This window comes from Ammodytes marinus (assembly GCF_949987685.1).
Source record: "Ammodytes marinus genome assembly, chromosome: 5".
NCBI classification, from domain to species: Eukaryota; Metazoa; Chordata; class Actinopteri; order Uranoscopiformes; family Ammodytidae; genus Ammodytes; species Ammodytes marinus.
In genome coordinates, this window is record NC_137234.1 from 29,586,494 (window position 1) to 29,658,582 (window position 72,089).

A 72,089-nucleotide genomic window follows, 5' to 3' on the forward strand; every position below is an offset into this window, starting at 1 on the left:
CCTCCCAATGATAACAGTATTTTTTTCAAAAATAAAAAACTCAAAATGCACTGTTCCAAAGTATTATGCACAACAGAGTTTCAAAACATTTTATAGGTTGTGAAGAAATAAAAATGGCCATTTGTTGAATTTGCAGCATTAGGAGGTTATATTTATTGAAATCAAAAGCTATTTCAATCAAAAACATCTTAACAGGCCAAGTTACATGTTAACATAGGACCCCTTCTTTGATATCACCTTCACAATTCTTTCATCCATTGAACTTGTGAGTTTTTGGAGAATTTCTGCTTGAATATCTTTGCAGGATGCCAGAATAGCCTCCAATAGCTGCTGTTTTGATGTGAACTGCCTCCCAACCTCATAGATGTTTTGCTTGAGGATGCTCCAAAGGTTCTCAATAGGGTTAAGGTCAGGTGAAGATGGGGGCCACACCATGAGGTTCTCTCCTTTTATGCCCAAAGCAGCCAATGACACAGAGGTATTCTTTACTGCATGAGATGGTGCATTGTCGTGCATGAAGATGATTTTACTACGGAAGGCACTGTCCTTCTTTTTGTACCACAGAAGAAAGTGGTCAGTCAGAAACTAAACATACTTTGCAGAGGTCATTTTCACACCGTCAAGGACCCTAAAGGGGCCTACCAGCTCTCTCACCCATGATTCCGGCTCAAAACATTACTCCACCACCTCCTTGCTGACGTCGCAGCCTTGTTGGGACATGGTGGTGGCCATTCACGAACCATCCACCACTCCATCCATCTGGACCATCCAGGGTTGTACGGCACTCATCAGTAAAGACTGTTTGAAGATGAGTCTTCATGTATTTCTGAGCCCAGTGCAACCGTTTCTGCTTGTGAGCATTGTTTAGGGGTGGCCGAAAAATAGGTTTATGCACAGCTGCAAACCTCTGGAGGATCCTACACCTTGAGATTCGCTGGACTCCAGAGGCACCAGCGGCTTCAAATACCTGTCTGCTGCTCTGTAACGGCATTTTAGCAGCTGCTCTCCTTATCCGATGAATTTGTCTGGCAGAAATCTTCCTCATTATGCCTTTATCTGCACGAACCCGTCTGTGCTCTGAATCAGCCACACATCTCTTCACAGTACGATGATCACGTTTCAGTACGCTTCAGTTTCTTTGAAATATCTTTTCGGCAGCAGAGATAATTTTTCTTTCCCATAGTGCTTGAAACCTGTGGCCTGCTTAATCATGTGGAACGTCCTTGTTAAGTAGATTTCCTTTGATTGGGATCACCTGGCAAACTAATTATCAAAGGTGTATGAGATTCATATGCCACGTTGGAGCAGTGCAAGCCAAATGTTTGTCAGTGTTAATGTGCCCACCTGTCCTGCTGTGCTCAGGAATCTTATGTACAGATGTATGTGTAGACTATCGGAGTCATGTAACAGCATAATCACAACTCTAGTGAACCCTACAATGAGTGCGGTTAGGTTCACTTCCACATTATGGAACCATTGGCGCTTTAGCCTATATGCTAATATCTGAACACTCTTTGTGTAGTGTGGAACTGACAGCTGGAGTCTTTTTTAGTCTTTTTTATTGTTGTTTGTCTTTTTACTGTTTCTGTATTATGGACCGTTTTCTCTCTGTGTCTGGAATAAAATTAAATCAATCAATCAGATTAATTTCAATGATCCAAGGTGCCCTGAGACACTATATCATACATACGTTTTATTGAAAAACAAAAAATGTAGTTTATGACACTTCAATCCAATTTGCATAATAATTTGGAACACGGTGTAGTGAATGAATTTAAATGCAGTGAGAGGAACGAAGCAGAAGAACTCTTGTCCAGCTATCTTTATTTCCACAGACAAGGCTAAAACAGGCAATAAGATCTGATTCAATCATTAGGCTATTAACTATCTAGACCAAAACATGATATAACTTTTTGTGTATGATAACTAACATTTGCTTAATATGATGTTAATATCAAAAACACAAACTAAACTAAAAAAAAAAAATTCCACATATTCATCCGAGCCCCCCCTGCCACAGTCAGTGTATCCTCTTGTATTGTAGAAATGAACTGAATACTACTAAGCTTTTTCAGATGGTTCAACCACTCACAAGTTCACACACAGATATAATGAATTCAGTTATATTTTCTGTCAGGCATATGATGTTTCAGAGCATTCTAGGATAATTCAATGTATTTACATATTTATTAAAAGGAGAGATGTTTGGTGCACTGCATTATGGTCAACTGAGGCTAAAGCTGGTCAAGAGACTGGCTCCTTCTCTGATTTTCCTACGAATATTTCTCAAATCTTCATTGAATAAAGCGCTCTTCTATCGAAAGGTCCACGTAGCTTGGTGAATATATAGTGTGAACACACCCATGACACAATGGAACCCTTTCACACTTTTCACACTCAAGACGAAGGCTGGCTTTGCAGACTGCACACTGGTGCTTTTCATCTGTGTGTGAAAGGGTCAGATCACACTGTACACACCCACGTATAATCTGCTGCCTTAAGACCTAGTTAAGCTTTGTTTAGCCTGGCTCATGTTGTGATGATGTGTTCCATAGCCCAACAAAAAGATTGTGTTAATACACGGCCTCTGTAAACTGGTTTGTAAACAAAGTGGGCCCACTTTGTTAGTTTACAGAGCCTAGGATGTAGTGTATTAACACAAGATTCTGTTTTCAGAGCACACACAGCACGGACAGGTAGTGGATTGTAAGGAGATATTCACGGATTTTGACAAATTGATTTGTCAACAAACAATCTCCAGAATGGCTGACTCCACCTTTAATGGTGTAAACATGAGGAGGACTTTAGTGTCACGTGTGTCAGTCGTTTGTGGGCTAAAGGGTCCAATCAGAAAGAAAGGCAAGGGGGGAGAGATTTCTTTATGAGGTTGATCTGGTTTAGGTCTTATATCCCTCACTAGTCCTCCTCTGGCTCCCGGAGGCCCTGACTGTGCATAGTCTTCCCTGTCATCTCCATCATGGCCTGGGTCTCCGGATCAGCGTCCAGGATGCTCTTCTTACCAGTCTCCTCCTCATCCTGAAACACACACAACACATATATAATAGTAATAGAATGGGGCTTTGATTCATCATATTTGAAAGGAAACATTTGGGTAATGTACGAGAAGCCCCAATGCCTGGTACGGTTTTACGACTTTGATGGCCATGTTGTCATCCGTTTGAAGAAAAGAAAATGGGTGGAGATTTTGTTTTCCGATTAATCTGACGGCCCATTAAATCTGTAGATTCTAGACGATCTGTGAAAAACCCTCATTGGGCAAAAGTTTGCAGATAGACGCCAATGGCAACACTTTTATTTTTTGATAATAAAGAGCAGGGAACTTCATAGTTTTATTTAGAAAAAATGTCCATACATTATTTGTATATACTATAAGCTATATTCGTGTATAAGCTATATTGCAGTAAGAAAAATTTGTTTCAAAACGTTTCAAAATGCTTGTGTCATTTTACTCCCTAATATCGGAATCAGAGTCGGGCCCCATACTATTTCAGTGTGTGAAGTTGTTTTGGGAGATTTCAAGGAGCACTTGAATGCAGCATTGTTCCGATTGTTCACTACAAAAAAAGGCATGAAAATTGTACGCCTGTATATCCTGTCAGTCTCACTCTTTCAATCCCAAATCTATCCTTAGGCTCCTGTAAATTCCTCAGCATCCAGCAGATGGCTCTGCTGTTTGCTCCATGTGCCTCCCGAACACTGCGTCAGCATCAGCCTCTATTTTACCTCTAGTATTGTTTGTACCCATGAGAGGCTGCAGTGTAGGAGAGTTGAAGACTCTGCTTACAACCCGTTTCTCACAATATTCAATAGTTTCAAGCAAGATCTTGGAGAATGGATTGTTGGATCTTTTTTACCATTTGCATGATGAATGCTATAAATAATTGGTAAGAGCATTGCACAATGGTTAGAAAAGCACATAAACGCAACGTCTCCATTTCTACTGCAACCTTAGTACTGTTTGTTGCATCTCACACACACACACACACACACACACACACACACACACACACACACACACACACCCCCCGATCTTCTTTCCTGTCTGCATCTGCTGTGTCTGTAGGCACGACATTCCAAAAGAAAAGAAGAAAGTAAAAATAAAAATAAAAAATAAATGAAAAAGCAACTATTGACCTCCTCTGGTTCTGGGAGTTTTCCGACCGCCCAGACTTCCACAGAGTCCAGGGTGAAGTCCTGCTCCCCGGAGAGCTGGGGGCTGCCGTAGGTGGTGCACGTGGGCTTGGCGCGGCTATGACCCCGGCCAAATTCACTGTCCAGCCACAGGCCAAAGTAGCCGTGTTGACCGCCCATGCCCTGAGGAAGACAGGGGGAAACATAAGCAAAGAGAGACACACACACACAGAATGAAGACAACCACTGCAATAAGAACTTGATTTTTTTGCATTCTATTCTAAAGTTGGGACAATATTTCTGTTAAATGACTTTGTTGAATCAAACTTTGAAACGGGACCATTGTGATGGCAAAAAAAACTCAAGCTCAAGATGATTAAAATAATACCAATGATCATATCAAATTAGAAGAGATTAACAGTTTCTTAACATTACTCATTCTAATTCCTACCTGTGTTTAGTTTGTGTCAGTAATCGGACGAAGGGGGTTGTGAGTACAATGTCAGGGTACGTATACACAGAGCTAAAGCTAAAGTGCTTGGCTGTGGTGCTCGGCAGCTATATGGAAGTCTTCTACACAGACAATTTGAGCTGAGGCCAAAAATGCACAAAAGAGAGAGAGGGTGCTTCTCTGATACTGTCTGGTCAGTGGTGTCTGGCTGCTGTATAGGAGTCCAACATCAAAACCAAAGACCTGGAAATTAATAGAATAAGTCTTTTTGCAAGATATACAGGTACACTCTCCTTTCATGTTTGTTTTGGCCTCCACAAACTGAGCGTCTGCAGTTTGGGGCAGGGCAGGTTAAGTACAGTTGCCTTGCCTTGTTATCTAAAATGTTTTATTAATGCTCCTTTAAGTGTTTAAGCTGATTATTGAAACACCACACACACACACGCGTGTGTGAATGTCGATAGTTAGCCTGCTATCGGTGTATGAATGTGTGTGTGAATGGTAACGTGGGAAAGGAAAACAGGTCTCCCTTGTAAAAGAGTCTTCGGTCTCAATGGGATTTACCTGTATAAATAAAGGTTAAAACATAAAAATAAAACACACACACACACACACACACACACACACACACACACACACACACACACACACACACACACACACACACACACACACACACACACACACACACACACACACACACACACACACACACACACACACACACACACACACACACACACACACACACACACACACAACCCTGCTAGTTCACTGGCTGCTATGCACACACTGTGACAGAGACCGTTGTGATTTATCTAATAAATAACACTGTATCATTGGAGACACTGGCTGACTGTTTTAATAAAGGCCCCTAAATGTCACCTAAACCAGAATATGAATGCAACCCATTTAAAAGCATTGTCTGAAATCTGTGCTGGCCAATTTTTTTGTGTTCACTTCAAGAAGCCACACAGGAACAGCAACAGAAGCGAATGTGTTAATGTGTCTAGTTTGACTAAAGTGTGGCAGCCTCACCAGTCCGTTGGGCATGGTCTGTTGATGCTGGTTGAGGTATGTGTAGTGTTCGTTGTATCCTGTCGCTGTATACACTCTCAATCTGGGGAACACACTGAACAGGAAGCATCTGGAGTCACCTGTACGCACACACACACACACACACACACACACACACACACACACACACACACACACACACACACACACACACACACACACACACACACACACACACACACACACACACACACACACACACACACACACACACACACACACACACACACACACACACACACACACACACACACACACACACACACACACACACACACACACACACACACACACACTAGTTATCAAGTTACAAAGTATAAAAAAAAAACAGTATGACTTCCTCAATATGTCTTTCATCAGTCTTTTCATATTATTCTACCTGATCCGTGGCCGATATAAGACACAACACATTTCAACTCCTGTGTGTGTGGCTCACTTCTATTAACATCATACCGAAATATGAAGGCTAGATATGCAGCTAATGACATGACAATAACACACTTTCTGATGCGGCATGGTTTGCCTCGGAACAACTGAACTAAGGTACAATTTGGATCTACTCTATTCTATAAAGATCACTTTTGTGTCAATAAGAACACTTGAGCTGGAGTTAAATCTTTCGCTTTATAAGTACATTCAATTCCTCAAAATACTGACATATAATGAGTTAAATGCATTCGTTCAAAGTATGAATGTTCACTTTGAGTTGCTAATATAATGTGCTCACCACAAGCTCAAATCTGATTCTAGGCAAGCTCAAGCTATCATCCCAGTGTTTGTTAACAGTCATAACAATAATCAGCAGCTTCACAAATACTGCCTCTAAATCACTGATCCCCTCTTCAATCCACAGAGTGTTGTCCCTTCTCTTACAGTAGCCCTGAACACACTGCCTCGCTGTGAGCTGGGATGAATGAATGTAGACATGGAGATTTTCTATTTTATATATATATCTGTGTGTTATATCAATATAAAGTCTTCCTCTGGGGTAATATTATATCCATCTAAACTTAGCATTTCATTTCTTGTCTCCCCCCCAAATACTAAGAAAAGATCAATCTGTCCCCCCCCCAATCGTTTGCCTTTTATAACCATTGAATGTATCTGCTGTTATTTTCAATTGGATATGTCAAATCTATCCTGTCTCAGAATTGTGAGAAAGTCTTGGGGAAGGCTCTTATTTTGGACCCACTTCACTTGCTAACACGAGGGGAGCAGGTCATGACAAAGAAAATGTAAATGTTAAAGGCTTGCTGAGAGACTGGAGATTCAGCATTCATCAAATGGACATCAGAGATCTTCCAGTTGGACCATGAAAGCGAGTTCCCTTCTCTCACCCTGGAACTGTGGTTTGAGCTCCCAGGAGTGTGAGGCGAAGCCCCCAAAGACGTGTCCCTTTGTGTCCTTGATAAGCAGCACAGTGGGCCCATGATGGGTCAGGCCAGACAGCATCCTGGTGAAGCTCTCCCCGTGCAGCTGAGTGGAAAACACAAGCCTCCAGGGGGCGCTGCATCCATCTGGCAACTAGACAGATCAACACAGAGTGGGGCAAAGCATGAGGATGAGCAGTGGTAGAATAATATGTTGGAAGCTTAAGATTTAACCACGGGTTTTCAGTCATTCTGGCTTATGTTCTGTACACATTCCATTTTAGCTGAGGCTTTTATCCAAAGCGACTTCCATTAATTGCATTCAACCATGAAAGGTACAAACTCAGAACAACAAGAATCACGTAAGTACTATAGCCTCACATAAACCAAACTACAAAGAGCCACACGTAAATGCTACATGGAGAGAAGTGCATTTTTATTTTTTTTGTCAAAGTGCAGTCTGAAGAGATGTGTTCTAAGGCTGCGGCAGAAGATGTGTAAACAGTTGATCTGATGTTAATGGGGAGCTCATTCCACCACACACATACTCACACACGCATACAGGTCCTTCTCATATAATTAGCATATTGTGATAAAGTTCAATATTTTCTGTAATGTACTGATAAACATTAGACTTTCATATATTTTAGATTCATTACACACAACTGAAGTAGTTCAAGCCTTTTATTGTTTTAATATTGATGATTTGGGCAAAAAAAGTAAAGAAAAACCAAAAATCCCTATCTCAAAATTAGCATATTTCATCCGACCAATAAAAGAAAAGTGTTTTTAATACAAAAAAGTCAACCTTCAAATAATTATGTTCAGTTATGCACTCAATACTTGGTCGGGAATCCTTTCGCAGAAATGACTGCTTCAATGCGGCGTGGCATGGAGGCAATCAGCCTGTGGCACTGCTGAGGTGTTATGGAGGCCCAGGATGCTTCGATAGCGGCCTTAAGCTCATCCACAGTGTTGGGTCTGGTGTCTCTCAACTTCCTCTTCACAATATCCCACAGATTCTCTATGGGGTTCAGGTCAGGAGAGTTGGCAGGCCAATTGAGCACAGTAATACCATGGTCAGTAAACCATTTACCAGTGGTTTTGGCACTGTGAGCAGGTGCCAGGTCTTGTTGAAAAATGAAATCTTCATCTCCATAAAGCTTTTCAGCAGATGGAAGCATGAAGTGCTCCAAAATCTCCTGATAGCTAGCTGCATTGACCCTGCCTTTGATAAAACACAGTGGACCAACACCAGCAGCTGACATGGCACCCCAGACCATCACTGACTGTGGGTACTTGACACTGGACTTCAGGCATTTTGGCATTTCCTTCTCCCCAGTCTTCCTCCAGACTCTGGCACCTTGATTTCTGAATGACATGCAAAATTTGCTTTCATCCGAAAAAAGTACTTTGGACCACTGAGCAACAGTCCAGTGCTGCTTCTCTGTAGCCCAGGTCAGGCGCTTCTGCCGCTGTTTCTGGTTCAAAAGTGGCTTGACCTGGGGAATGCGGCACCTGTAGCCCATTTCCTGCACACGCCTGTGCACGGTGGCTCTGGATGTTTCTACTCCAGACTCAGTCCACTGCTTCCGCAGGTCCCCCAAGGTCTGGAATCGGCCCTTCTCCACAATCCTCCTCAGGGTCCGGTCACCTCTTCTGGTTGTGCAGCGTTTTCTGCCACACTTTTTCCTTCCCACAGACTTCCCACTGAGGTGCCTTGATACAGCACTCTGGGAACAGCCTATTCGCTCAGAAATGTATTTCTGTGTCTTACCCTCTTGCTTGAGGGTGTCAATGATGGCCTTCTGGACAGCAGTCAGGTCGGCAGTCTTATCCATGATTGCGGTTTTGAGTAATGAACCAGGCTGGGAGTTTTTAAAAGCCTCAGGAATCTTTTGCAGGTGTTTAGAGTTAATTAGTTGATTCAGATGATTAGGTTAAGAGATTGTTTAGAGTACCTTTTCATGATATGCTAATTTTTTGAGATAGGAATTTGGGGTTTTCATGAGCTGTATGCCAAAATCATCAGTATTAAAACAACAAAAGACCTGAAATATTTCAGTTGGTGTGCAATGAATCTAAAATATATGAAAGTTCAATTATTATCATTACATTATGGAAAATAATCAACTTTATCACAATATGCTAATTATATGAGAAGGACCTGTATATACACACACACAACGTTCAAGGAAGGAGGAACTTTCAGTTTGTGTTTATTCTAGTGGCCCCTTTGGACAAAAGCGGTAATGTTTTTACCACGCCAGCTGTTGTTCCTGAGTGATCGTTCCCCCGGGCAAAGGCATTAAGAAAAATTATGTTAAAACAGTGTTCTTTCACTGATGGTTTTTTCTGTTGTTAAATTAAATTTATGATCATCAGCGGAAAAATTTGGCAGTTTCAGAAATATTTTAAAGTTCCTCTGAGCTACTTAAAAAACAGTGGATTACACAGTAGGCTGGCCTAGTGGTTCATTTTACAAATGTAAAACAAATGCTAGAAACGTTAAGGAATTGATCTCTGTGTGACTGTAGAAGATGTACCAATGCTAGATTTACCTATAAGGAAATGGGGGATGGGGGGGGGACCACAATGGCTGATTTGTATACAGGAAGTCGCTAAGGAATAGTTATATTGACTTTTGCAAAGCGGTTAAAACAATACAACTCATTGACCATCTGATAATAAAGGTGTGAGTTGCAAAGTAACTTCAGAAACATAATATTATGACTTGATTGATTGTGTGTAAAGGGAAAAGATTGACGTCAGCGAGGGCACGATTATCGAGTGACGTCTGATGATTTGTCTATTAAAACTAGATGACAATAAGGTGAGGTGGAAGTGATCAGGTTACTTTCTGTACACATCAAGCACCATGGAAAAGAGCCCTTCCTGGATCATGCCATTCTGCCTGCCTGCCTCCATGATCTCAGAAGCTGTTACTTCCTGTTAATAAAACAGCTCAAATACAGAGTAGGGTGGAGCTTATTTGATGAACTTTTGAAATATGATCCTCTTACCTTCTCATTTTGTTCCTATGTATAAGAAAATATATATGGCAAAATATGAGCACAATTGAACAATTTTTAGGGGTAGCTCAATGACTGTGAAGTTTCTGATACCCAAAGCTGTAGCCGCCTTTTGATTTTTTTACTTCATTTACTCCACCACAGAGTTGTTTGTCCAATCCTAGGAGTAGATATATTTGTGGCAACAACCCCACCAAATAATTCACTAACTAACATATGTGAGGCTTCACAATGTGCTAACTTAGCCTATACACCTAAAGCTAAACAGTTAGCTTCCCCATTAGCATCCAGCCCCTTTTTCCCTACCGATCATAAATGCTTTTAACCCTATTTAATGCACAAAAGGTTATAAACCACTTAGAACAAGTTAGTAACAACCATATTCACTGATATATACTCCTATTGGACAAACAACGCTGTGGTGGAGTAAATAAAGTAAATGAAAAAAATAAAAAGGCGGCTGCAGCTTTGGGGTATCAGAAACTTCACAGTCATTGAGCTACCCCTAAAAATTGTTCAATTGTGCTCCTATTTTGCCATATATATATTTTTATATATAGGAACAAAATGAGAAGGTAAGAGGATCATATTTCAAAAGTTCCTTAAATTAAGCACCACCCTAATACAGAGTGGTGGTAACTAAATGATATGACTACTGCCCTGTTTGTTTCTGTTTAAAGGTGTTTGAGACAATTCTGATAGACAACGTTCACAAATGGTATTAAACTTCCTATCCATGAGTTAGAGAAGACAATAGTGATTGAGCCTATGCGCTGGGGGGGAGAGAGAATATAGAGTATATTACGGTTTTTGGAAATGGTTTTTCAGGTTGTGCAATTATTAGAAAACATAAAGAAAGCACTGTTGGTCGCTTGCCTTTTTGTTATTGCTGGTATTTTATGTGTTCCTTCTCCTTCTCTCTCTTTCTGACAGTCTTTCTTTCATTTTTTTTTTACTAAATATGATGTGGTGAACACACTAGTCTGACCTGTGGAGCCAGGAACATGAGTGTGGGCAGGTCCAGCAGACTCTTCAGGTCTTTCCAGGGCGTGTCGGTGCAGGGGGGCAGCAGGGTGGGGGCCGGCTGCCCGCTCAGAGACACCTTCAGGCCTTCATCTACCAGCATCTCCAGGTACAACGAGACCTGGGACACCCTGAAGAGCCAGTCCTCTAGGCAGGCCACATCACAATCACCCTCGTCTGAGGAGAGCAGAGCAGGGCCTCACATTTACTCACTACTCATATGTTAGGAAATCATTTATATCAGAGTACCTTTCATTTTATTTTTATTTTTTTTTATCATTTTTTGGCTTTTTTGTTGTTGCTTCTATTGGAAAATGTTGCAGAGACGGAGATGAAATTAGGTAGAGAGGGGAATGACATGCAAAGAACGACCCGAGCCATATTTGATGGGAAGTAGACTATTAAGTTACTTTGTATCCTAAATGTATGATGGTGCAAGTGTCTGTTTGTGTATATAGTTGGATAAAACAAAAAGAAGACAATAAATATATTTTTATATTTGTAAAAATATGTTCAAAAACCTTAATAATCAGCTGTTTACCTGTGGGTTTGAGTTGTGAACACATGTGCTCTGCCAGGAGTTTGACACCCAGAGAGCCATCGCCCATTCTCTCTGGCTTCCAGCCCTGCAGGCGTCCTCTGTGGGTCACAATCTGAACTACAGCAGAGATCAGGTCCTGGAGGAACTATACAGACAAAGGGCAAAGGGCCAGAGTAAGGCATGAATAGAGAAGGAATGGAGAAAGGCCCAATCCCAATGTCACCCTTAAAGCCTAGAGGCCTGAACCTTAACAGATTGAAGCTGCCTGACGTCATCTATATACAGTGGCTTGAAAAAGTATTCATACCCCTTGAACTTTTCCACATTTTTTCACGTCACAACCACACACATACATTTATTTTATTGGGATTTCATGTGATAGAACAACACAAAGTGGCGCATAATTGTGAAGTGGAATGAAAATGAAATATGATTTACAATTTTTTTAATAAATTAAAAAAACCTGAAAAGTGTGGCGTGCAAAAGTATTCAGCCCCCCTGACGTTGTGTTAGGAAAAATAACTCTAATTTGTATGATATTATGCCCCCCCCCCCATTAATATGCATTTACTCTTGTATAATCAATTTAAACAAGTTGTTTATTCTTCACATTTGACTTTAGTAAATGTTCTCACTCAACATTTCTTGGTGCTTTGGAGACAGGAGGTAGAACAGCAATACATCTTGTTGTAAAACTTTACGATGTTTCCCCATAAGATAAGCCTAGAGGGCAAGGCGATGTATCTGTTTAATAACAAAGGCCTTCAAGGCTGGGAAGCTTGACTCTACCCCACATAGGTTCATTAAGAGACGGCCAGGATGGGGGATGATCCCTGAAACCAGATGACAGCAATAAAAACCAATCATTGTCCTTTGTAGAGAGATAATAAAACCCCTTGCTGTCAAGAAGGGACTTCACTTTTTTGACTTCTCCTGTCCCTGAAGGCTGCATAACCTGTCCTGTGATATCACTTCATTAAACGTCCTCTAAGAACTTGGAAACTTTTCTCCAGTCATCCTTTATTTTTGCCTTCCATATTTCCGAATAAACGAACACGTATTTTAACATCCTGTTAAATTGTGGAACCACTTATCGCTGCAATTACAGCTCCAAGTCTATTAGGGTTTGTCTCTACCAGCTTTGTACATCTACAGACTGACATTTTTGCCCGTTCATCTTTGCAAAATAGCTCGAGATTCAGCGTCAGATTGGATGCAGAGTGTCTGTGAACAGCAATTTTCAAGTCTTTCCAGAGATTCTCAATTGGATTTAGGTCTGGACTTTGACTGGGCCATTCTAAGACATGACTATGCTTTGATCTAAACCATTCCATTGTAGATATGGCTGTATGTTTAGGGTAGTTGTCCTCATGGAAGGTGAACCTCAACCCCAGTCTCAAGTATTTTGCAGACTCTAACAGGTTTTTCTGCCTTGTATTTGGCTCCATCCATCTTCCCATCAACTCTAACCAGCTTCCCTGTCCCTGCTGAAGAACAGGACCCACACCGCATGATGCTGCCACCACCATGGTTCACGGTAGGGATGGTGTTTTCAGGGTGATGTGCAGTGTGAGTTTTCCGCCACACATTGCATTTTGCATTTAGGCCAAAAACTTCAAGTTTGATCTTATCTGCATATGCTGCGTCCACCGAATAGTTTGTGGCAAGGGTTGGATGGAAGGTGCTCAGGTCAGATGAGACCAAAATTGAAGTTTTTGGCCATAATGCAAAATGCAATGTGTGGTGGAGAACTCACACTGCACATCACCCTATACACACCATCCTCACCGTGAAACATGGTGGTGGCAGCATCATGCTGTGGGGGTCCTGTTCTTCAGCAGGGAAGGGGAAACTGGTTAGAGTTGATGGGAAGATGGATGGAGCCAAATACAGGGCAGAAAACATGTTAGAGTCTGCAACTGACTTGAGAGTGAGGTGAAAGTTCACCTTACAGCAGGACAACTACCTTAAACATACAGCCATATCTACAATGGAATGGTTTAGATAAAAGCATAGTCATGTGTTGGAATGGCCCTGTCAAAGTCCAGACCTAAATACAATTGAGAATATCTGGAAAGACTTGAAAATTGCTGTTCACAGACGCTTTCCATCCAATCTGACGCTGAATCTGAAGCTCAAGCTATTTTGCAAAGAAGAATGGGCAAAAATGTTAGTCTGTAGATGTACAAAGCTGGTAGAGACATACCCAAATATACTTGGAGCTGTTATTGCAGCGAGAGGTGGTTCTACAACGTATTGACTCAGGGGGGCTGAATACTTTTGCACGCCACATTTTTCAGTTTTTTATTTATATAAAAAAAAATTAAAACCATGTTTCATTTTCATTCCACTTCACAATTATGCGCCACTGTGTGTTGGTCTATAACATGAAATCCCAATAAAATAAATGTACGTGTTTGGTTGTTACGTGACAAAATGTGGAAAAGTTCAAGGGGTATGAATACTTTTTCAAGCCACTGTAGATGCTTGAGTGTGAAAGGCTGTGAGGGCACAAAATGATAAAATGGGACGGCACTTTGACTTGATGATTTAACAGTGGGACAACCGTGAAAGACTCAGGCCCTGTGTTCCAATACCCATAACTCCCTGTTATTTAGTATAGTAGAAAAAGATTAAGGATGTCCCAATTATTTTTCAGTGCAGACACACAGTATGGACAGGTAGTGAATCATAAGGGGATATTGCTTGATTTCGACAAAAAGTAATCTTGTCAACAAGTGTTCTCCAGGATCGCTGACTCCACCATTAACTCCAGCCCACTACTCACCTCTGCTACCTGATCACATGTGACCACGGTGGAGGTTCCCGCTCCGAGCTCACACATGGCCAGGACCAGAGGGGCCCGTTCCTCTGCCGTGCCCCTCAGGGTGTCTGCTAGGAAGATGGACAGTTGCTCTCGACCTACACCGGAGGAGACTGTATTGGTGCTGGCCTTCCCCGAGGCTGGGGAACCTGCCAATCCAGGGTCAACACTACACATGCACTGGTACAGCCTCCTCACCATGGAGTCTGGTGCTAGGCCACCCATGGAGGACTGGGAGAGGGGGGGCAAGACAAGGAGCAAGACGAGGAGTTGATTATACACAGGCAACCACAACCTTTCCCTGACAGAAAGGTAGCCTTATACACTATACATTGTAGTAACAAATAACAAAGTGTAATGGTGGAGTCAGTGATTCTGGGGAATGCTTGTTGTCCAAATCTGTTTTAGTCAAAATCTGTGAATATCTCCGCACTATCTGGTACCTGTCCATACTGTGTGTGCGCGCTGAAAAGAAATCCAGTTTACATAGCCTAGGCTGTGTAATAACGCTGGATTTTTTTCAGTGCACACACAGTACGCGGGTCGTAGGGAGATATTCACCGATTTCGACAAAAAGTGATTCTGATAACAAGCGTTCTCCAGACTCGCTGCCCGACTCCACCTTTAACTGGAATGACATCTGTATGCACTTCTTATAAAGCACATTTACTGATTTAACGGACACACCTGCAACATGTCAAGCGTTACAGTCTTCCCTGCTGTCCCGCCCTGGAGCCTGTCGAATACTCCCTCTATCATAGGACGCTCGTCGGGCTGGAAAAGGGCCAGCCGCTTCTGCATCGCCACACTCTCTGTGTTACCCATGGTGCTCTGCAGACAGGCACATAGAATGGCAGAACATTTACACACACACACACACACACACACACACACACACACACACACACACACACACACACACACACACACACACACACACACACACATATATTGAGTTTACATACAGCGGGGTACAGTTGTAGGGAAACTGTATCCTAAAATACAATACATACTGTGCTTTATTGATTTCATAGATATGACTAAACCAATAAAAGAGATGACGTCACCATTCTCTCAAGAATGGAAAAATAATTGCAAGTTTGTCTCGTTTTATCAATGGTTTGTCTTTAATGATTAGTCTAGTGATCAGTTAAATAAATCAATATTAATCAAACCTAGTCGAATTATCACTCTATAACATCTAATAATATGGTACAATGGTAAATGGACTCCACTTATATAGCGCTTTTCCCTGGTTTTTCACAGACTCAAAGCGCTTTACATTGTTTTGTACACATTCACCCAATCACACACATTCATACACCGATAGCAGCAGCAGCTACCACGCAGGGTGCAAGCTAACTCTCGGGAGCAATTCGAGCTCATCTCATCTATTATTATTGAGCTTATAAATCTGATAATATGACCACAATAACAAAGGTTAATGAATTCTTGTCGTGTTAGAGGTTGTAAATAAGAAACTGTTCTTAATGTTTTATCTGGAAAAATAAAGGTTAAGGTTGAAGTACCACAAAATATTCACACAAATTAATGACAGAAACGTCTAGTTACAAAAAGAAAATGCATGTAATTTAATAACAGAAAGCACACAGCGTGTGTGTGTGTGTGTGTGTGTGTGTGTGTGTGCGTGCGTGCGGAGGTGTGAAAAACCTTTGTTCTGTCGGGGGAGAGCTTGAGGCTTCTTTGTGTCCCCTACACTAGGGCCGTTTGCCTGTTCCGTGCTGCAGGAAGATTCAGCACGATTCCCCCCCTCCCCACTCTGGCCCGTGCTCACACTGCTTGTGGCCTGGGCACGATTGCACCTTGCCTACGTCACCGTGCGCGTTTAGGATTTGGAGCGTAGTCTACTTGTAGGCTATACTGTTTGTGAATATTTTCATCCGGCCAAATTTGCATCAAATATTCCACTTCCACATTAGAGCAACGAGAATCCTTAAGCTATTGTTTTTTTTTTTAAATGTAGCCTTGACGTAATAGGTCGCGGTGAACAGCACGCTGTTTATTATTAATATAACAGCCCGTCATCAGACCATACGTACCGGATGGTTTTATACACATCGATCGCTCCATCAAGTAATCCAAGTCAGACCTTTTTGTATGGGCAGAGATCGTTTTTTTAAGTGATAAAGTGTATTGTTAAACCCGTGTAGGCTACTGTTTCCTTAGGGCCGCGGTGTGTTGTTTTGGGTGCGTCTCCACCGCCATGCGTAAAGACAGTATTATGACAGCTGACGGGAGGAAAAAGCAAAAAATCATCTGACGAACGTGAGTAAACACGAAAACCTTTTTGCTTTGCTTTCTGCGCTCACCTATTTAGCTCTCTCCCTCTTTTATTAGCCCAAACCTTGGCCTACACACACGTTAATTCTCACACATTTTATGTAGCTACAAGTCCAAGTGGTTGGCAATTCTGGTGCCGACTAGTAAGGCAGCGGACGTTAACGGACTATGCATCCTTAATAAATTCACGTCAGGAACGCCGCCTGTGCGCTTGTTTGTGCGCGTGTCATCTCATTAGCATCTGTACTTTGGCCACGGCACACCTCTCCCAAGTGTGCCGTGGCCAAGGGGCTGTTCCGTGCTGGAATACAAGTTGGCTTGGTCACACTAGCGGCTAGCCAAACGTTCTAGACTTTAGTATGCAAATGAGCTTTGGCAAGGGGCCCCTTAAGTTTCAGTCAAGTAAAGTATGTAAACCCAATTACAAAACAACAATGAACAGTTCAAATCAGTAAATATAAATTTCCAAGTTAACAGTCTTTTCATTTCATTTCAAAATTTTTATTTAAGGATAAGGCCCTTGAGATGAAACATCTCAAGGGCCTTATCATCCCCCCTTTAGATGATACATCTCAAGGGGCTTAGATGGGTCTTTAAGCCATGTGTTCTTGCTAAGCTAAGCTAACTTCCCAGTAGTTCATACAATACCAGATGATGTAGGCCTACACAGCGTTTGTTGCAGTGTGAGAGGTTCTGGATCCTTTGGGATGAAAAAGGGGTTTTGCTTTGCAGGGTCGGTCGTGTGTGCAGTTTGGATGAGCTGTTGCTTTCTGGATCTTCAGTAGCGCCGTGCTTTGTAGTTCTTCTTCTCTAGAGGGCCTTGTTGCCAGCTTGGTCTGTTCCAGTGGTTCTTCTGGTTGCTCTTTGGTTGCTTGAAGAAGCAGAGAGGCTGTTGGCCTGGAGAGCTACCCCCGGTCTGGGGTGGTTAGCAAGGCAGAGCAGAGAGCGTGAGCAGCAGGGCCTTGCAGAGAACTTGGAGAGAGTCCCTCTTCCAGTGTGGAAGTTTGGAGAGAAGATCACACCTCGGATGGTGCTTGAAGAGAAGAGAGCAAATGGGGTCACCACTCGGTTGGGTGGTGCGTAGAGAAGAGAGCGAGCTGTGGCCAGCTCATTAGCTTTTATCAAAAGCACAAGACTTCTTGACCAATGGCAGAAGAGAAGAAAAAGGGCTTGGCTGGCTTAGTTGGCACCCTACTGGTAAGTGTCAAACAAAGACAAAAGACAAAGGCCTGGCTTCAGGCAGAGGAATGTTTCGGGGGTGTTGACAACATTCTGCTGTAGAGTTAAAAGTCCTAATGAATTAACCCATGTATACATTCACTACAATACCAAAGAAAATTAAAGATCTTGTGTTATGTGAAATGATTTATCCTTCAGTTCAGTATCAGTAGTAGTCTTTGTAGGGCAGAGGTTCCCTACCTCTTATTTGGCATAGGACCCCTTAAATTGAAGCAGTATACTTCTCATGAATTCATTCTAGGGCTGACTTATAAATTACGAATAATTTAAAAATAAAGCTATAAAGAAAAATGAATATTCAGAAGCATTATTCAATAACACGGGTAGCCTAAAGGCACACACACCAGATAACTGTTTATCTTGGATTTTGCTAAGGCTAGCTAGCAAAGCACTACATTAATTCATTTGAATCTCCTAACGTTACGCAAATGGCTATGAAATGGTCTGGGTGTAATTACACTTATACGACATGCATAACCTAGGCAACAGTCAAAATGAATAGTAAATGTGTCTGTGTAACGCTAACCTTTCAGAGAACAGCAGCTAAAAGCTTTTCATCCTGCTATAGTCATGGACCTGCTTCTAGTGACAGCAAAGTGTAAATTTCCGGGTTCTGATAGGGATGACACTTCTAGTAGCCAATCAAATGCTACTAGTGCTCACGTGCTTCATTGTGACTGGTCCATGACTTCAGGAGGTTCGTTCGAGTTGGAGCCGTCTTGCTCAGACCTGCGCAACTATGACGCGCGTCTTGCTGAGCGCACAACACATTTTTTGCAAAAATGCTGTGCGCTCAGCAAGCCGAGCGTCGACTTCTCAAACAAGGCTAATAGCTAATAGGCTAATAGCCTCGTTTAAGATGTCGCCGTCTTGCTAAGACCTGCGCAATTATGACGCTCGGACTGCTGAGCGCACAGCATTTTTGCAGCATTGTCGTCTCAGCAAGACGCGCGTCATAGTTGCGCAGGTCTGAGCAAGACGGCTCCAAGTCGAACGAGGCTATTGACACAGTATTCGAGAGGCACCTATTTGCAGACCCATGGGGGAGCGGAGCTCCACCGGAAATTAGAAATGTCTTCTTCGTTTGTGTACATCAGGGGTGTCCAAACTTTTTTCACTGAGGGCCACATACAGAAAAATCTACGAAGGGCCGGGCCACTTTGCAAAAATAACACATTTATCAGGACATGTATCTGCTCTGATGTTTAGTTTCATAGTGTCTTCGTAAATTGTAATCCTTCTTCACGCCAACACTTTGCTTGTACATTAAAAATACCTTGTACCCTCTTGTTAAATGCCATTAATACACCCAGTGTTTTCTGCTTTTATGTCTAATGTCCAGCTTGGTGAAAATAGTAGCCAGCCGAGATCCCGCCCCTCCAAGGGGGGTCCGGGGGTATGCCCCCCCGGGAGATTTTTTTAAGTTTTGAAAGTGAAATGCATGAATCTGGTGCACTTTGAGAGGGAAATTAAGAGGCTAAAGCCGAAGAATTTTGTATGAAAAAAAATGTAAACACTGTGTCAGATGAATTAGAAGCTATTGGAGAAGGACACATGGATTTTCCATAATAATATGAATTTAAATTTAAATATTATGCAGGATCCTCTGGGATGGCCTTGGTGCTCTTTTTCTTTTATGGGACATATTTCTCTGTAATATAATGAGTGCATTTAGATTATTTAAAAATTAAAAGGGCCATACTACATTATATTTTTAAAATGTGCCAAGGGCCAATCAATCAGTTTTGACACCCCTGCACAAGTGGGTTAACTAAGAAATGCAAAAAAAAAATAATAAATAATTATTATTATTTTTTTTTCAAAGGGCCATATTGCATTACATTTTTAAAATCGGCCGCGGGCCAATAAAAAGGGGGCCGTAGTTTGGACACCCCTGGTGTACATCTTCCGAAATCCGTCTCTTTAATTTACAATTATCACAAGTAGGTCAATCACATACAAATATAAACTCTAATAAATAAAACACAAAAAGTGCCACCACATTAAAATAAACAGCTCATTTTAAAAAGTGGTGTATGCTGTATGCTAGGCTAATGTTAGCCTTATGCTGTAGGCTAACTCTCACGTATACTCCATCCTCGCCAGGTCGGACGGGAAAAAAAAACTCAATATTGAAAATTACTCAATAATTTTTCACAAAAACAGCTCGTATAAACAGACAAGAGTGGCTTTAAAGAAAGTAACTTTGTTTAGTTAAATGGATGTTTGATTAAGTTTTTGTTTGCAGAACGATGTTCAACGGTTTCCCCCACGATGGGCGCGGCCTATTTCATGCACCGTCTCAGTGAGGACAGCTACCAATTATAAGAAAGACACACAAAGGCGGCTTCTACAAGGCTACAAAGAAAATAAATAAATGTGCACATTGCATGTGGTTCTTAGTCTAGGTGCTGGGAAAGTTTTGTATGCGCTTCATTTAGCGGAGAATATCTCAACTGTTATAGAATAATATGACCCCAGTGAACAACATGGGATGTGTGCCAAAATCTCTACCCGGGACGAAAGTCCTGAAAATGACCACAACAGGTTACACTAGTATCACACTACGTGGTGAATGGGACTTTTTTTTCCCTTTATAGATATCCTCATACTTTTTTACCAGATTAATCTTCATATTATGAGAAATACTTTTTGTATTACACTTTGTCTAAAACATTTAATAAAATATGCAAATTAGGCAATATCTCATTCAATATGCGTACATACAGTACGTAATAGGTTGACTGTTTTTTAGCCATTTTCATTATATATCAAATCAGAATGTTTACACTCTTCTATGACCTTATAATCATTGTCATTGTGAACATAGTGATCCCCTCAGAAAATCTGTAACTTCAAGGGTTTATATGTATGCATATTTAATGAGATATTGCATATAGTAATAATTTGCATATTTTATTAAATGTTTTAGACAAATTGTAATACAAAAAGTATTTATCTTAATATGAAGATTCATCTTGTAGAAATGTATGAGGAGATCTATAAAGGAAAAAAAAAGTCCCATTCACCACGTAGTGTGATACTAGTGTAACCTGTTGTGGTCATTTTCAGGACTTTCGTCCCGGGTAGAGATTTTGGCACACATCCCATGTTGTTCACTGGGGTCATATTAGTCTATACCAGTTGAGATATTCTTCGCTAAATAAAGTGCATACAAATCGTATCTAGGACCTCTACTAAAGGGTTTATATGTAGGCTACGCATATTGAATGAGATATTGCCTCAGTTGCATATTTTATTAAATGTTTAGACACTGGGGTCATATTAGTCTATAACAGTTGAGATATTCTCCGCTAAATGAAGCGCATACAAAACTTTCCCAGCACCTCCACTATCTGGTAAGAATGGCAATATGAGGTATTTAATAATAACCTACTTGAATTGGTTAGAGTAATTCCATTTATCTTCTTTTACCATTATCTTACTAACGTGCAAAGTAAGGCAACTATATTTATACTGCACATTTCATACTCAGAGGCAATTCAAAGGGTTTTACATAGCCTAATAGGGAAGAGTGGCCTAAGTTGTGCAACTTTTCACTCAAAGTGACTTTAAAGTAAGGCCTTGACAGTAAAGTCTCCAACTCAAATATGTACATATATTTCAGGGTGTTGTGCATCCCTGGCAATACAAACTTTGGATCTGGAATAAACTGTTGAAGAAATATAGCTTTCGGAAAAAAAGTTGTCTTGATGCACAACTTGCCCCCGGTGTGGTGTAAGTTGTGCGGTTGGAGAGAATACCATGGGGTGAATTGTGCCATTGCTATATATCTCATAAACTGCAATGCAAGACAAATCCATTAGACAATCACTTATTTAAGGTGTATTTAGAGTAAATAAAATAAATAGTTGACAAAGATTGAAGGACAATTTTCTTAAACAAGGCCTAGCAGATCTAATGGTTTTACCTGCAAAGCTCACAATGACAAAGTCACCATCATCATCTTTCTGGCCATCTGAACTCTCATCAGTGGTGTCGTTAAGTGGAATTGAGATGTCACTCTCTTCTGAGCTACTGTAGACAATCACTTTCTTTTGGTGACCAGCGTACACAGCCATGCCACTGGCACAACTCTCAGAAATGTACTTTGCACTAGTTGCTCCGTGCTTGTGGAACCAACTGCCACCTGACAAATGTGATTCCCCTCCATTTCTGCCTTTAAATCAAGGCTCAAAACCCATATGTACACCCTGGTGTTTCCTCCCCATTAACTATCTTACCTCTGCACTACTATCTGTGTTTATGTGGATGTATGGGCTTTACGTCTTTTATTTTGGTTATTGTTATTTTACCTTCATTGTTTACCTACTGAATGCACTATGTACAGCACTTTGGACAGTGCAAACTGTCATAAATGTGCTTTTATAAATACATTTTACTTACTTACTTACTTATAACTCACCCAAGCCCTTTGGCACAAATCACCCCAATCCCAGAAATTTGGATAATAAGCATGATGCAGCAATTTAGGGCTGACATCGTGCTAACTGTATAGACTCAAAATTTAGCATACCAAAGCACTAAAACATGTGTCAAATGTTTTCAAACTTGTCTTTAATTGTTCAGACACAATAATCAAAAAACCTTGATCATGGAAATTTTACTTTGAAAGGCAAAACACAGTTTTTTGATCTTAAATGTGCTTATATCTTATTCCTTGTGTCTCCCTTCTTTACAGGATGAGTCAAATGGATGGCTCTTCTTAAATATGTGGTCACATTTCCAATTTCTTCCACGGTTTTCTAGAAACAAGGGGTGGCACAACTTCCAAAATGCACAACTTAGGCCACTCTCCCCTATATGTAAAAGAGGAAGGAAAAAAATAGATGATAAAAACTATGGATGAACATGAAGAACAAGAGGAGCATAAACGTCACAACGCATAGAGAGAGAAAAAATCACTTTGTAAGAACAGAGGACATCTTGTAATGTTGTGGAGCCATAAACCACAGTCTCTCTTTTAAGCTTTATTAATACAATTGCTAAATTCAGTTAAAAGCAAAAGGTATTTAGTTTACATGTAGCAACAATTTGGGTTGATCTCATGTCTTTAGGAAGTGTATTCCAGGTTAGAGCATCATAATAGCTGAAAGCAAGTACAAGCACTGTTACTTAAAGGCCTACTTCACCGATTTGAATATGAACGTGTATTGAATTCTGAGATCCTATGTAGTATAAATGTGCGAAAAAAATTGAAATCGGTTCATCCTAGCCTGAGAAAAGGCAGAAAGAGTGTTTTTTTTAACCCTATATTTCTCTTTCTCGTGACACCACAGAAAGAGAAATATAGGGTTAAAAAAAACTTACTTTGTAAATATTACTGTGATGTCTTTTACTGTGACATCACAGTAATATTTACAAAGTACGCTTTTTAACCCTATATTTCTCTTTCTGTGATGTCACGAGAAAGAGAAATATAGGGTTAAAAAAACACTCTTTCTGCCTTTTCTCAGGCTAGGATGAACCGATTTCAATTTATTTTGCACATTTATACTACATAGGATCTCAGAATTCAATACACCTTCATATTCAAACCGGTGAAGTAGGCCTTTAAACAGATTTTAAATAACATTCTGAAAATATATTGTTATGATGTAAAACAATAGAAATACGTTCTATAGTAAAAGCAAGGTGTATTTTTGTTTTGGTAATGCAGGTGTCAGGGTCAGTGATTACTCCTCCACCATTCATTTACATTCATCTGATTTTCCTCAAATAAAAAGTGAATCCACACATTTCATTACCTAAATTCATCCCAAAACAAGTTTGTAGAGGCAAACACATAAACAACATACACAAAATCTACGTGTAAACTAACACAGAAATCAAGTGCTGTGTAGTATTATACTATCTATGGTTGTCACACGAGGAGGAACTGTAATGTCATTGTCCTATCCCCTCTTTGGCCAGTAGAGTGTGCACAGGAGCAAGTGAAGAGGGACAGAGCCCTCTGCAGAAGCAGCAGTACAGGCAGATGAAAAACGCCTTTTAAGGGCATGAGACCTACTATGTGAGCACACACTCTGCTGGGTGTGTTGCGTTGTAATGAAGTCCTATAGGATGCACCCATGTGTCTACACAGCTGAGCGTGTAGGTGACTTGCGGCCAGCTGTCTGCCCACGCCAAGTAAACAGACTGGTGTAAACAGGAAACCAATGATGAATCATGATGTGCATGAGATAAACCACAGAGCTAGACAATCATTGTCATAACTCTGACTGAATGAATCTGTATCTTGTATCTTGTATCTTGGCAGAGACGGTAAATTCGTAGTTCTTGATTACTTAGGTACTGAAATACTGAAGTGTCTGAAGTACCTGTGGGGGAACAATTTTTCAAAGTTCTGAAGCCTCTAGTTCTCAGTTTTCGCTTCAACAAAATGAATCAAATGTGTTCATACCCTTTCTTAATAAACTGATAGAGACCTAATGCTGTTGAAACGAATAGGTCAGAATGATAATACCAAACTGGGAAACCCATGCTAAACTGTCTTAAAGTGAAATGTGTGATGTCTACTGGACACAGGCCATAAATTGAATCCATAAATGTGTCCGCTTATCACTCGCTCAAACACTGCACCACACTTTAGTACTAGTAGTCAGTAATTTATTTCAGTCTATGATAGCAAAGCATAGTTTATAAAGGCGGACTCAGACTGTCTGAGGGACAGGGGCCAAAATAAAATAAAGGACACCAGTTGCATACGTTGGGGCACCACTACGCAGAAGGTTGTGATAAAATCATGGTGAAATAGTTCAAACCCTTGGTATTGATTCAATTGTTTTTATAAGACATTGACTATACTATTGACAAGTATATCCACTACACTGTTGTCATAAGAACACACAGGGCATTATGAATTAAAGGCACAGAGAGCAGCCCATACAACACTGCATCACACTTTCTTTATTTTGAGGGTACACAAGAGGGCATTTTATCATGTTTTATTCGCCACATGACATATATAATTATTATACTGTATGTATTCACCATGTTCAACAGGTGTATCAGACCAGTCTACATTCATAACCACTGTCTATGGATCTCCTTCTCTTTGCTCTTTTCATTCTGCCTTACTTAGTGTGGGGCCGTGTATGGGTCATTTGTTGTTAACATTTCAAATTGATGCAGAGGTTTGGTTTTCACTACTAATTTGAAGGTAACAGTTTATGGAAAAATGTTGGTTCGAGTGTCAAAAATAAATATAATAAAGTAAATATAAGTGTTATGACTTTTGATTGGATTATTTGATCTGAACATGTGAGATATGTATGGATTCATAATCAAGAAGAGCACCTGGTATTTCCAGCATATTGCCCATAGAAGCAATATTTTTTTAGGTATTGGCGCATTTCCACAAAAATAGACAGACGATCATAGGCCTGTTGAGCTAACACAAAGGTGTGTTTCTTAATACAAACCTTGATTAAACTGAGAGCCAACAATACAGTGACATTTTTATTTATCTTTTAACTGTGACACAATATGTCGGTGAGTAACTCCAAAGACAATAACTCCTTGCACAATGGCTAAATAGGAAATTGAACTCTTTTTAATTTGCTTCTTTGGTGTCAAGGCAGGTACAGACAGAACCAGAGGCCATACACATGCTTCACGGCTTTATGAGTGTATACTACATACACACGTTCCAATAAAAGTACTGCAGGGGGAAAACCTTGGCATGATCACTGTAAGCTGTGTATTGAACTATGTGCACTCCTAAATACTTGACACGTCTGTCAACAAGCTGAGACAAGCTGAGAAGTGAGTCTTGTTAGTTCTTCTTTTTGTCTTCCCTTTGCCCACTCACCCTCCTCTCTCCGTTGTATGATATCCCTATATGGTAAAAGTCTAAGTGCTGACTGAGTGACTACACAGGAAATGCACCATTTGAATACCCCGTTCAAAGAAAAAAGAAGCCACACACCGCATAGAAAAAAACTTTGACAGAATAAAATTGTCATGCTGACTTCAGAGTGTTCTTGCATAATCCAAATCAAGAAAAGCTATAGTGCTGTACGTGCTGTGTAATTGTAGTCACTTGTACTGTTTTGTCTATGTTATCATGTTGCAGAGGCAAAGATAATGAACACGATGCCATGGCATTTTCATTGATGTTTAAAAGAGTTCACATCACATTGAGGAAAAACGACTGTTGAGCCTTTTGACATGAATGTCATGGTAGCCACTGTGTGTTATCCAGGTCTCACTGTCAAACACCACAACACACTAATGAATTGAGTTTCTATGTACATTCTTCTCATGTACTTTGCAAAGTGCTTTGCATTTATGTACTTAAGGATTTACATGAGGAGGACACTTCTCTAAACTCTAGGCTCTTTTTTTTTTTCAGAAAACCTGACTACTTCCCCTGCAATGTGCCACACCTCAGGCTGCAGCTGAGCCTCAGCTTTGAAGCCCTGCAATAATAGTTTCACTTATTTTGAGTGCTTTCTTGGTACAGTAGTAGATGGCACTCAAATGAACATACATTTTCTTTGTAAGTAAGACATTGATCCATGTGTTGTGGGAGAATTAGTGGCAGCATAGAATCATCTTTTTTATGGAATCATACTTGTGAAAACATTTCCAACTGTGCAAGGCTAACGTATATAGAACAAAATATATAGAAATGTATTACTAATAGTACCCCTTTCTGACAGCTGCAGTAAAAGACAATTTGCTCCTTTCGGTAGCAGTAATCCAGGATGGCATCATATGTTTTATGTGGGTGTTAGGACTTCGACTGGCTGGTTTGACTGTAAGTAACAACCCCTTGTTCAGCAGACCCTGTGCTGCTATGAGGAAAGGGAGTTTAGATGTTACAGCATATATATCAGAAAGATAATCTGTCTGACATTTGCACAGCCAGGTGAAAACAATACAAATCTGAAGGCTCACACATCTTAACACACATACACAAAATGATCAAATATATCAAATTAGGAGTCCCATAAAATAATTTTTATCGTTACGTTTAATGCTCATTTTAAGGTTGCCTAAAAAAAATCCTTTATACTTATCACAGTGCATTTGCTCAATCTCCTCCTTTCAGCCTCTGTCTGAAACCTTAGGTTCTATTTCATCCTTACTGACCGCCAGAGGCGGTGCATTAAGCACTGGATATATCCATCTAGCGCATGCACAGTTTCGAGTACCTATACCAAAAAAGTCACCTGTGACCCTCGTGACACCGGAAGGGCTATATAGCCCGGTGTCTACAGAGGATCTGTTCCTTTCATCTTCTCGCGACGCAGTAGAGTACCGCGTGCGGACAATCGTTCGTGTTTTAGGAAGGATCGCGCTGACGGTGTGCAGCCTCGCGACCAAAGAGGTCGGAGTAACGGGTGAGCTCGTCCTCCAGGGGCTGTTTAGCTGTGTAGCGCTGAAGGAGCTATCGCCGCTACTTTGATGGTGGGTCATCTTAATTGGCTTTCCCCCACTGTGTGTAGCCGCTAAGATATAGCTTCCCTTGTGATTTCCTTGATAGAGACAGCTCGGCTGTTTTCTGAATTGCCACGTTTTCTCTGGTAAACTTTTTTGTTTTGAAAAAAAGAAAAAAAAGAAAAAAAGAAAAGAAAAAAAGAGAATCTATTTTCAGTTGCTTTCCAGTGAAGACAGCGCCCTCGCGTCCTCTCCTGGTAACACTGCCGTGTATCTCTTTCCAGTCACTTACTGGTGAAGGCTGCGCTCCCGCGCCCGCTCCTGGTAACACTGTTGTATATTTCTTTTCAGTCACTTACTGGTGAAGACTGCGCTCTCGCGTCCTCTTCCGGTGTTACAGCCATTTCTTAAGTTAAATGAGTGTATTAATTGTTAACAATGTTTAAATGTTAATTTAATGATTAGATGGTTGGGGGGCGTGGTCTTGGGCCACCTGCAGTTAATGGCACCTGTGTATGGCAGCCAGGCAGTCCAGCAATGTTACCAGTAGGCCTTTCACACCGCCGCAAAATCGCCGCTAGTTCTGGGCTAGTTCGGAGTTAGAGCCAGTGTTTTGGTTTCACACCGCCAGAAAGCCTGCTCCGGGCCGTAAAAACCGGTTCAACTCATACCCCAAGATTGAGCAGGGTTTGAAGTGAACTGCTTGCGCCAGCGGCCGGGGGAGGGATTATCCTGACCAACCAGACCAACTAAAATCTCATGCCCGCCATGTTTAAAAACACCGCTACTACGAGACGTAAACATAACATAATTACCGAACGTAGCGATCAAATTGACCGGCGAGAATACGCTGTATGGGTCCTGTTTGGTTAAGAAAGCAAAGCGAGAGCTAACACGTGTAAAAATAAGACGTATTCGCCGCTGTTGTTGTGCTTAAAGCTAGCGGTAGCTTTAGCGTTAGCCACAAGAGCAGCGGCGTCGGGCGACGTACACACACGTTTACAGTGACGTCATGACGTTGCTCTCTTGCCGGCTCCATGGCTGTCTCCGGTCGATGTGAAACCAACCGGTTCATAACTGGGATAAGGCTGTAACCAGTTTTGAACTGACCCCAACACCAGCCTGGAACTGACTCTTGGTTCATTTTGGTGTGAAAGGCCTAATGGTGGAGCAAGTACTGTGGTGCTCATATAATTTTGACCACTTGGATTAAATGTTTGTTCTAGCTTTTCGTTTAGTTTAGAATTAATTTGTTATTTTGAAAGCTTCTTTTTTGCTCAATTTCTGGAAAAAAATTTTTGGTTCGACAATAAATACTTTTTGGATGAGAAAACAACGTTTCTAAGTGCGTTTATCAAAAACCACCACAGTTAATGCCCCCGAGGCATCAGCAAGTCGGATGCCGTGACATTAAGTCAAAATTATATCGATTCTGGACTGACTGGAAACTGGATTGGACACGTTTGCAGCGCTAAAGGACTCTCGGATGGAAATGTTTGACAACTACCGTGAGTACCGAGCTGAACAATAGACCGCTGGCACGCGGTGGAGCCTCGCCAGGCCTTTCGTTGGAAGCGCTCACTGCGCACTGCTTTTGCCAAGGTTTGTGTGAAAGTTAAAGCTGCAGTTGAGAGGTTCAGCCGTTGGCATCCCAACGGCTGTTTTCCCAACGCTCTACCTGCTGTAGTTCCTCCCTCCGAACGACAGCTATGCGCGTTCATGTGAATTCAGTTACATTGACAGGAGACAAACACCATGTCCGATTCCGAGGTGATTAAACATTAGTAATGATAACTACATACGTACATATTGAGCATCTACATTTTAATCACAGACAGACCATGTATGTTAGCTTAAAATCATTGTAAGTGTGCTGGTAGGCCTAACAAAAGTAGCTGTAACAGCCAGGCAAGATAGCAAACTAATTGTAACAGAGCGGAGAGGTGTGTGTGTATCTCCTACTATCTATGCTACTGCTCTGACCGCAGCTGGGAGGGGCTGCTCGGGGCTGCTGCGCGAGGAGCGGGCTGCGTGTCAGTGCTCCCGCTGCTCGTTGAGAAGAGGTGATAGGCCTACTTGCTTTGGCGAAAAAAGTCACCAATAACACCAGAAAAAAAAAGTCGCCAGGGGGGCTGAAAAGTCACTAAATATAGCGACAACATCGCTTTGAGTTGGCAACACTGAGCACAGGACGAGGGCTATATAGGGCCAGCGGACGTCCTGCTGCTAGCGGCAGGCAGCCTAGGGGCAGAGGAAGGGGACGAGGTCACGGTCGGAGAGGTCTTGATGTGATAGGGCAAGAAGACATGGCCGGTGTACTTTTTTTCGAGCTCTCTCCGTCTCCCTTTCAGCAGTTAACTTTTCAACATTCGTCTTTCCTCGTTTTTTTGCTGTCTTAGTGGTGTTAGTTGTTAGTATCCTGGGAATGGTAAATTGAGGGTTCGTTTGTGAAGACATTGCTACTCGCTGTCCGCCGTAGTAGCCTAGTACCAAACAGTAGGCTAGTGTCAGACTGCTAGGGTCGTGAACGCTCACGCAACTGACGCATCAACGTCGTTGCCAAGGTCCCACAGCCAATAAGAACGGAGAATCTGACCTCGCTCTGATTGGTCAAAATTAACATGAGCGGTGGCAATTTTGGGGGGCAGCACACAGAGGCAGGGGGGAGCAAAGTGATAAAAAAATATTTTCAGACCACTTCACCTACATATAGCTGAATGGCTATTATGACAGTTTTGCCAAATATTACAGTAAAAAAACTCTCAACTGCAGCTTTAAGAAGTGGAAATGGAGAGCGATACTGATCAAGTTGTGGACGCAGAAAGAAGATTGTTGCAAACAATTAAATCGCGCAGAGGAAGGCTTGGCGCAGTGACAAGGAAAAAGAATGAAGTGCTTCATATGATGAAAACAAATGAAGTCAAAGAAAATGTGAGTAAACATGTGGACACATTCAATGAACTGCTAAAAAACTTTATGGATCTGCAAGTGGATGTTCAATCATTGCTAGAGGCTGAGGAAAGAGAAGCTGATCATGCTTATTGGTTCGAGCCAAAGTTAATTGAATTCAAAGAATTCCTAACAACCGTTGGCTCATGGATGTGTGAGGATGAGTCTGGGGAAGAAGATAAAATGGATGACATAAATGCTTTAAGTGAACAAGTTGATGCTGATGTTGTTGATAACGCTGATGAAGCACAAGCATGCTGTGAGATTGGCCGTAGCGCGTCACAAGTGTCCTCATGCGCCAGCAGCTCCAAATCATTAAAGGGAAAATTCGCCGATTTTCAACCTTAACTCATCTACCATAATATCCTTTGGGTTGCATTATATCCCCGTGTATTTTTTCAACATCGTCCGTTTCGCGGGGGCCGAGCTTCAAAAATCCATTCACCGGTGACGTTTCTGTGACGTTTCCGTGTCAAGGAAGAGCTCGTGCAGACTACAGACTCTTGGAGCCGAGCTCACCAACCCCCCTCCCTGTGAATCCAGGGGGCGGGCTCTAAAAGCACGTGCGAACCAAAACAAACCGTCTGTCCATGCCCATGGTCCGTGACAGTTTACTTGTATCATTTCCTGTATTGAAAATTGCATCTTTTCACATGGGCACAGACGATATGGATGAGGATACTTTAAAAAGTGTGTTGGCTGACTGGAATGAACCAGCAGGGTATTTAGTTGGGCCAGAGAAGCCTACACTGCTGAAGAAATTCAGCGAGGAAATACAGTATGCAGAGAGGCCGAGGCTGCAGCTGTTTCAGCCTTGGTTAGGGTTAGCCTTGTAAGACAATACAACTGGACCACCATTAGAAACCGAGAGACATTTTCAATATCCCAAAAATAATTTGGAAAAGACAACAAATACCAGCAAGACCGGGAGGGCAGATGATCATTGAGTGAGTAACATTATTTTTTTCTAGCATGTTGTAACGTTATCTTTGTCACATTGTGTTGTCTGAGCCATTGCACTGATGTTGCACTTAGCATGTCTATAGCACTTTTCAGAAGAACCCTTTACAACAGGTCAAATAAAATGACCAGTCTTTTGTTCTTACATTGGCTGCTATTGTTACATTATAGCTTTGTGGAGAGTAACCACTTGTTTTGTGTTTTAATTCCTTTAGACATAATCGACTTGTCACACGTCGGTTCTTGATTGAGTGGGTGCTCCAAAGGGGAGAGACTTGGCAAGGGGACCGCATCGTCTTACCTGATTGTGTCATACAGCGCATCAGAGCCAAATATCCATCTCCAAATGGTCACTACAGGCGACAGGCTGAAGAAGACGCTACGTAGAAGCTACGGATGAGCTATGATCAAATATTTTGACCTGTAAATACTGCTGCTAACTATGGACACTGATTGAGATTTAATCATGTGAAAATGTGTCAATTCTCCTTGACTGTATTTACAAATAAAAATAATTTTGTATAAACATGATTGTTTTTTGTCATTGCATAGGTAACCATTTTAATACATAGGTTTGACTTATCAACTAAAAGTGAAATAGTTTCAGAGAATCAAACACTTTATAAGGCATAGATAGAGTTTAATATAACAAGCAAGTAAAACAGTGTGCATTATTCTACACACAACTGTAAAGTATGTACATATACAAATGTAAAAAAGAAAAATAACATTTTCAAAAGCTTTGAGTTTCCAGTGTGTTGGGAAAAACAATTGTAGCATAATGCTTCCTTCGTCAAGTTACTGTTGAAATATTGAGTGATGTTTAGCAGCAGCTTCTTCTGTAGTTGGTTTTGGACATGTTGTGAGGGAGGGCAGGCTGAGGGAGCTGTAGTGATGATGACAGCACTTTGCAGGCAGCAGTCTCTTCTTCATGTGATGACGAGTTCTACGAGGGATGCTCTGAAGTGGTGCGTGTGTGCGGGATGTAAACAGTCTTCACAACAGAGTGCGTGGTCCTCGGACAATACACCATCTTCCTTTGGACCTCACCTGAAATGACAAATTATGATTGTATCACAAGGCCAGCCCAGCACTGAAGAGATGACAAAAGAAAAATCAATGTGTTATACTGTAAAGATAATGTTGCTGTTGCAATAAATATATAAAACAGACAAACCACTATGTAACCATAGATAGGTCAGTCAGTTAGTGCACTAACACAATAGTAGTCTTTTGTCTAAGAAGACATCATGTTTATATTAGCAGCCAAGCATACTGTATGCCAGGGTGTGGCTATGCATTTGCATTAGGAAGAGCCAAGACGACACAAGACTAGGGACATCAGTGCTAATCACCCAGCCATCACCATCAGCATAGCAATTGTTTATGGTTTTGGAAAGCTGATCATTTTAACGACATCGCTAATAACCATGCACATGGAAAACAAACACACAGTCACACACAAACAGTCTTGCAAATGCAACTAAATCTTCCTCAAGGATACACAGAGGGGCCTACTGCCCCCCTCACGAGTTCACTTCTAACTGTAGCTTAGCGGCTAAGGTAACTTGGCTACAGCTACAACCGGTAGACTAATTCCTCCTTGCCCCATCTATCAGCCTTACACCGGGACACAATATTCAACAGCGGTGTGGGCAGCACAGTTATTAATGTAGGGGAAACACTGATACTAACTACAGTAGGCTACTATGCAATTTAGCTCACGTTAGCTTACCTTTATTCGGATTCTTTTTCCCGGGGCTGGGGCTATGCATCACGCCGGTGAATAGGCAACAGGTAGGGCCTAGTATCTTCAGCTTACGCTTACTCCTGCTTCTTTTCTGTTTCCTAAAGTTGGCGCATCTAGGCACATTATAGGACGGCATGTTTTCTTTGTGGTAGTAGTCCAACAGTGAAATAATACGAAGCGCGCTATTACTGTACTGCTTACACGGGTCAGGTCCGTGCTGTGTTTGTCACCATGGTAACGCGAGCAGCTCGGAATCTGGGCAGGCTGGCTGCAGAGCGTACCCCCCCGCGCAATGCATCCTGGGGCCTGTAGGAACTGTAAAAACGGCTACGTCAGCCCCGCGTCATCAGTTTAAATCCGAAATCATTGTGCTCTCTGCCAATTCGGATCAATTTTTGGGGGGCTTTTTTCAATAGACTACTAATATACTCGGCCCTGATATACCATTCACATGAAAATGGGCGAATTTTCCCTTTAACAACTGCCTACGTAGAAGCCGAGGCAGAGCGCGCTGCTTTGAGCGCAAAAGTAAAAGCTTTGGAACAAAAGCATATGTTGGATATGGAGGCGGCAAAGATAAAGGCCAAGCAAGAAACGCTTGCATTAACAGCTGAACTTACAGCCGCAGAAGCCAAAGCAAAAGTACTACGGCAAGCCGGAGCTGGCTCCGTCAGTTCGAAAGCAAGCAGCCACACAAGTCAACATCGCTCTGCTTTATCTCAACACCCCCCTGCTAAAACGCAAAACCCCCGACAGCATTCACTGAAATCTGAACCAGTCACTGTCCAAATTAACAGCCATACTAATGAAAGAACAATTAGCCCAGAAAATGTTGTAGACATACTGAAAAGGCAAAATGACATTACTGAAATATTAATAAAACAGCAGAAAGCCTCCTTCCTGCCTGTTAGAGAAATTCCCAGCTTTGATGGTGACCCACTGCAATTCCATTCCTTCATTAGAGCCTTTGAGCAAGGCATAGATAATAAAACAGACAATATGCAAGATAGACTCTATTACCTTGAGCAGTACACCGTGGAGCAGCCAAGACAAATTGTACGCAGCTGTCAGCATATGGATGTGGAAAGTGGATATAAGGAAGCAAGGAAGCAGCTTGAGTGGCACTTTGGAAATAAGATGAAGATCACAATGGCATTCATGAGCAAAACATTAAACTGGACAGCTATAAAAGCAGAAGATGGCCCTGCATTAAGAGCATATTCAATCTTTCTCTGAAGCTGCTACAACACCTTGTCAGGAATTGACAATGTGGAGGAACTGGAAAATGCTGCTAATCTGAGGATAATTGTGTCAAAGTTTCCCTTTAAGCTGCGTGACAACTGGAGAACAGTCGTCTGTGATGTTCAAGAAAAGCAATGCAGACGTCCAAAGTTTAAAGATCTCCTCCAATTCATTGAGAAGAAAACTCGTGCTCTACTGGATCCCATGTTTGGTGAAATAAATATGCCAGTGGAAAATAGAGCCAAACTCAAGGTACCACAAATGTCCAGCAGGAGAAGCAGTTTTGCCACCACTGTCTTAGAAAAACAAATAGCAACACATGCCATTAGAAGACCCTGCCTGTTTTGCAGCAAAGACCACTCACTTGAAATATGTATGTTGTTTAAAGGCAAACCCAACAAAGTAAAGGTGGAATTCATGAGAGCCAACGGATTGTGCTTTGGATGCATGGAAAAAGGACACATGAGCAAGTACTGTAAAAATCGTATGACATGTAAAACCTGCAGCAAGAACCATCCAACCATCTTGCACATAGAAACAAAAGAAAGTCAAAGAGAGCAACCAGCCAAGGCACACCTCACAAAAGCAGCCATGTCCAGTGCCTGGGTTTCCCTGAACGCTGGTAGCCACACTGGGGGCTGGCATAAAAGTAAGTGCACTCTCAATAGTCCCAGTTAAAGTGAAATTGGAAAAGGGAACAAAAACTGTGCAAACATATGCCTTTTTGGATGGAGGAAGCACAGCAACATTCTGCACAGAGGAGTTGATGCAACAGCTAAATGCTAATGGGAGGAAGCAGGACATATTGCTCAGGACAATGGGTCAAGAGAAGCCAGTGTCTAGCTACAAAATCTCTGGATTGGAAGTTGCTGCTTTGAAGGGAAATGGATACCTTAAACTGCCTGATGTCTACACACACACATCCATCCCAGTCACACAAGAAAATATCCCCACACATGAGGATATTAGAAAATGGCCTTACCTGGATGAAGTTGACTTGACACCAATTGATGCCAGCATTGGGCTGCTTATAGGTGTCAATGCCCCAAAGGCCATAGAACCATGGAGAGTGATTAATAGTGAGGGTAGTGGGCCCTACGCTGTGAAGACTCGACTTGGGTGGGTTGTCAATGGCCCACTCAACATGACCGGTGATGGAAATGGAAATGCAGGTAAAGTTCAAGTTAATCACATATCTGTTGAAGATCTGTTGGTCCAGCAGCATAATCAAAACTTTATTGTGCAGCAATATGAAGGCAAACAAGTGATGTCTGTGGAAGACCAACAGTTTATGGACAAAGTGTCAAGCTCAGCTGTGCTAGAAGATGGCCATTACAGCTTAAAGTTGCCCTTTCTTAAGGATGATGTGAATCTTCCCAACAACAAAGCTGTAGCCCGGCAAAGAACACAGCACCTTTCTAAAGAAGTTCAAAACGAACAGTACGCTTGCAGGCGTTGGAGGCGGGTCCACTACATTGCCGACCTGTTGTTGAAAAGGTGGGTAAAAGAATACCTCCCACTAATTCAAGCACACCGACGGTGGAACAGGAAAAAAAGAAAAAAGCTTTGCAGTTGGAGACCTGGTGCTTGTCATGGACAAACGGCAGAGCTGGAACGACCCCTCACCAAGCTGTGCCTTCTTTTGGAGGGGGCTGCAGCTTAAATATCGACACTTACACTGATGGATACACCCAAAGGCTCTTGCAGACACTACATTTTTCATGATGCACATATCCCCTTGCATTACACCTTCTCCCCTTTTTGAGGCATCGCCTAGCACATTTTCCAGGTTTTTCAACGTCGCCATTCCCCATCCAATGGGGGTGGTCCTATGCCAAGCTCCGCTGTCTCCAACCAGTGAGCTGATTGCTTGGATTCTTCGTGACGTTGTTGGTATTGGCCATCCAGTGCTTAATGCACCGCCTCTGGCGGTCAGTAAGGATGAAATAGAACGCAGAGTTACGTATGTAACTCCGGTTCTATGAATCCTGGATGACCGCCAGAGTAACAGGTCACTCAGAAGTCTCGTGGTTCGCGAGAAGATTCTGGGAACAGATCCTCTGTAGACACCGGGCTATATAGCCCTTCCGGTGTCACGAGGGTCACAGGTGACTTTTTTGGTATAGGTACTCGAAACTGCGCATGCGCTAGATGGATATATCCAGTGCTTAATGCACCGCCTCTGGCGGTCATCCAGGATTCATAGAACCGGAGTTACATACGTAACTCTGCGTTTTAGAGCCTGTCTCTTTAAGTCTGCTCTGATTGGCCCTGAATCTAACTGCAGAGTTGAATCTAACAGTCAGATTCAGGGGTATCTGGGGGTGTGGCTTATCACAGGTGGAGTTAGTGCTAAATTAGGTTGCTAATGAGGGGGTTCGGCTTCTCCCCTTATGAAATCTAAGGGGAGGGAAATTTGACTGGGGTTTTTGAACACAGGTTCTCATACCCATCCCATCCTTTAGTGGGGCTGAGTTTTGGGCAATTGTGACTGTTCCTTAACTCAAAATATCTGTGAAATGCTCACTGCTTATGACATTTTCTAGTCCATGCTGAGCTATAGCCGTTTGAGGAAAAAGTTGCTGGACGTAAATAAGTGAGTAAAATAATCTGCCAAAATAATCTTAGTCATATAGAAATTTGGAGTTACAATACACGCTACAAAAGGCATCACATCATCAATCCAAAGGATGTAGCCCCATAGCTTACAGATCAGTGCATGATCTCCCCGGATAGCGCTGCATAATATAACCTTGCCATGACTTGATTTACGGTGATATTACAAAAACTGGACTTGGAGTCATTCAGAGTTCCATTAAAATGCACAGCCACTCTCGGTTTTATTCCAACGGGCCATGCACGGAGGCACTTGACCTTTCACTGTCACCTAAGACACAGTACAATGTGCCAGTGGAGCAGGTCCAATAAATGAATAACTATTTTACTGCCTGTCACTGATTTCAGCACAGCAGAGAGTTATAGTTTAATAAAAAAACAACAGTAGAATCTTCAGCAGGAAATACACGTGCAAAAATCTGATAGCAATTGGAGTGAATTGGGAGAGGCAAAGTTGAATTGGAAAAGAATTATAGAAATAAGGACAGTAATTCTTTAAGACAGCTAAAAAAAATGGGGGGGGGGGGGTCAGAAAGTAGAATTATGTAAGCTATGGCTGTGGAATGACAGAGACAGACAAAAGGGAATACTTATAGCAGGGAAGCTGAAAGGAGGTATGTGTAGCCTCAAGGTATAGCACTGAGAGAGGAGGGTTAGTAGAGCTGTTTGTGTAGGCTGAATGGTCGTGTGATGCAAACATGTGACACTCGCATGAAAGACAAAACAGTAGCAATTATAGGCAGATAAGAAAATGTACTTCTACTACACTACAATTCAGAGGGAAAATATCTACTTATTACTCCATAACTTTACCAATTCAGCTTTTAGCACATGGACATAATATGAAGAGTTATTACAATATTGTTAACTACAAAACAGTATGCAGGCCGACAAGCACATGTGAAAAATGTGTCTATTAAGAAAGTTGATTGACAAAATCGAATGGTTATTGACTATTTTGGTAATATTAATTTGAATGCAAATATGCCAAAAATTTCATGATGCCAGCTACTCAAATTCCAGGATATGCTGCTTTCCCTTTTAATCATTTGATTTTAACCAAGCAAACAATCAATCTATGAATAACATAAATACAAATATTCCTTTTTCCTGATTATACTTGCATAAGATAAAGTTTTCAATGCAGGACTTTTACTTGCTGCAGAGTTTTTTTTCCGTTTGGTATTTGTGCTTGCAGGTACTGCTAGACAGGCAGGTAAAATGACAGACAGGTGGACTGGCAGAAAGGCATTTCCTGGTAAGCAGGTATACCATAAGAACCATGAAAAAGTATGTGGCTGATGAGAGAATGGGATGTAGTATGAGGCATCTTAAAATGTCTCTTATTCACAATTGTTTTTATCCTCTTGTTATTCGAAATTGAACTTACATCCTCCTAATAAGAACATGGCTTAATATTTGGGAATAATTCAGTTCAGCTGATACATAATAGCGTTTCTCAAGTTTATTTGACGAGTTAATCCATGAAAAATTGTAATGAACCCAATCCCTTGCTATTGTTGCTTCCCTTGCTCAATCTGGATGGTCAGCCATCTTTGACATGACCTTTGGAACAGGAAGTGAGCTTCACATTTCAGTTTCCTTATGCTGATAAGGACTTCTGCTTGGTTCCAGTTAATGCTTAGTCCTACAGTTAACCACTGACCGCATCGTAGAACATTCTGAGACAGAAAGAAGAGGAAACAAAATAGCATTTATTTAGATATTTTCTATGTATATTCTGCTGTGTCAGTAAAGTCACAGTTATTGGGGGCTGAACCATGACCCAAACCTCATGACCATTTATGGAAAGAATTACTTTGTATAGGCCTACATTTGCACAACATTTCCAAAAACGTGAACATCCATTGGCAGGGCAGGCCACTTGTAGCTAGCGTCTGTTGCATGATGTCACGGATCCATATTTTTATATATATATATATATATATTTATGTATATATATTTATGTATATAATGAAAAGAAAAGATGTACTGTATTGTGTGATATTAGATTTTGCTTTACAGTTTTTCTCTATTGCTTAAACACATTTCACGATACTGCCCTCACTTTTCACAAAACCCTGAACTCAAAACACTTTTCTAAAGCTACGTACACACAGCTTCACAGTCTCTTTTCAAAACCAACCCATCACACCAAAACAGTTGCTCATATGCTCAAAAGCAAACTCTGACACCACGATACCGCTCAAGGCCTGCAAAAATGTAAACACTACTGAGCATCATTAACCACATTACCAAAAAATTTGAAAACACAATTTTCAGAGTGTGAGACAGTTCTTTTTACAGTTTCACAACTGCCAGGATGCATTTGAGCAACCCTTATTTATTCTCAAATATGTATAGGGCATTTACTATAGATTTGTGCGTTTCATGGGAATAGTTACATCATGTAGAAAATGCAGTTATATCACAACTCAATGCAAAAATTAGTACTGTAAACTCCATATATATGGGAAGATCGCTCCTCTCCCTCCTTGACCTGCTCCTCTCCCTCCTCTGACACAAACTCCTCTTCTTCTGCCTTGATCATCCATTTTTGTTTGGAACCTTCAGCAAACTGCACTGACTTATATAGGTGTGGTCACATCATTTGCAACAAGTGTTTTCAATTACGAGTCGTTGTGTTTACTGAATGACACCAGGTACGTTCATGGTGTTCAAGTTTTGCTGACAGTGGGTGGCATTTTGCATCACATGAGCTTCACAATGCATATTGGAGCAGAGATATATGCAAAATGTGTTTTAGCAAGGCAAAATGTGTTTAGAGTTTTGAGAAAAAGGGGATGGTTTAGGAAAATGTGTTTAGGCAACTGGTCATTTGGTCTCGAGTACTGGGTTTTGTGTTTTCGCAATAGAGAAAAACTGTAATGTTAACATTACAATGAGGAGTAGGAGTTTGTGGTATTCGTGAGATCAGTTGTGCGGAATCCGAAAGCATATACAGTATATATATATATATATATATATATATATATATAAATATATACAGCTTTCGACTACCGTACTTTGACTAGGCCTACACGATGAAACACCACCAGCCTAACTTTACAATATAGAGGACACCATTCAAACTGTATCCTTATCTTTCACGTGAGCAATTCATAACTTAGAGGAGCTGATCAGTTACAATCTCAAAAAGAACACAACTGACGAATAACTAGACAACGCAGCAAACAGACGCCCCACTGTCAGCTTGTGTGCAGAGTGTAAGCGCACTCAGTAAACGGCGTAAACAGATGCTCATTTGGGGTGGGAGAATGAAGTGGCCCTCAGCTCGTTAGTCGCTGACAATGGCATCTCTGTGCCAACACACTGTGCAGCGCTGGCACACAGGAGCACTGAGAACTCAGCCTTTCACACTCACATTCCCCTCTCTGTCGCTCCGTCTTCCCCTATTCACATGGCCTTGAAGAATCTGAATAGTGAGCCACCCCACTCCCTCCCTCCCCCCATTTGCTTTGCTCAGTTGAGCAAATTTCAATTTCCAACCCCCCTCCCCCCTTTAGTCTGCTTGCCAACCATTATCTTCCTCTCTCTCTCTTTCTCTCTCTCTCGCTCTTCACCTAATTGGGGTCCCCCAAAAAACCGTTACTCACAAGTCTCGGCCCGTCTTCCAACACCTTCCCCAATTTACATTTTACTTAGACTCACTGCCACACTGAATTACATTCATAACGCAATTCTTGGATCAAAAACGTATGCTTTTTGTGGCTTTAAACGGATGCGTCTTAATATTAATTAAAAATATCAATAATCATTCAAAGTTTTGTTAATGTATATTTGGTTAATGGAAGTCTAAGTTTCACTCCTCTCTGACCTTTGTTCTGGTCTCCATGGAAGCCTTGGTGAAATGTCTAGCTCATTAGAAATTGTGTGTACCAGCTTTGTGTTAACTCTGTCTGGCTGTTTGGTGCTACAGTCAGGTTGTGCAAAGTTGGTTTTGTCAGAGCTGAAAAAATCTAATAAAGAATCGATGCAGGCCTCACAACCAAAACAAAAGGCTATTAAGAAACGAAGGGACCTGAAGGGCTGGTGATTATTCTCTGTAGTTGTTACTAAGTACATTTTTCACATTAAAAATGACCATTTGATCCAATATGATTGTATCTGCTTTAAAGGTCACCTCCTGTATTATGCAAAATGCACTTTTTCATGTTTTTTCAACACTAATATGGGTCCACACTGTGACAAGAGACTTCCAAAGTATGAAAAGAAACTACTCTCTCTCTTTTTCTCCACCTCCACCTTTCACCCATCTTGAATCTGCTGGTAATAAGAGCAATTTTTGTACAAAAAAAATAATAATTGGTGCAAACATTTTTTTGTAAAAGTGAATAAAAGACACACAACATGTTCAATGGCTGAAGATACAAGGGATATCTTTCTTGGGTAGATGAATTAATTAAGTGGGAACCCCCTCACAAAACACACACACACACACACACACACACACACAGACGACTCAGAGCACAGTGGTCCGTCTGGATATAGGCCCCTGCTGAGCCGTGACTAACCAAATGTTGAATCAGTCAAACAGTGGTGACAGAAATGTCCCAGATTGGAAGTGAAAGGAAGCCACTGCTGGAGTTTTGGAAGGCTTTTATTTCAAACTCCAAACGAAAATGTCTTGCATTGTGTATTCATGGCTGAGTATTATACGGACGTAATGTATTTCAGCCTTTCGACATTTACTGAAAAAAAGACACATCAATGGTGAGATAGAGATGTTGAAGCAGACACACACACACACACACACACACACACACGTTTACAGTGGATGAATTGAAAAGGTGAGTCAGCGATTCTGTCCCAACTGTCTGCACTCTGAAAAAAAAAATCAGTGTTAAAAGCGTAGTGGATCGTGAGGAGGTATTTTGACAACAACCATTCTCCAGAATCGTTGAGTCCACCTTTCATTCAAATGCAATTTAAAAACTAATTCCAATCCTAACCATGACACCAGATGCAAAGGGTTTCATCATCCTGTCTCTGAGGAGGCACTCTGATTCTTCAATGGATAAAAACAAATACAAACAAACACGTCATCACACAAATATTTGGAAACGTTGGGTGGCTAAAAACAAATCACTCTTTTTATCTTCTCTTCTCTCTCTCTCTCTCTCTCTCAAACACACACCAACACACACACACACACACACACACACACACATGGCGTGCTAGCACAGAACACATGACTTGCAGTGGGCAGTCAAATATTCTTCTCTGTTGAGGAGGGCTGAGGAATGCAGGAAGGATCTGAGTGGTATCGCACTGCAGGAACTGATCTGACAGTCCTTGTTTGGACCCTCCCACAGATCCTGCCTGCTAATATCTCTCTCCCTCTCTCTGGCACACACACACACACACACACACACACACACACACACACACACACACACACACACACACAGACAGATTGGGTAACTGCCACCCATCGACGGATGATGCAGCCTGCATTTACCTTTGGCCACGCCGACTGGAGCTGTCAGGACATGCAGGGCACAGAAACTGTAAAGTGAAAGGAACAATGGAATGGGGGGCATTTGCCAGATTGCCAATGCACTTATAACAGTGTTCAGTGTTTCCCATTTATGGAGTGAAGCAGATATCAGAAACACAACTATATACACTGTGTCATACTGGAAATACAACATTTTAACCGATGGGTATTGAACTTGTGAAAGGATGTTCAGAAGTACCTTCATAGCTTGAGGTTGTACTGTATATAACTTTTTTCAAACCTGTAATCAACTTGAGGAGTGAAAGCAGCATGCTATGTCACGGTTCCAGCTGTGCTCCTAGTACAGTTCTTGTTTTTAGATAGAACAGATAGAAGATTGTATCAAAAGATAATATCAATAGGAAAAATAAATCAAAATCTGCAGTTACAAAGTATGATTGTTAAAGCTCCCTATTGTGATAGTGTAATAGAAACGTAATCGCCGTCCACAGCCATCGCAACGAGCAGACCAGTCGTGTTTGGATGTTTGCCTATGTGTATGCTAGCAAAAAGTAATGTCATCCATATCTGCACTGTTGTTGTTTTGCTTAACCCATTGATGACGGCTGCTGCGCGATGCCACATTGCCTCTCCTGCCTGATGCTGCATCGTGCAGCATTGTTACTTTATCTAATTTTCATGGCATGCACAGCATAGAATGCACTGTCATTGGTTCAAATACACATGAGGTGGGTTTTGTTCATTTTTTAAGACCACGTGACCACCCAAAAGTTTTGTGGTTTGCCGAAAATCACATCAATCAAAAAAATAAAAAATAAAACAAAATAATTAAAAAAAATAAGCCGGCTGTGTCAGCGATAGTGTATTACAGAACAGTTAGTGGTGTTTGGTGCGCAGAATCAAGGTCCACTATAGGCTACTGACGAAAATCACACTAAATATTTTATATTATTTATTCTTTTTTTTCTCCCCCATCTAATTTTGACGATTTTTTGAAATATGTGTTGGTGTGTAAGCGCTAAGGGAGCATGTTTAAATAAAACCTGTGAACCTTAACTTTTAATGTATTTTATTTCGTGTTTCTATGTGCTACACAGGCTTAGATATTAAGGTTTTGGTAGACTTGACAATTCGTACTATTTTTTCAGAAAACCCTCAGGCATTAAGGACATGCATCCTAGATTGCCATAGTCATCAATGGGTTAACATAGGTTTAAATAGGTTCATAGGTTGAAGCAACTGCAAATCAACACTAGCATCAGCCCGGACCTCTAACCTGGTTCACTTTGGTGGAAAGGGGCAAGAGTAGCTAGCACGGCTATAAGCCTTGTTTTTTTTTTTTTTTTTTACTTCTTTGAACTGTTGACAAGTGATGAAAATTGAACTCTGGTTGCACTCAGTAAAATGCCTGCGTTATTTCTCAGGGATGAAGAGGGGACAGGATGAAAAAGAAGTGACCTGAAAATCCAAGGTATTGTGTGAGCATATTGGAAGGAGGATGTAGACAATAGCAGCCAGTAGTTCCTCATTCTTTTGGAACCTGAATACGACTAAAATAAAAGAAAGAATGATGAGAACTGATACTGACTTCAGGAAATGACTATCTAATCCATGCAAAGGTCTCTTTAAAAGAACACACCACTCCTTAGTCGACACACTCAAACACAGTGTAACATGATCTGAAACTACATCCTCAACAACACTTCCTTACAGCTTAACTAAAGCCACAGTGAGCCAAAGCAGAGCTCTGGCATTGTGTGCAAACTGCTATTAGTAATCACATATCACTGCAACTACCCAGCAATCACACACACATACACACACACACACACACACACACACACACACACCCACCCACCCACTCACTCACTCGGCAGTCATGTTTGATGAGCAGTAGCTGAGTCATGGCGACTCACCATTAATCCATACATCTTGACAGCTGTGGCAGAAAGCAGCAGTAACACATGCTGATGGTGTGTGGCTTTGAACATCTGGGGGCCATATGTTACTGACGTGACGCAGACCAGCACCCATCACTCTTAATGAGAACCCGGCAAACGGAAGCGACAACAGAACACGCAAATTAGGCCTCTTTACTGGAAATCAGTCTCCAGCCTTTGATTACTTCACTGAACCTCACCGGTGATGAGGAGACAGTGCTGATGCTGCTAACACTGTTGTATTGGGTTTTAAGCCTTTACATAACTTTGATCGACTGAGGTTGTTTTAAATGTGCTGTGTATATCAAGATTGATTTTGACTTGCAAAAATGCATTTTTCTGCATGTTTTGAAGGACAATTCGATACAATATAATAAATCATACGATAAACAACATATGAAAAAATCCTTCCGTAATTAACCTTAAAAATAGTGCTAAGAATTATTATAGTAAGTTTACTTGATGAAAGTGCTTTAGAAGTCGAACTCTTGGGTTCATTATATTGAAGAAAAAAAATAAACTTGATGGCTGTAAGGTTTTTGTATAGGAGAAATATACAGACACAAACAGACAATGGTTTAGTCAAATAGCCTAACACCTAAATGTTCATGTTGCACCTTTTTTTACACTATGAAAGAAAACATGTTATTGAAGCAAAATAGCGACAAATCTAAAAATGTATTGCTTTAAAAAAAAATCCATCCGAGGGATGAAGACAGATAGTGAGGACCTTATTGCCACAGTTTCTGGCTAAGCATGACGGTTACAGCGGTCACCATGGAAACCCATAGGCATCTCCTACGCTCCCAGAAACAGTTTCTGTGTGGACCTAGATGTTTCCCATGATCTCATCCTGCAAAGGAAGGAAGATCTTCAAAACAACAATACAAAATAAACTAATAGTGAAGAGCCCTTTAGTGGAGGTTATTAATAGCATCAGAGCATTATAACACAGTCGCTAACCATTGAAAAACCAGATCAACCAGAGTTATTGTCATTTTTATTCCACTCATTCTTCTTCTTTGTCCCAAGCTGGCATCTAAATAACCAGCAATCCAACTAAACCCTCCATTCATTGTTTAATTGGAGGTATGGGTGTGTTACGCTAAGGTAGTGATGAGCAGGGCGGCCACACAGGTCTGGTAAACGTATTTCTTTCTAACTCCACACGCCCTGATTTGAATTCATTTTCAAACTTGAAGTCACCTGACGCTGACTCAAGTGACATCACTTGAGCTCATAAAAGGCTTTATACAACTTTTTAGTTTTTTTTGCATACGTGTATGCATAGGTTCTCAACAAGATTTTGTAGACTTTGATGTGGGGAATCCGCTGAGTTCCACTTTAAAGTCAGAGTATAACTTGTCCAGAGAGCGTTTGTTAACATAACTGGAAAAAACTGGTCCCCATGCCTGGGTTACTGCCTGCTTACTTCCTAGTAGTAGGAAGACTGAACAGAGAGATGAATCAATCAGGTAAAGTTAACACATCATTGATATCAAGTCAGTGTTTTTACTTTACAACTGTATTTTATCCACGAATATGACATTAATAATTATATTGCTTCTGTATACTTCAGTGTAAACGTTTCGACGAACCTCGCATACACAAACGATTGTTAAGTAGACAGTATGGAGTATATACATGTTGAGTATGTAGAAGGGAGGATGTAAGTATGGCTTTCCGAACACAGCCATAATGTAGCTAGTTACAGGGGTTTGTTACACAGTTCTTCCTGCAGTTGGGTCGGACTCAGTCCTCTGACGTTCTCACCTCAAACGGACCGTACCAGAGTTCATTTGGAAATGTACCAAGACCATCTCTTCAACAAGATCTCGGTATGCTTGTTTGGTCCGCTTTTATTGTGCCACCCGATTGCGATTTTCTGTGTTCTCACCTGCACAAAGGAACAGCAGCAGAGGTGGAAATGCACCAGGGTTCATTTCAATTGAACCATTCACAGGAGGTGTGAAAGCGCCCTGTAACAAGCAAGGTATACAACCCGACAAAAGCGTAGAGCCAAACCAAGACACCTTGGTTCATGATAACGTAATAAGATAACTTCAGAGAAACAAAAATAACCCTTTGAGAAGCAGGTTTTGGAAAAAACATCAATTTTTATTTTGAAATGAATGATCTTGTGCCCATTTAGTTTTTCTTTCTTTTTCTTTTTTTTGCGTTCTTTTTTTGAAAATCTCTTCTGCTATTTGTCCAAGATAGCGATGCTCTTAAAAATAAAATCAAAAAGGTAAAACTCTTCAGAGAGAAAAAAGAAAAAAAAAATCTCATAGAACAATACAAGAAAATGCAATTTTTTGCAGGGAGTAGGGGTAGGGAGGGCTGAAACCAAATAAACAGAGAAGCTACAACCGAGAAAGGGCTCCTCCCTGGTAAGGATGATGGCCCAGGCCTATATGGTGGTGAGCCACCAGCTTATCAATGCCCCGCCGCCATGTAAGGAGGATAAGCCAATCACAGTATAGTGTACACACACAAGCTCCCATGATGCCCCTCTCTCCCTGGAGACTAAGGCAGTCAAACACAGTAGGAGGTTACAGTATGCATGGATACCTTTAGTGCTAAATCGTGAGATGAGACACCAGAAGAAAAAAGATCTCCATTCTTAAAATACCCTTTGAGATTTTAGGGGGGAACATTCGAAGCATGTGCAGATGAGGGATCAATATATTAGTTGTTTCTCTTTATTTCTATGGCAACATGTGTACAGGCAGAAAGCCAAGAGTCTAGGACCTAGACTCTAGGTCTTTGCCGTGTACTTTTCTACAAATTGTGGCCCAGCTCTGTAAAACTGTGAAACACATCAAAAATGATGACCAACAGATACTGGATGGAGAAGGTCCAAAAAAAGTACATTGAAATAAGGTTTCACACTCACAAGAAAAGTCACATTTGGACCAGTGATTAAAAAAAAGGGATTCACATAACAATGCACAAGTATGAAGACATAAGGGTGGATTACAGTCCACTTACAGGACGTAATGGTTGGCGTACCAAGGGGACATTGTTGAAAATGGAGATCTTTTCCTCCTGGCGGTTACAGTGTATCATGACTAAGAAGAGCATGCTCTGGTGTCAAACACATGCCCGCAGGCCAAGAGTTTCAGTTCAAAATGAGACATCTATCTGTGGACTCTTCCTTCTTCATACAGGAACCCCTGATCACAATATGACATTTTGTAGTGAAACACTTCACAGTTTTTTGCACATCATCCTCGTTGCATGAAATTTGTTACTGGCAAAAAAAACAACACTGTGCTGAAGCCTGGACGACGTGGTAACTCCGTATTGCTAAACTGCAGCCCAGCCCAGATGATTGTTGAGATGGTGACGCACACAGCACAGTAGATAACCAACCATGAGCTGACCGGGGGAGAGGACTTAGAGGGCAGGAGAGGAGAGGAGGCCTTCTGTGATGCTTTGAGAGCACGTTTACACTGGCTCTAAAAAGGAATAGTTCAACATTTCAGAGAAAAATGTGCTAATTTCATTTAAAGTAATAGTGCATAACTTCTGTCGGTGTGATAACAAACACCTCTGTCTGCGCATCTACGGACTTTGCTGCACGTTAATGCAGCTGGAAGACAACAGTTTATAAACGCTGCCATAGTGAGAAATCTAGAGGGGGGGGGGATTTGTGGAGCTGATAGGCTTAATCAACTTTGTGTCATCTCATTTGGGAGTGGCTTGACTATAACGGACATTCATTTATATCAAAACATTACGCACTATAGCTTTGTTGTTGATGCTAGGGAAATGAGAGGGTCAGTGTCGCTTTCATATCTTTGCTCTATATGAGGCTACAGTTTAGCATTAAGTCTTAAAAAAAGGGGGAAAACAGCTAGTCTGGCTTGGACAACAAAATTGGACTGAGCCAGGTTAGCTTCTCCCCTTTGTCTTTGTGCTAGGCTAAGCTAATCTAAGCTAACCCGCTGCTGGATACATCTTTAAATCTAAAGTAAAGACGTGAAAGTGATATCAACAATCTCGTGTAACTAACTCTGGGAAACCCAAAAGTCTCAAACTCTTCCCTTTTACAACACAGTAACATCCTTGTCACCATGTCAAGGTATCTTTACGGTTGGAAAAATCTGTCCTTAGGTGGACATTACAGTGATAGCTAGGGACCATTTGGCCTTTTTTGATCTCCCAGATACTTCCCACTACATAGCTCTGTTAAAGTCGAGTGTATAGGCGCCCTAATGCAGAGCTGCACCAATGTCATCTGGACTGTCGAGGCTCTGTGGCCATACATTCAGTAACCGCAGTAACTCTGATCTGTGAACTATTCCTACAGCTTTTTGACAGCACATTAATAAGCTGTTTTACCAGTGAAGCAAATCTGCTGTTATACAATAAGCTTTAATTTAGGCAGAATAAACAGTGTTTGGTTAGTAACTGAGAACAATTGTGCCTAGACTGCCTTACTGGTGCACCTCCCGCTTTATCCGTGTGTGCCTGCGTGTGTGTTCTTGCAAATGAGCAGATCGTCTAGTCTCGTCACTGGACATGACTTTGAAAGTAAAATGTGTGTCTGAGTATCGGTGCATGCAGTTTCCCTTTTAGTCGAGGCGCCCTCTCCATCCCACCTCGTCCTCTCCCCAAGAGGTAGCAGCCCCCCCCCCCCCCCACCCTTTTCCAAACCCAAACCCTCCACCACCCCCCTCCCTCCCCCAACCCTTCCAGTGGACCGTGGCACTTCTCTACTCTGCCTGAGCGTCGTAATTGGCTCCGCCGGCTTTCTTCAGCTCCTCGCGGATGTTGTCCTCGTCCAGTTCCCTCTGGTCGTTAAACATGAACTCCTTGGCAAAGTTCTGCGGGAAAACAAAAGAAATGCAGTCAAGTCAAGTCACAACCAAGTACCACCAAAAACATACCACCAGGCATTCACCAAAAAGAAAAAGCAACGCCAGTTAACGGCCACTGCAGGGCATTAAAGAAATTGTGTTGGAGCCATATAGAGGTTTTTTGTGCTGAATATTTTTAAGTAAATACATTTTTAGTTTATGGCTAAAATGATGAGTTATGAATTATAAAGTGTATGAAATATTAATCAAATGTTTATTCATATGTATATTTATGCATTTTGTGTGGATGTGGTGATTAGTCCTTTGTGTCACCTGGGGAGATAGGGGTGTCACGCTCTACCTGGAGCCTATTGGAGGCCCTCTAGGGGAGCATAATTGCTTTGTTCAGGTTTGGAAGGCAGAGAGCCAACAGTTTTTTGACCACATTACTTCACATTACTTCACATTACTTCACATTACTTCACATTACTTCACATTACTTCACATTACTTCGTATTATTTCACATTATTGGAAACATTATTGAACGCATTATTGGACATATTATTTTACATTGAAAAGTCTTTTTTGTACAATACTAAAAGAACCCTGTTTTGGCCGCAAAAACAGTTACATTGTTTGGAGTTTTGTTTCGTTGTTTCCTGGAAAGTCAACCGGAGTTATTGTTTAATAAATGAGTCAACACCAAGTTAAACACTCTCTGTGCGTGCTTCCCAAGAAATGTGTGTCGGACTATCTCTGCCTCAGGAACAAATAGAGCGAACAAAGGGTTCGCAACTTCAAATTGTTTAAAAAAAAAAAATGTATAACTTTTTGCCTCACTCTCTGGCTTAAGAAGGGGCGACAGAAACCATTCCTCTAACTGTGTTTAAGATTTTTTTCAATATAGAAATGGGCAAAGGACGCTCTTCCAGGTTAGCTTTGCTCTGACACTGGTAGCCAAGATAAAATTAATATTTACTAGAAGGAAACCAGGAAGTGCCTGTGATGGGCACATATATTTTTGATACTAAAATGACATAATGTGTAAAAATATAGAGCGCAACATAACGTAGTAATAATAAACGGCCCAACAAGCACACAGGAGCGTTGAGTGACATCGTAAAGTTACTTTTGACTTTTTTTGTTCAAAAAGCAAAAAAGTTTCCATAGCTTTGAGGAACATAACCGTGACTTTTTCTGACAGTTTGTGTGGCACTTAATTGTGAAGGAATCAGATATCAGATAAGGTTCATTCCATTCCACTTGGATGCAAGTATGCAACATGTTGCAGCGCTGGAGCTTGTCAGGGAAAGGCAAAGCAAGGGAGTAACCTGCTGTCCTGCCAGGTGAGGGGAGAGGAGTACGCTGGCTCTGAGTCTTAAAGGGGCCGCACGAAGATCTGGAACACTAGTAGGGCAATTATATTTGTATCTAAGGCTCTACTAGCATTCAAGCACACAAGCACACGCACACACACACACACACACACACACACACACACACACACACACACACACACACACACACACACACACACACACACACACACACACACACACACACACACACACACACACACACACACACACACACACACACACACACACACACACACACACACACACACACACACACACACACACACACACACACACACACACACACACACACACACACACACACACACACACACACACACACACGCACACACGCACTCCTTAAAGGTGCAGTGTGTAATATGACATCATCAAGAAAGTTTTACAAAGTTCTAGAATGCAACGCTCCCTGGGTAACCCCACCCCTTTAGAATAATAACAGAAGCTACAGTGGCCTTCAAGGACAAGAACAATTCTAAATTTTAAACAATGCACCTGATGACATTCCAACTATGACACTTTCAAGATGGCGGCACTAGGCCTTGGTCCAAAATATGCCGAAATATGGACATATATGAGACCCTTTCTAAGGGAAAAAAAAATTCAGCTATTCAATTTTTTTCAGCTATTATGCACTAAATTAAATGTACTTATGGATATTATAATTACTTTCTACAAAATCTGCTAGGAAATAAAACCCAAAATTCTACACACTGCAGGTTTAAGGTACCTTTAAACTATTTTATTTGATGTCTGAGGGCAATGGAGCAAACTGTTAAAACAAATGTTATGAGCCATACAAAAACATAATGACCTTTTCCCAATGTTTTTATGTTTTGTACACAAGCAGCAGATACACAGCAGCATTAGCATTCAGTTGGTAACATGAACGTTAAGTCCAATATTTGCTTTCCTGCTCAAGCCGGAAGAGCAGGAATCACCACGTAACAATGAGCAAACCCCTTCACATAACATGTCCTAGGTATATATTTAAAAATAAAGAGCGTCGCTGGAATCCATAAACATGACATTCAGCACATTCTGCTAAATGCATAGAGTAAATCTACTCACATTCTCATTCTCTCCGCTGCTTTTATATACTTTATTTCGAATGTTTTATAGTTGTATGAAACACAATATGAAATAGATATGTCTAACTGTATCCAGCAATGTCCGGCCACATTGCCTTTGTTAACTTATCACTCATTTTACCCAAAGGCACTATTAAGATAAGATAAACTTTATTGTCCCAGGTGGATATTTGTCTTGGGCAAATCTCTTCACAGCTTCACTCTTCTACTCTCATGATGCCATCATTGATTTGAATAATGGCCGCTTTCTCCATAGGGGTGTGAATCTTTTATAATCCCACGATTCGATTTGATTTCGATGCTTTGGGGTCACCATTCGATTAAAAACAATCCCTGATTTAAAAATCTAATTTCATGATTCAGTTCAGAGGAGGGTTGCAGGATCTACTCCAGTCCACTGTGTGCCAAGTGTGGCAAATGATGGCATGGAAGCAAACTAAAGTCCATGTCTTATCTTATCTCTCTATTTTTAAATGTGAAGCTTGTTATTACATGTGATTTTAAGGCAAGTCAACATTACTGGCGGTAGCGAAATACATATATAAAAAAACTATTTAAAAAAAATCTCATGGGAGGTAAGAATCGCAGGAATTTGTACACGCATCGATTTCTTTTTTTCCCCCCACCCCTATGTGTCCCTCTGTGTCAGTAGCACAGAGCTGCCCCACTGACCTGCACGATGTCTTTGACCATGGCCTTGTCTGTGCTGATCTTGGCGCGCTGCAGCCCGCTGATGCTCTCTCCTATCCAGGTGATCAGGGTGAACTTGGCTCGTTTGCTCATGGCGTCGCCCGTCGTGATCCGCACGAAGCCGAACAGACGCACGTCGTCTGAGGGGAAAGAGATGGATGAAAACGGTGTGAGACGAACCTCATGTACATATTATTGAAGGGAGCGTATAAGGGACATTTTACTAGTGGTTACAATACGAAGCTTGTAAGGAGACGCATGCAAGATTTCGCCTGTCTTACACACGCACACACACAGACACAGACACAGACACTACCAGTTACAATACACGCTTTCCACAGACTAGAAGGAGACGTATGATTTCACCTGTCTGTCACGCGCACACACACACACACACACACACACACACACACACACAAAGACAGCTCCATTTTAATACACACTCCACACACTTAAGAACAAAGCTTCCCATAACACTAATGTGAGCGAAAGAAAGACAGAGTGAGAAAAAAGAGTTTCAGTGTAGAAGACGCAATGCAGAGGAATACAAGGTTCTGCTTTTTGTGGTTTGTGAAATGTGTAGGTGTGCGTGTCTGCTTGTGCGTGTGTGTGTGCCACGTGTGTGTCTGCGTGTCTGCAGTGAGGAAGTATTCAGGTCAATAGACTAAACAAGTCAAATCTTTTGTGAGCCTTGCAGTTGTGTCCCAGACGTCCCTGTGAACATTCTCCCGGTGGTCCGCCTCAGAACCGACGGTTAATAATGTCTGAATACACACAACCAGGCTGACAAGAGACTAAATGGATGCTGACACTTTGTTTGGGACTTGCATCTGGTTTGGCCTCTGAATCTAATTCAAATCATTTTAGGAGTGACAGTGAGTTTTTCTTTTTTTTGCTTCATGAAAGAACAAAGTTGTCTTCAACACAATGTTCACACAACAACAATGACATGACCTACATATCTATAGCCCACAGGGAGGCTCTCCAGAATCGATAAGCCAATATACTGTATTGCGATATTTATTTTTGTGACAACTGTATCGATTTCCAGGCCCAAAAATGAATATTTTGAAGAAGGAAAAATCGTTATTTAATGCAGCTACGAGGAACATCCAGTTCTTGTTGATTCTAGCAGTCCCTTTGAACAAAAGCATGTATAAAACTATTGTTTTCTGTTAAAGGTCATTTATGATCATCAGAGGAAAAATGAGACTTTGTTCATAGCAGCATGGCCTACACGGATAACAAAACTACAGGATGACAAAACTACAGCGGCCCCTTCCAAATACAAAGCTAAATGTCACAATATATTGCAATATGCATCGTAACGCAATGTATCGTGATATATCATATGATATCTTGAGCCATGTATTGTGATGTGTATCGTATCATGAAGTCCATTGACCAGCCCTAATAACACTGCACTGCAGCTCCCACTGCAGCTTTTACATTGTTTGCTATGCTATGATTTAAGTAACCAGTGATGTACACTGCAGTATATACCTGCAAATGGCTACTGGTCTAATAGATCTAAAGCGCTCTATTGAGGTCCTGCGTCACATGATCTTACAAGACACTAACTGATAGAAACCACAAAACTAAGTCCTGGTGGCATCTTTACATGTATACTGGCTGCTGAGGTGGCTAGTTTCGTAGGCGGTAGTCTTGATAAAAAGACACATTCCCATACACATTCCCATACCACACACGTTGTCTGAAAACTGTGGGAGCAGAAGAGGAATCAGACCCAGGTTTTCATTTCATCCTATTCCTCACCATGGCTGAGATTTGTGGATGTCAGCTTTTCAAAAGCACAAAAGTGGAGGAGATGATGACTGCATGTTTGCTTTTGGATGTATCTGTAAGCGCTAAGCAAAGATGCCCAGACTTGTTTTGGATTTGCTAGAGGTAGTATGAAGGTGTAGTGCAGTGAGTTGAGAAACGCAGGCTGCTCGCAAAGTTACACAACTTAAGCTCATCATATACACAAAGTAAATAGAATCAGTTAAAGCTATAGTGAGTAACTTCTGACAACCCCCTGAGGAATTCTGAGTAATTATGTACAACAACACTGCTGGTGTATACATGAAGTAAGCCTTTAGTGATAGGTTTCTTCTTAGCAGTAGAATCAACAACTGAAATATTTTCTTAGGCTCTTCTTGAGCTCCTGTGCCAGTGTCAGGGGACAACACCAGTTTGTAAATGCTGCCATACTGAGAAATACAGAGAGAGTTTTGTGGGACTGATAGGCTTAATCAACTTTGTGTCAACTCATTGAGCGATGGCTTGAATGTAAACAACATTCATTTATATGAAAAGTTTACGCACTTGCTTTGGTCCAGACCAAATAGAGATTAGATTTTTTTTGTTTGGTGTGGTCCACTTTCATATTGCCCCTTTTGTAAGCGAACCAGCATTACGAAGCAAAACCACACGTGAGCTGAGGTCATTCATTCATTGGACAGACATTCTGGGGTGGAGAGAAGCAGGAAAAACGAAGTAAAAACTGCGAAATATATAACTGATACGATATGGGGTTAAAAATAATAAATAAATAAATAGGCCTACATCTAGCCTATAAATAAAATTAAAAAAACATAAAATTATTGTTGTTTCATATGGTTATAATATGTAGGCCTGTAACCTACGATGTGAAACATAATATTTACTGTATTTTTGCTGCTGGACGCGCGGCTCGCGAAGAATAGGCTCAAGCTGACACACAGCTGATTTAGCCGTGTGTCAGCTGGGTGTGAGTTCGGCGCGGCTCAGCTCCAAACTGACACGGGGATAGTATTGACGGTCCCGTAACATGGGAAGCAAAATAAAAACACGCACTTCATACAAAGCGCAGCGTGAACCTGTTGTCACTGTGCAGGAGACGCTCCCCTCTCCTTCATCTGATCGCTGAACACATCAGCATGTTTACGCGTCCTGTCTATCAAATGTAATATATTCGCTCGGGTCTCCCGGTCAAACCACAACTAATCTTCCTAACAATGGCGACAACAACACTTTCCTATAATGTGAAGCTGACAGCGATTTATTAAAAAAGAAAAGGCACAGTGCTTCCTGCAATTGGGTCGGATCGAGTCCGGCCAAATTCACACCACAAACGAACTGCAGCAGAGTGCGTTTTGAAGCGCATCGAGACCACCTCTTCAGCTGGGTCTCGGAGTGTTTGTTTGGTCCGCCCCCGAGTGCGATTGCTGTATTCACACATGTCTGAAATATGCGCACCGAAGGCGGAAGTGCATCTGAGTTCGTTTCAACTGAACTAAACCCCGCATGTGTGAATACACCCTTAAAGTGTATTCATCACACACAGATACATTCAAGTGTGATAATGTATCTACACTCCTTTTCCCCCTCACCAGTCTGTCTAACTCATATAACTTAGACTGCTCTGATGATGTCATTATGTATCAATAACATTAACATATGACTCACTTTGGTGTCTTCCAGATGTTCCAGCCTCTGTATGACAGACACCCTTTATAATCTCAACTACGTGCTGCAAAAAAACACGTCCAACTATACTGCGAGAGCGATCTAAAAGCAACATCCCTACTGGGTTTGCAACACACGCACCATCCAGCAACTTCTCCTATGTAAATGACTGGTAAATCACGTACCCTCTATCGTTAAACGGACCAAAAGTTACATTTAGTAGAACCCACAACACTACAACGCTTCACTGACTGACAGTAGCCCAGCCAAACTGGTTCACTGTCGCTTTTATATCTCCACCAAGCCTAAAACTCAAATTGGAGCAGCAACAGTGAGGAGCGCCCCATCCCCCTTGACGGCCTCACACAGCAGCCAGCACATTGTTTGGGATGGGACCAATCATGACAGTGCTCTTATCCACAATAGTCAGATACATGTAGGACTCCTAAGTCTCCATTAAGAGGCTTTATTCCAACTACTGCTAAGATTATTTGACAATGAATTGATTAATCATTTGAGAGGGAAGGAACCTTGGTATTCATTTAAATTTTTGTCATTTGTGAGTATCGGTTACCGTTTAAAAAGGTCACCTATTATCCAACATTCCCCATTGTGACTAGACTCCCAAAGTCCACCTTTCTGAAAACCTGTGTTCAAAAACCCCAGTCAGATATCTGTCCCATTATGACGTCATTAAGGGAAGAAGTCACTTCCCCCATTACCAACCTGACTTGGCACTACCTCCACCTGTGATAAACACCAACAGATACCCCCTGGCAGTTAGATTCAGGGCCGAGCAGATTGGGCTTTTTTTAGAAGGCGGGGCTTTAAGAGACTGGCTCTAAAACAGAGCGTTTCAGACGGACACTTCATCATGAAAACGTTTTTTAGTAGAAACTCAAATTACAATTTTGGACATGAACATGAGCATAATATGTGAGCTTTAAAGGCGTCACCCTCTCATCTATTTTTAGACATTCTATTGACAACTTTGTGAGGAACTCGCCACAAGACAAAACATCATACAGTATACACCTCCAATTCAAAAGAAACTTAAATACTCCCCAGGCAAGAACATCTCAGAATGAATTAACAAATACATCAGACACTGTTTCCACCTGGAATTAAGATGTGGTTGAGGTGATCCTAACACAAGTGGGCAGCTGTCAGTCAGTGTGTTCACACCTGGCCGTACACATGTGTCTTATTTGTCTACTTTTGATCGGATTCCATTTCCCCGCTCTGTATGTAAATTGAGGAAGTTAGCGCTTCACAGCCCTGCTGGGCACCATGGACCTTTAAAGAAGGCACCAATCAAGAGCAGCGACTTCCGTATTATCAGGTTTACGCGGTGAAAACAAAGGACAGAAAGCTTGTCATTTGCAATACTTTCTAACTGTTTACACTAAAACCTTCATGAACGTTAGTTGCAGCCGCCAGTGATGCATTTTCAACGTACTTCCGCTCATGCAGTTGAGTAGGAGGTCCCTAATGTGGACAAAAGTCACATAGCTGTTTACACTTCTATTTGAATGCGGACTCATCGGACACAAGCGACGTAAACCTCCTCCGAATGTGGTTTTTGTGATCCGATCTCAATGCGTCTTCAATGCGTCCTGAGAGTGTTTCCACCTGTAGTTAGAGCTGTCCACTTGTGTTTGGATCACCTAAACCATATGTTAGTGCTAGGTGAATACAGGGTCTCAGTCAGCATCTAAGCAGATAACATCATAAAGGAGACGAATAGAGATTAGTGAAGGTTAGTGCAAAATACGCTAACTCTTTTATTTAAAAAATAGAAAACCCTTGTGGCTTAAAGACCATAGAAAATGTTATAAATAAATCTTAGATATTGACTAAATGATTGGCGCGCCAGTGGTTTAATACTGCACTTCCATAAAGCTGGGGGTACGTGTCTAAGCAAAATCGAAGCACAATATTCCGACCTTGGTTATTATGCAACTCACTCAATTGTGTCTTTCTTTCTGCTCAAAAACAAAACAAAAAATATTCTAAATAAAACTTAACACTGCAATCAATCACTTTATCTATTCAGATGTGAGGTAAACAAATCTGAGGAGGTTCTGAGAGTGGTAACAAGCTCATTTAAAAAGGTGGAGTCAGCGATGTAGAATGCTCGTTGTCAAAATCTCTTTTTGTCAAAATTTGTGAATATCTCCTCACGATCCACAACCTGTCTGTACTGTGTATGAACCGGAAAAACTGTTCGATAATACACAGCCTAGGCTCTGTAAACGGGCATGGTGCTAGCTACGGTGGGCCCCTTTGTTTACATATCAGACCACAGAGCCTAGACTGTGTATTAACACCAGAATTATTTGTAAGCACACACAATACGGATAGGTAGCAGATTATGAGTAGACTTTCACTGATATTGACAAAAAGTGTGTTGCCGACAAGCGTTCTCCAGAATCCCTGCCTGCACCTTTAACTCGGCTGCCTGTTAAAACGTCTGAATGACTTCTTCAATGTGACCTGTATTTTCCCTTTCTGTGTGTGTACCTTTTGAAGGCGCTGATGAAGAAAGACTTTGAGCCTTGGCGGGCTGTTCTCAGATCAGACCTGCCCCCACATTAACAGGAGCAGCCACTGTTAAAGAGTCTTATCAGTGTGGCCGGTCACAGAGGACACAGCCAGATTCAACACCTCGCCTTGCAGCAATGCAGTAAAATGTCTAACTGGCTCCCAGAGGTGAATCACCCTCCCTTTGTCTCTTATTGTCGCTGTTTGACATGCCAGGGAAAAGGAAGTACAAACAAATAACGCCTCGCCAGGACCTGGAGCTCACCCTCACCCCCAAACTTCCTCCCTCTGTCAGATTCTCCCTGGTTCATCTTCCCTTCAAAGCCATGCTGACTCCCCCCCCCCAAACCCCCCTCCCCCCCATTACCACCACAGAGGACTGCAACTACAACAATGATGAGACAGCAAAAAGGACTCGTTGCAAGAATCGTTGTTCTGCATAAATTGACTTCATTTCAGCCCAGAAAAAGGTCGGTGGGTGACACCGTATCTTGCTGCTTCCTGTCCCACAAATCCACACTCAGTCTGCTGCCCTGCCACACTCTGGAAACCAGAGCCGGCGCCTGTGGACAGTGTCAGGTGGGTTTGCCGAGGAGTGCTGTTACCAACATGTTAACTGAGTCTACAATTTGATCTGGTTTGTATCTCTGCAAGTGCAGCGCCTAGGGGAAGGGTGAACCCATCGTTTAATTGGTGTGAATGCCCAGTGGACCAATACTGTTGATTTTGGTGCCAGCCCCAGATCTTATACAACTAGCACCATTCTCAGGACAGAACCCAAGCCCGGTAAACCAACACTTTAGGGCCCTTTCATACCCGATAGTTCGCACTGGTGAGTTTTTCACCAGGTTCGGTTCTTTTTCACACCTATCGTTTCCTCTGGTCTGAATCAGGTAACGAGTTGGTGAAGTGAACCAAAATGCAGAGGCATAAGCCATGTGAAAACATTCTTCTCACTCATCGGTAAGATGTGTCTGGGGCGGGAGCAATAACGCAGATCCTGAACTGCTTTTCAATTGGTCAAAAGTTCCATGCAAGAAAACTGAAGAATGAAACTACAGGAAGTAGTGTCTCCCTTATCCCATAATGCTAGCGTAGCTGGCTACAGGAGCTTGTTACACAGTGCTTCTGCAGTTGGGTCGGACTCAGTCCACTCACGTTCTCACCACCCTCTGACCTTTGCGCTAGTGCTACTATTAGGCCACGATTTCCTTGTATGTAACTAAACAGTACGATTATAACTAAAATAGTGTTGGATAGTTGCGCTTTTATAAACTGCTTTACTAAACTGCTTTACTAAACTATTTTTTTAATTATCTCTCCCCACAGTCATCCTGCATCACTGTAATGGCCTCAGCTGTTTTAAGAGCCATGAAAGCACTAGTGATTGTGACTGGGGCAGATTAGATTTTTTTGATCGCCACACCTTCTGATTTCGACTCACCAATCCCTTTTGCACTAAAATCTGAACTAAAAAATCCACACCTTCATAATGGCACAACATGAAGAGTACTGCCATTATGAATTTATCGTAATATGACATTACGATAAATTGCCTGGGAACAATAAATGTCTGAAACCAATTGTGTGCCAATCAGCCGAACACATATGGAGTTATTCACAGGATAAGTGTAAGATCTGACCTGCAGGATGAATGAAGACAGTTGGATTCCTCCTCTAGGGACTATGAATGCCTGCGCATGATGTTACCTCACTCCATCCGATAGATGTTGAGATATCTCACCTGCTGGTGGCGCTAAGGACTTAAATTTCCCCTTTAGCTGATAGTTTGGTAACCTGCCATGAATAATGTATAACACTGACTAAATAACTTATCGGCCTTTGCCACATTTGTCAGCAGAAAGCAGCAAAAAGTCCTGGTGGCAAATTAAATGAGATGTTAGTATTTAGGACTTAGCGGTACAATGCCTCTTGCATAGATCCAGGTTAATATTATGAACACACCACAATTTAAAGAAAAACTATTGAAAAAGAGCCTTCCTCTACAAGCCTCAAGACAAGACAATCAGTTTGCATCAGCTCCTCCTACACTCAAGAGTTACAACCTATTTATCTATCTAAATAAGGGAAAACAAGCCCACAGGCAGAGATGTGCGATCATGTCAGTGTGTGTCATTTCTGAACAGGAGCCAATAGAAAACCGCACCAGCTGAACTGAACGCTGATAAATTAGTCATTTCAACATATGAATGCGATCTCTAAAGTATCCGGAAGAAAAGAGGAGTACGGCCCCCAGGCAGCAAGCTTTAGAGCAAGCATCAGATCAGCCACACCCAACATCTGAGCCCAGGCTTCACCCCAGAGGAAAGAAAGAGAGAGAGAGAGAGAGAGAGAGAGAGAGAGAGAGAGAGAGAGAGAGAGAGAGAGAGAGAGAGAGAGAGAGAGAGAGAGAGAGAGAGAGAGAGAGAGAGAGAGAGAGAGAGAGAGAGGGGGAACATATTAAAGTGTGAGACATCCATCAGTTATCTTTGCTCCCTGGAATCTTAAGAGATTCCCCACATGACTTTTTTTTTCTTGCTATTCTTCAACTTGTTCTCTTTTTGTGAGGAACAAAACTCAGCTCCATGTGACAGACACAGAAGACCTGATCCCAGTTTTTTTTTAAACACACACACGCGTGTGCACACACACACACACACACACACACACACACACACACACACAAATAAGAAGAAAATAATAGCCATGTATTTTTTTAATTCGGATGCAAGTACAGACTTTTGTAGGTGTTCCTATTTTAAAGGTGGCCTATTGTCCAAGACACACTTTTCAAAATGAATGGGTCCTCGGTGTGACTAGAGACTCCCCAGGTATAAGTAAAAACACCTCCACCTTTCTGAAAACATGTGTTCAAAAACCCCAGTCTGATTTCTCTCCCCGTATGACGTTATACTACACTTACTTAGCACTACCTCCACCTGTCATAAGCCACAATACCAGATACCCCTGAATCTAACTGGCAATTAGATTCAAACCGGCAGTGAGATTCAGTGCCAATCAAAAAGGACTGGGATTTTTGGAAGGCGGGGCTATAAGAGACGGAGTGTTTCAGACAGAGGCTGAAAAGAGGACATTCAACAATGGCACTGTGAGAAATATAAAGGTTTTTTTGGGACACTACACTGTGAAAACTGTTTCTAGTAGAAACCCGAAATTTACAATTTAGAAAATGAGCATAATATGTGACCTTTAATGGATAGTTAGAGACAGGTGTCACTAAACTTGCACGAATGGCAACTGGTTTGAGAACGGAGGACAGAAGTTTAATTGAGTATCCTCCCAATGAATTCAAAGGGGATGAAAACAGGTTGCACCGAGACTTTTTTTCACCATGTAATAACCACGGCATAGGATATTGTCGAACAGATTACGCAATGCAAAGCAAGCATACAGTGTGTTAAGTGCTTTGACAGAGTAGTTACAGTGGGACTCAAGGCCATTGGGTGACAGAGCAGCAGCAGCAGAGTCTTAAAAGATTAGTGTTCTTCTACCAAGTCAAGCTGTGTGTGGCCTATAGGCTGCATTAACCCGTCCAGAGACGAGAGCGTGCACAGGCCACACACTTATCTAGTCAGCAGGAGGGAGATAAGTGTCGCCCAGGCATTATTACACTGATGGCAAGGCTCGGTTAACAACTAGGGTGGCAGATCCGAGGTTAAAATAAAACAAAAAAAAATGTCTTCTTTACCTGTGCACATCCTCTTGAAGTCATTGTAGTCCGTCCCTTGTCCTCCGAGCACGATCATAGAGCCCTCATATTTGAACGCAGCCCTGGAAGTTGCAGAATAGAAGCGTGCGTTATTAGGCTACCATTACTGCGTGCATTGTAATTATTCCGCCCTCACGATCTGTTGATTCACAAACGATGACGTTATGTTCACATCAGATCCATTGTGTGCAAAGCGAAAACCAATGCACAAAAATGCCACAAGACGCCCATGCAAGGTGGCAGGCAGCCGTGTGTCAGCCATGTGTAAGTGTCTCCACTATAACGTTTTGCTCTCTGAATATGGGACAAAGGAAATTACTTCTGCCCCGTTGGGCCTCATAAATGTGTGTCTGCGTGTGTGACCGCTACACAGCCAGAATACAGATAGACTGGGACAGCATGCATGGATTTTTGCAAATATTGTTAGAAGCACAAGCACTGGATTTAGGTTTTCACGTATCCAGTGCGGAACAATACAAGGATCGCCAACTACCCCCCTCTATGTGCCTCTCTATGCCGTATTTCACAGTAAAATGGCCGGACTTCTTTCAAATAGTGACCATTTTAAAGTTATCTTGGCTAAATGCGAAGGTTCAATCAGCCTACACTGCAGACCATTACATTTCCTGTGCCTCCAGGAATCTATCTTCCATTCGGCGTGTATCCTGATATCTAAGCTTTGGTTATTTAAATAAAATGTTAACTTTTATAAAAAAGGTCTGCCCAATATCCTCGCCCCATCTCCGCTAAAATTGACGGCGCAGTGGGCGGTAACGGGCTATATGTGAATACAAATTCTTCCCAGGATTAGATGGAAGAACAGATTGCTCTGTGTATTATACGGTTGCCGAAGTCATTCACATTTCAACTTGTTTAGATGAGGTATTGGGTTGTGAATGTTAGCCAAATAGACGTTTGCAAATGCGCACGTCGAAACACAATAGTAGCATTCTTGAATGGAGTATGGATAAGTATAACCATGTCCGCACACTCACCAATTGGTGTCCGTGTTATCATCCCTGACTTGGTTGTAAGCCTCTCTGCAAGCCTCTTTATCGATCTTGGTTGACATTTTTTTTCTCTTCTTTTCCCCTTTGGGATGGAGTCAAATAGCCTAGTCGAACTCAACGTTGTATCAGTGCAAACCAGTTAGAGCTACAGCTACGCGGTAATAAAGCGACTAACTTATAGAGTTGATGTAATACATGAGACAACTAGGCTATATGGGCTGATAACGTTATTCAAAAGGCTTCACTCCGAAATCACGATCCCCGCACTGGAGCGACAGAGCCGGCAGGACTGATAGGCTATTAACGATGCAAGGCGGCTCTCCTTCTAGCAGCTCGGTTCATTTCCTGGATAGTTCCACTTTCTGGGCGTTGGTGATGCTGTGAGTCGATCAGGTTGCTGGCAGACAGACGGAGAAGTCCCCCCCCCCCTCTCAGACGCTGGATTCACCTTCTCCCTGTGTGAATGGTCAATTGTGTGATGCGCCAAGGCAGCCACCACACACAACGATATTCCCCGGTGCGTTCTTTCAAAATAAAGTCATAAGAAGTGAAGAAGAAAAAAGCAGGTGATATTTCACACAAAAGTATAGAGGATAAGTGGAAATGGTACAGTTAGCGTCAGACATCAAATAAATAACCGTTTAATTTGTAGCCTATTTAAATGAGAGTAGGCCTATAGGCTGAATATAGGCCTACTGGAATTTGTGTTGTTTGCAGGATCTCTCACCAACCTGGCAAGATCACTGGTATTATTATTAACATGGTATAGGCTACACATGAATACAATGTTTTTTTTCTTCATATTATTAAAGTACTTTCTTTTTCTTTTAAAAACGACATATTTCTTTTAAAAACGACATAAACTCCTGAATTTGACACTCTGTCAGCGGTGTGAGCCATTTGTTACAGTGGAGAATCTTTTTTTAATATCATCAATCAATCAATCAATCAATCAATCAATCAATCAATCAAAATTAATCATAGCCCAATTTCACAAAATAAGCCTAAAAGGGTTGTAAAACATTATCAAAATCAAAATACAACAACACAAAATAAAACATATAACCACCGATCTAATTTCAGCCAGAAAAAGTTCTAGGAGAAAAGCTCATTCAAACCACATCATACTAATGCACTTCATTTTAGCATCACAAGATTTATTTCTTTATTTTTGGGCGACAGAGAGGTTCAGATGCAAGTTCTGATGTCAAAGAACAAACGAAGGGGAAAGGAGAGTCAGAATATAACAAGCATGAATAGAGTAATATCGCAGAAAGTAATTAGTAATCCACAGCAGAGGAAAACCACATAATGCATTCAGTGATGTGTGGAATCATCTGTACATACATGGCATCCTAAGAGGAACGGTTTATTCCTCGGAAATAGGCTACAACTATTCCAAAGCCTCCTTGATGATTGTTTTTCATTTCCACACAAATAACCATATTATTCTGAAGGCAAAACAGTCTGCTTCCGGTTTTACCTTTGCTTAATTGTTCAACTTGATACAGCTCAATGCAGCGTTATAAAAAAATAACTATTTCGTTTCAATAAGCAGGCCTACGGTACACAATTTAATTAATTTGGATTCTGTCACACAACTTAGGTGCTTTCAACAGAAGCACCCTGCAGGTTAAATAGCCCAAAAATGTGCAGTATTGTGCTGCGTAAAATACTGGCATCATAAGCTGTTCATTGCAATGTTCTTAACAATTTATAGGTAGGGCAAATACAACACAACACTGGTGTGGCTTTTATACACTTAATTCCAAATAAAAACATATTAAACAACAGCTTACAGTGTAGTAGGCTATTAGTCAGCAGGGGGCCGGTGTGTGTGCAGACAGCATTAAGTTCATTGATGGGAGTGTGGTTCTCACAGTACAGCAGGCAAGAGATACAACACACAGAGGTCAAAGGTCATCATGTACGCTTTTTATAAGAAACTTTGCACTTGTTTTCTTGTAAAGACATTACGAATATTGGCTTTCATGGGTTGCGGTTATTTGGTCCTGCTGCCCTTGCATTGAATACAGGTTAAGTTTCTGGTTATCTTTCTAATTATTTCACTAGATCAGCCTATACATGATACAAGTGATTAAATCCAGAAAAAAGACAATCCCTTCCGACAATAATGTGATAAGTATTTATATTAAAAAAAAAAAAAGACTGATTTCAGAAGTAAGAAAATACAATTTTTGATGAAGAGGATGCAGTAGAATACGTCATACGTTATTATTGTAGAAATGGACACAATGAACTATAGGATGTGTATAACAATAATGATGTATATAGGCCATTTTTGAAGAAATGGTCCCTTCTTTGGGATTATTTGTATAGGGCTGGTTGCTTGTTTCTTTCGCGAGATCTGGCAACACTGGTTCTTGAGTTCACCTGTTCCATTGTCTCTGTGATGACTGACACAGTGATGAGATGGAGAGGCCGACCATCACCTATACCTTGGACATATAAAGAAAAAAGCCTATACCCGCTCTCAGCTCTGGGGTTGGGCTTTTATTCAGCATCAACCTGCCCCCTGCTGGTCCACAAGCAGCCCATCACCCCATCACCCCTGTTCATACAGTAGCTACTAGCTTAGTTTGGTTTATTTTATTTCACATACAAACAATATAAAAAGACGTAGTGCTAAAACATACAGCTCTGGAAAAAATTTAAAGACTACTCCAAATGTTCAGAGTTATTTATAGGAATATGTTTGAGTAGAATTAACATTTTGGTTTTATATTATGAACTACTGACCACATTTTATCAAATTCTCAAAGAGAATATTGTATTTAAGAGGAGTTCCATTAAGTAATGTAGAGATGAAGATTTAAGAAAAATCCCGACTGGTCTCTTAATTTTTTCCGGAGCTGTATAAAGTACATGTGTGAGTGCGGAAGAAATCTGTAAAGGTTTATATGGAAACCACACCCCAAAAAAATTTGCTTATTAGAACACACACACACACACACACACACACACACACACACACACACACACACACACACACACACACACACACACACACACACACACACACACACACACACACACACACACACACACACACACACACACACACACACACACACACACACACACACACACACACACACACACACACACACACACACACACACACACACACACACACACACACACACACACACACACACACACACACACACACACACACACACACACACACACACACACACACACACACACACACACACACACACACACACACACACACACACACACACACACACAAAAAAATTACAATAACATGTATACAATGAAAAACAATCAAATAAATCAAAACAATACAAAGCTTCCATTTGCAAACCAAGTGCGATTGAAAATGTAAGTGATTTATTTTTGGATAATTGGTGTATTTAGCTTTTTATTTGGAGGTTGAAGATGTGCGTTCGTTTTGTATGTGTTCCGCCCCATACCTCCACACAGTAGATCATGTATATGGTTTGGCAACAAGAAAGGATTTTTTTGGGCCAGCTTTTAGATGATACTTCAGGGTCTGCTTCAGCCAGGGCCTTCAGTTCTCTCTCCACTATAGCCCCTTGAACTGAGCAGAAAACAACATTTTAAACATGATATGATCCAGCTTTTGTCTTATATTGGATGGTGGTGCCTATGCTTGCTTGGTTGCTCCGAGAAAGGACGGAAGGCTACATCATTACTGACTGATTGGGGACGTATTTATTATGACCTATATATGTATTTATTATGACCTATATATGTATGTCCTTTTAAATGCAGCTAGTTTTTAGTGGTGCTGCAAACAAAGTGTTGTTGTGTTTTATATGCGATGACCATCTCTATCTATACTTTTCAGAAGGTCGATATTTCTCTTTATAAAAATGTTTTTTAAAAAATTGGTTCAAGTATTCTATTATTTTGACGTGCTGGATTTTTTAAATTTCCGTGACCTGTGAGCCGAAATCATCCCAATTAAAACAAAATAAAAGACAGAAATATTTCACTTTGTGTGTATTGAATCTGGAATAGAGGAAAGTTTGTCAAATTACAGGGAAAAAAAACTTGTATTGGGGAGACTTCCACTCTTAGGCTTATGTTTACGTTTCGTTGTCACCAGAACATTGCTTGGGACTCCATAGTGGTCAGGGCTGATTTGTGAGAATGCCTTGCGTCCCTTCCATGGCATATATTGGTCAAACAAGAGCAGTCTGGTTTGGAAGTGTGATTTTTGTTGGATTTTTGAATAACCTGTGTCTAGGAATTGGTGACACAATGTATTTAATGATGCAGATTTGATGCATGGACAAGAGTGACATGAGACACATTCTGCTTCAGATATTTGTCAGATACCTAATATAATCCATCTCTTTTAATCTTTATTTATACAGGTAAATACCATTGAGACCAGAGACTCTTTTTCAAGGGAGACTTGTTGCCATTGACACAAATTCATACACCGATAGCAGGCTAACTGTCGACATTCACACATGGCAAGGTGGGTGAAGTGTCTTGCCCAAGGACACAACAACCATGGCAGGGCAGGGATCGAACGGCCAACAATTTGATCATTGGCCGACTCGCGCTACCACCTGAGCCCCATAATTGTATCTACATTTGTCAGATATCTATTGGCTAATTGTTTCACTCTCCCAGATGTTAAAGGTGGGCTCGTCCGGGATTTGAACCCGGGACCTCTCGCACCCTAAGCGAGAATCATACCCCTAGACCAACGAGCCATAATACACACATGTCCACAGCTGTATATTCCTCCCCTCTTTTTGTAGTTTAAAAAGTGCTGATGTGGCAACCTGTGGCTAAACATCATGTACGCCAACAGCACCCTCTGGTGGACACAGTTATATATTAATTGAACATATCAGTTAGTCAAACAGAATCAACTCAACATTAGTCTGTTGTGTAGGCTAGTTAGAGTTGCAAGATAAGTCAAAAGCTTAAAGCTCCCATATTATACACTTTTCGGTACTATTATACACCATATTATATGGTCTTAGTGGTCCCTAATACGTTTTTCTTTAATTGTTTGCTGAAAAAAACTTTCAGATAATTTATTGTACTATGCTGATGTTCAGCTAATCTCACAATGGCCTATTTTTTAAAAAGAGCTGCAGCTCCCCTCGTAAGTATACAATCTTTGAGCTGCCCCCGCCCCCTGTCCGGAAGCGAAGCCAGATACGCCTCGCCCTCTGTCTGTCAGGGCCGTGGACCAATAAGAAATAGGGGTGTGGGCTGCACAGTGGAAGCTTCTGGCTTTCCAGTTTGTGAGGTCAGAAAAGGGGAAAATTCTGACTGGAGTATATTGGGGGGGAGGGGTGGGGGTTTCAGAAAGGGGGAGAGTGAGAACAGGAGAGATTGTTATTTTTTTAAATATTTTGGCAGTGTCTAGGCACACCGTGGACCCATGGATATGTTAGAACACATTTAAAAAGTGCATTTAGCATAATATGTGACCTTTAAATGCCAGGATGGGATAGAAAATGCTGATAATTAGCCTGAGTATCAGATGTATTAGCCTATTTGTAGAGAGAGGGTCCTATGTGTTCGTGAATGGACTTCGGCGGGACATAGCCTATGTAGGGAGATTTTTTAGGAAGAATTGTCTTGTAATACATTCAATAATGTAGATAATCCATAGATTGAAATGGTTAGGGACGAAATATCTCTCCTTGCACACTTTTTTTGATTGCATACAAGGAGGTACGTTTAAAAATATATAATGTTAAGGCCACGATGCTAAAAAAGAAAGAAAAATGACATAGGGCTACGGCACACAGATCCAAGTTAGATTCAATAAGAGAAAAATCATCTGAAACAATATTTCCTGAAAGAAAAAAGAAAACAAAAGCGAAGACTGCAATTCAAAGTGCTTTACAGGGCCAGAATAATACATTTCAATAGGCTCAAACAAAAGAAAATATATGAATGGCATTTAAGATATAATACAAACAAAAAGCGATAACAGGCAGACAAATCGGCTGGTTAAAAATGTAAATAAATTGCATTTAAAAGACAATAAGAACAAGAAAATAAATAGTTAACAATTAAAAGGGAGACATTGAGTTCTTCTTGAGTGCCTGCAAGGCAAGGCAATGCAAGTTTATTTATATAGCACAATTCAGACAGGGCCATTCAAAGTGCTTTACAGGGGCAAGATTAGAATACATAAAACATATTATAAAACATTTAAAATCGAATGAAAGTAAGTAAATAAAACAAAAATTGCAGGTTAAAATGGAAAAAGAAAAGTATTCAGACTCGATTTAAAAGAACTGAGAGTTGCAGCAGACCTCAAGTTTTCTGGGAGTTTGTTCCAGATATTTGGTGCATAAAAACTAAAAGCTGCTTCTCCTTGTTTAGTCCTAACTCTGGGGACTGTAAGTAGACCTGTCCCAGACGACCTAATACAGTAATGCAAATGCTCTAGACATGGACGGTTGTTTTTTTAAATCTACTCTAGTCTGTTTTGTTCAGGCTTATGTTTCATTGTCAGAAGAACATTGCTTGGGACTCCAAAGTGATCAGGGCTGATTTGTGAGAATGCCTTGCGTCCCTTCCATGGCATATATTTATTTATTATTATTATTTATTATTCTTTCTTTCGGACAATTCCACACAATACACAATTTTCTCTTGCAAATATTCATACATCATACTTTGTGTTGTCCGAAGGGAGACGGAAGAAGCCAAAGGCTTATCAGGTCCCGCCCCCATATATATTGGCCCCCATATATTGGTCAAACAAGAGCAGTCTGGTTTGGAAGTGTGATTTTTGTTGGATTTTTGAATAACCTGTGTCTAGGAATTGGTGACACAATGTATTTAATGATGCAGATTTGATGAATAGGCAAGAGTGACATGAGACACATTCTGCTTCAGATATTTGTCAGATACCTAATATAATCCATTTTTTTTAATCTTTATTTATACAGGTAAATCCCATTGAGACCAGAGACTCTTTTTCAAGGGAGACTTGTTGCCATTGACACAAATTCATACACCGATAGCAGGCTAACTGTCGACATTCACACGTGCAAGGTGGGTGAAGTGTCTTGCCCAAGGACACAACAACCATGGCAGGGCAGGGATCGACCGGCCAACAATTTGATCATTGGACGACTCGCGCTACCACTTGAGCCCCATAATTGTATCTACATTTGTCAGATATCTATTGGCTAATTGTTTCACTCTCCCAGATGTTAAAGGTGGGCTCGTCCGGGATTTGAACCCGGGACCTCTCGCACCCTAAGCGAGAATCATACCCCTAGACCAACGAGCCATAATACACACATGTCCACAGCTGTATATTCCTCCCCTCTTTTTGTAGTTTAAAAAGTGCTGATGTGGCAACCTGTGGCTAAACATCATGTATGCCAACAGCACCCTCTGGTGGACACAGTTATATATTAATTGAACATATCAGTTAGTCAAACACAATCAACTCAACATTAGTCTATGTTGTGTAGTCTATGTTGTGTAGACTAGTTAGAGTTGCAAGATAAGTCAAAAGCTTAAATGCCAGGATGGGATAGAAAATGCTGATAATTAGCCTGAGTATCAGATGTATTAGCCTATTTGTAGAGAGAGGGTCCTATGTGTTCGTGAATGGACTTCAGCGGGACATAGCCTGTGTAGGGAGATTTTTTAGGAAGAATTGTCTTGCAATACGTTCAATAATCCGTAGATTGAAATGGTTAGGGACGAAATATCTCTCCTTGCATACTTCCCCACTGAATCATAGGCGTTTTTTGATTGCATACAAGGAGGTACGTTTAAAAAAATATAATGTTAAGGCCACGATGCTAAAAAAAGAAAGAAAAATGACATAGGGCTACAGCACACAGATCCAAGTTAGATTCAATAAGAGAAAAATCATCTGAAACAATATTTCCTGAAAGAAAAGTGAACAAAGCAATTACAACAAAAAATAAAACAAAAGTGAAGACTGCAATTCAAGGTGCAGTATGTGACTTCATATCATGTCTTTAGCAACCAAATCAGAAACATGTAAATACTTACTTTGAGCTCTCTTTGCATTTGGTGACAGCGGAGGTTCAGTGGTTGCTGCAGACGGCTCAGTAGAACAGACGTTCTGTAAAGAATATTAAACATTTCATTATTTTTAACAGGAACATACAGAAAAAAATATTTATGGACACTTTACACAGTTTATTCTCAAGCTAACATGCAAGTTTTCTATGTGCTCTGACTGTGAAGTGCTCTCTGTTTAGAACCTAGGCTACATCACACCGCTTTATACTGCTCAGTTGTGGTCTAACTGTAAAAAAAAAAGAGTATGCAGAGGTTCAAGATAGCATACAATGTTTGATGTGGACAAGTCAGAACACCACATAATTGAAGCCCTAGTCCCCTCTGAAAAGCTGATATAAGGTTTAGCCTGTTTATCCTAAATGCCAATATGCATTTTTTATGTGTTTCCTTTTGTATAATATGTATACTGTATGATGTGGTATATATGGCCATGTGTCTGCAATAAAGCTTTATCATTATAAAGACAGTACATACAGGTTAATATCACACACCTGGAGCTGTGATGACCGTCTGTGTGTTAGCTTTATAATATGTTACAGGCATTATTATGTATAAATAAATACAAATAAGAAGGTCCCCGGCACTTTTACTGTCTGCATATTATCACTATATTTGCCTAGATTGTAATTACAGGTCTGCCTTTCTTTCTCCCCCATGACTTAAGTAACAACTGTTGGCCAATGTACATTTTCTTAACATTTTGGCCATCTCAGATATCAAAGCACTATTGTAGTTTTTTTTTTTACTTGTGCTGAGATTGTCATCTTTAACTTAGAGTTCATTTTCAGCATTTATTTACCTCTCAACATTGCCTATACATATTATAAAAACGTAAATGGTGTAGTAAAATAAAGCATGCATGATAGGTAGGTCTGCATTGTAGGCAGCATGAAACAGTATGAAACCCCCTCAGAGTTGTTTGCTATTTAAGCTAAAAATAAATGATATAGCCATTCAAAATGCAG

General features: G+C 41.2%; 2 protein-coding genes and 1 long non-coding RNA gene across 6 annotated transcripts; all 3 read right to left on the reverse strand.

The window, feature by feature from the left end:
* Nucleotides 1-1,807: 1,807 nt before the first annotated feature.
* meak7 (MTOR associated protein, eak-7 homolog) lies at nucleotides 1,808-18,596 on the reverse strand. 4 transcript variants are annotated; one of them, XM_080028177.1, is made up of 10 exons: nucleotides 18,537-18,584; nucleotides 17,420-17,965; nucleotides 15,158-15,301; nucleotides 14,435-14,701; nucleotides 11,647-11,791; nucleotides 11,071-11,282; nucleotides 7,018-7,204; nucleotides 5,642-5,760; nucleotides 4,156-4,335; nucleotides 1,808-3,036 (listed from the first exon to the last, which is right to left on the reverse strand). In XM_080028177.1, the coding sequence occupies exons 3-10, from the start codon at nucleotides 15,293-15,295 to the stop codon at nucleotides 2,917-2,919; spliced, it is 1,368 nt and encodes a 455-aa protein (XP_079884303.1). In that variant the 5' UTR covers nucleotides 15,296-15,301; nucleotides 17,420-17,965; nucleotides 18,537-18,584; the 3' UTR covers nucleotides 1,808-2,916. The 4 variants fall into 4 exon arrangements, with proteins under 4 accessions (XP_079884303.1, XP_079884304.1, XP_079884305.1 ...); XM_080028178.1 differs by having other exon boundaries at nucleotides 17,420-17,804; nucleotides 18,537-18,581; XM_080028179.1 differs by lacking the exon at nucleotides 17,420-17,965 and having other exon boundaries at nucleotides 18,537-18,596.
* A 13,350-nt stretch (nucleotides 18,597-31,946) lies between these two features.
* Nucleotides 31,947-33,776, reverse strand: LOC307250744. The gene is made up of 2 exons (XR_013844879.1): nucleotides 33,063-33,776; nucleotides 31,947-32,377 (listed from the first exon to the last, which is right to left on the reverse strand). It is a non-coding gene; the product is annotated as an uncharacterized lncRNA (long non-coding RNA).
* Nucleotides 33,777-49,052: 15,276 nt separating this feature from the next.
* cotl1 (coactosin-like F-actin binding protein 1) lies at nucleotides 49,053-63,442 on the reverse strand. The gene is made up of 4 exons (XM_080027315.1): nucleotides 63,040-63,442; nucleotides 62,024-62,106; nucleotides 52,303-52,460; nucleotides 49,053-49,189 (listed from the first exon to the last, which is right to left on the reverse strand). The coding sequence occupies exons 1-4, from the start codon at nucleotides 63,114-63,116 to the stop codon at nucleotides 49,079-49,081; spliced, it is 429 nt and encodes a 142-aa protein (XP_079883441.1). The 5' UTR covers nucleotides 63,117-63,442; the 3' UTR covers nucleotides 49,053-49,078.
* Nucleotides 63,443-72,089: the final 8,647 nt, after the last annotated feature.

Bases quoted from the DNA above. Each gene is read 5' to 3' on its own strand.
- cotl1 (XM_080027315.1), bottom strand. From the start codon at position 63,116: ATGTCAACCAAGATCGATAAAGAGGCTTGCAGAGAGGCTTACAACCAA. The intron at 52,461-62,023 runs GTAAAGAAGACA...CTTTCCCCTCAG, and splicing joins CTTCAAGAGGATGTGCACAG to ACGACGTGCGTCTGTTCGGC. The intron at 49,190-52,302 runs GTCAGTGGGGCA...GTTTTCCCGCAG, and splicing joins TGGTCAAAGACATCGTGCAG to AACTTTGCCAAGGAGTTCAT.
- meak7 (XM_080028179.1), bottom strand. From the start codon at position 15,295: ATGGGTAACACAGAGAGTGTGGCGATGCAGAAGCGGCTGGCCCTTTTC. The intron at 7,205-11,070 runs GTCAGACTAGTG...TGATCTGTCTAG, and splicing joins TCATGTTCCTGGCTCCACAG to TTGCCAGATGGATGCAGCGC. The intron at 5,761-7,017 runs GTGAGAGAAGGG...GTGTGCGTACAG, and splicing joins GCTCAAACCACAGTTCCAGG to GTGACTCCAGATGCTTCCTG.